At 31.6% G+C, this 72,089-nt stretch overlaps 1 non-coding gene across 1 annotated transcript; it reads right to left on the bottom strand.

Moving 5' to 3' along the window:
- Positions 1–50,146: 50,146 nt before the first annotated feature.
- On the bottom strand, positions 50,147–50,217 carry Trnag-gcc (transfer RNA glycine (anticodon GCC)). The gene has a single exon. It is a non-coding gene; the product is annotated as a tRNA-Gly (tRNA).
- Between the last annotated feature and the right edge of the window lie 21,872 nt (positions 50,218–72,089).

Genomic DNA, 72,089 nt, shown 5'->3' with positions numbered 1-72,089 from the left:
TTTCGATCTTTTTCCTTTGACAGATTAGATCCAAAATTCGATACAAATCTATGATTTGGTGACAAGGTCTTCATTCATTTTTTTTTATTTTTTCACACAAAGAAGAAGTATTGTAATCGTCGAAAAATTTGCATAAGTGATTTTGATTACTTTCCAAGTTTTAAAACTCCTTGAAAGTGCACTGAGTGAACCTTGAAGTGCCTTGAATGAACACTGATTAGGAATTATGTTTGCTTGTCTAAATGTGAACAGAATAACTCAAAATAAAATGTTTTGAGCTAGATTGATGAAATTTGGTTCATGGACTTTACACCAAATCTGTAGATTTTTATCCAATTTTAAAAGAAAAATCTTCACGTGAAATCTGTCTGTCCAGTTGTCTAAATATAAGTTATCATGAAAACAACAAATCGAAAACGGTTAGATGGATAAATTTTAATTCGTAGATCTAACATTAAAAGCGTAGACATGTGTCTAATCCATAAAGGGGTTGATCGTCTGTCTGTCTGTACTTTCACGAGTATGTAATATAGCGATAATTCAAAAACGACTTTGAGCCATAACTCAAAAACGACTTTGAGGGATAACTCAAAAACGACTTTGAGCGATAACTCAAAAACGACTTTAAGGGATAACTCAAAAATGACTTTTGACGATAATTCAAAAACGACTTTGAGCGATAACTCAAAAACGACTTTAAGGGATAACTCAAAAATGACTTTAAGGGATAACTCAAAAATGACTTTGGGCGATAACTCAAAAACAATTCTGAGAGATAACTCAAAAACGGCTCTGAGAGATAACTCAAAAGCAATTCTGAGGGATAACTCAAAAACGACTCTGAGGGATAACTCAAAAACGACTCTGAGGAATAACTCTAAAACGACTTTGAGGGATAACTCAAAAATGACTTTGAGGATAACTCAAAAACGACTTTGGGCGATAACTCAAAAATGTCTTTGGACGATAATTCAAAAACGACTTTGAGGGATAACTCAACAACGACTCTGAGGGATAACTCAAAAACGACTTTGAGCGATAACTCAAAAACGACTCTGAGGGATAACTCAAAAACGACTTTGAGGGATAACTCATGAACATAATGACTTTAATTTATGAAATTTAGTATGTGATTTTGTTAATATGATTGCATTTGTGCCAAATTTTGGTTTCAGTCAATCAGAAAAAAGAGACGCAAAGTTTTGGGTTTTTTTTTTTGGTAATTGTACATTAACCGCATTCCAGCAACTTATCGCCAAAATAGTTGCCAAAAATCGTGCGCGTGCTAATCTTTATAGTAATGTTCTTTCGTATAACAGGCTATTTCGTAATTATTGTTCGAAAATACGTTTAATTCTCCATTAATATGTTAATAAGTTATAACACCAACTCTATTTTTTCATATTTGAGTTCCTGTGTTTATAATAGTACAGATAGACAAACAAACCTTCTAACCATTGACGAATTAGATTCAAAATTAGGCATTTATCAACAATTTTTGTATTAGAATCGCATAATGAAATTTGCTTTTTTAGCTTGTTACTGTTTTGGGTTATTATTTTCACCTCCATAAGAATAAAACCAACTAGGGTGGTCTTCTCAAAACGTTCTCTCAATTCCTCTAATAAAGGTGCTATCCCCCACCTTCTGTACAAAAATTGAGGATCTTGGGTAAGGCTGAAAAAGCTTTGCATAACATTGGCGCACAATAGTAACGAAATAGTAGCCTCCTTAAAATTTTTACTGAATTTATCGTGTGATCATGGCAAGGTTTGTTTCGGCGATTTACCCTTAACATGCGATGAATAGTATCCGAAAACTGAACTTGTGTTTCAGATGCGTTTTTCCTCAAAGATTGAAATTAAAATTTCACACTGAACTAAAATTTTAGTCATAAAATAACTTACCAAATTTGATATATTGAAGTCACTGCGTTTTCGAGTTATTGCGTGTACATGTTTTTGAAAGTAAAGACAGACAGACTGTCAACCACTAGCTAGATTTAACTCACACTTTGAGAGGTGTCTATACTTGATAATTCTCTTCGTTCTGCAGTTATTAGGCTAATCTTCATTTGAAAACCCGGACAGATAGACTTCCTCAGACCTGAGTTTCTTCAAAGTAATATAAATATCTAAGAATATGGTGTAAAGATCATAAGCCAAATTCTATCTGTCAAGCCAAGCCATTTTTTTAGCTATCTTTGTCACAGATAGATAGTCATAATGCCAGAAATGTGTTTTCCGAACTCGGTGAGAATGTAGTGATTCATCGTGAATGAACACACACGCACTAAATTTATGTCGATTGCTATCACATTATTAAAAAATCACCACACAAGAATAATTTTGGACTCTTTTTCCTTTTATTCTGGCCATCATTGCTTAGCAGCACGCTGATTTGCTACCGCACACACACTCGCTCACGATACACTGAAGTGTTTTTCCCTTTGCCGCAAGAGGGCAGCACAAGTGACAGGTCGGAACAGTTAACAGAAAAAACGTGGAGATTCACCAAAATCTCGAGTTCATTTTTTTTATAATTGCAATATTTTCTTATACTTTGTAAACGAGAAAGTAAAATCCAGCAGCCAACCGTAATGACTTATTCGGTATTCCACAGATCTATAATGCCCGCGATAAAATCATATGCCTTTTCACGTACTTAATTCGATGCATTTTTAATCTTTCACAGGCACATTAGCAGACACATGCTGTCGACAATTTTCATTTATAATTTATTTCAAATGTAAACTCTGTGCATTTATTACATGTCAAATTTCATTCGCCAAGCTCATTCCGCTGTTATTATGTTCACAGGCAGACAGACATGATTCCAAGGAAAAAATATCTGGGGCTCAAGGAGATCTGAAACACTGAGATGTATTACCAACTTTCAGATGAGTTTTTTGACGATTACAATATTTTCTATTCTTTAAAAGTTGAGAAAGCAAAAGATGGAACACATTATTACTGCTTTAACGGAGAACTGATATTTATGTATTGATTCATTAATCATATTAATTGTTCTTAGCCTTGACTATTTGCATTGTCTGTAGCTAATTTTATTTCCCAAAAAAATAATTCACAAAACGGCGTTTTCATCTAGTTGTCTCTTGGTTAAACGAAACTCCAATTATTTGAAAGCAAGTAGCAAATTTTTGCAATTTCCATAATGCAGAACAATTACGCTTTCTAGCAAGGCGTGAATTGCAAATAAGTAGGCGGTATTGACTATAAATTGTCCTTCAAAATACAAGATCTGATCTTATTAAACACAAGGTAACTGAAATGGTTTTATATCAGCTTAATAGGCTCTAGAAATAACTTGTTTGACACACTGGAGATCTCTTTTGATTGGTATTTGTCCTTCAGGACACACTCATTTGGATTCAGAACGGTAGTCTCAGTGACAACCATTAAAACGGATCAAATGGAGAATATTTTGAAGGGGAAAAAAAGATAATCGTGTTTTTTGATACATATTCATATTTATCATGTAGGATTATAAGTGATTGCGTATTCAGAAGAAGAAAAACTTCATCAATAACATACAGAAAAAATTTGATATAATTTATTTTGATACCGCGGTGGATGTTAATTTCCATCAAAGATTTCAAGCATGCAGAATTGAAAAATGCGCATTTTCAGAGAGGTAGTCAATATATATATATATTTTTTTAGTATGTGATAGCGAATGCATAACAAAATTAGAGAAATGGTATTTTTCAATATTTTTTTAGTCATGTCACAAAGATGGCGTTATTCTATCTTTAAAGTAAAGATATATTCTATGAAATCACACATTTTTCAACTAAATCTTTCATTGCATTCTAATTGTTAACACCCTGCCGTCCGCAAGTCTAAACGGCATTCTTTTGTGTGAAGCCGATAGAACTGGTTCAGATTATTTTATTTATCATTAAATCAGAGAGTTTTCGCGGGAATCGACGTAATATCATCGGCCAGCATAGTGTTAACATTGGCTTTTATTTCGAAATTTTGCTTCTAAAATTAAATTCTTCAACATCGGAAAGTTTTAAGTCTCCACTTCAAGACATTCTTATGTATTTACACATAAAAACTATATTCCAGGTATTTGACAGAAAATTATTTCGCTAAAATGTTATAAAGCTACACATTTTTGACTGCATCAATAGAAATACTCTTTGAAAAATTCGAAATTATATTTTTCATTTATCGTTTATCACGGCAGTGTTGCTTTATACTATTTCTACAGAAAAAGAGAAAATATTGATATCATTTAAAAATTAAACCATCTATATTTGGTTGAATTTTCACATTTTGTGGTCTCTCTGAGTTGGAAAAAAATTATTTTAGGCCATATTCCTGTTCCTGAATGCGTAACTCACAACCATAAATTGTATATCTGTATCAAATATGTATGTATATGTAATGATATTTTTAAATTTAATTTAAACTTAATTAATTTCTTAATTTTTAGCTCAATTTAGCCCATATTAACTTCATTCTGGAATATTCTCTTATTTCCTGATCCCATTCCACTTTCTCTATCTAATTAATTCAAGAGAAGCCTTGTAAAATTGCTGAATCGGCTAAAATCCTCACATTCCCACATTACGAGTGAAGGGACAAAATGCAGCTGATTTGACAAATTCTTTTTTAAAATATCCCCGCGTTTCCCCTACCTGATTCGCACGCGTGTAGTGAAAATCCCTATCTAAATATCACTGTATTAGCGTAATGAAAAAATATTTTCCCTATTAGTATCTCATGTTATATAAGACCAAGGATGAAATGTTCATGAGTTTTTCCTCATTCCGCTCTGTGTCGTTCTGTATTGTGCGTGTGCTCGTCGCTCTTGCTTGTACATAATGCCTGCCTCCCTCGGATGAAATAAAACGACGTCACAAAATCGAAACTCTCTTCAATGTCTTCGAAACTGTCTTCTGATTAAAAAATTATATGCTAACATATATATTCATTGAAATCAAAACTGTATACCTGTGTGAAATTTAGGACGTAATTCATCAAAGAAATTTATTTTCCGTCCCTATTCATACAGATACGATAACTCTATTACATTTTCAGTTGGACGAATGAAATTTGATAAGTAACCTTTGCACCAAAATATTTTCTATCAAACTATGAACGAAAACAATTCACAAGAAATTTGTCTGTCTATGGGAGTGCAAGTGAGTAGGATAATTACAAAACGCAAAGATCTGGATGAGTAAAATTTGGTATACATTTTTAACATCTGCAGATCAGTGTCAAATTTTGAACAAAATCCAATGAGCGGTTAACCATTTAATCGGCATGTGCATTCACATATATATACGTACCTCAACTATACAATGACTTAAATGAAATTCGACAAGTAGTACTATATCAGATTTCTTTATACATCGGCTGAAATAAAGACTTCCAAAAAAGTGCATTTGCTTTTACCACAAGGCACAAAATGCTCATGTGCTGATATACGAAAGTAAAAATCTAAGCCATAATTAGTGGCTTTGACGATGATCCAAAGTTTTTATGCGACAGGAGGATAGGCAAATCCTTGTTAAGACGTATGCGAGAAAATTTCAAGGAGACCAATCTCCCTGGTGTAAAACTGTATTTCAAATCTATTCAATATATACATATACGCATATATATGTCAACATATTTAACAGATGCGTGGCCGAAAAGAAGAAACTTTTAACTTCGCTTTATTCTATCATGGAAAATGCGTCATTCTATCTCGCGACACAAGAGCAATAGAAGCAGAAATTTTCCCTTCAGTGATTTTATTGTAACATTTTAATACGAATTTCTTTGCCATGTGTCGATTTATAACAGGGAATCTTAGATATCTTTAAAAGCATATTCTAAGCATTAGGGATTTTTATCTCTTTGTTCAAAGCGTGAAAATATATTGAAGTCAGCAATTTTATAGAGCGCGTGTTGATTTAATTAAAGAAAAAAGTGAGAACTGAATCAGGAAATAAGAGAACATTTTAGAATGATATTAATATAAACTAAATTAAGATCAAAATTTGGAAATTAATTAAAGTTTAAATTAGATTTTAAAATATCATTACCTATATAGAATTAAACGCATAGACACACATATCTATTTGTTGCAATGCTCTTTTATGATTTTACGTATAACCCCGGAATAAAGATGTTTCCAAATGAATTGACTCCGAGAAGTATTTACTGTCCTTGTAAGACGTATTTAATAAACTGCCCGAATTAAGCTCGCCGTAAAATTCAATAACCAGAAGAAATCGACAATTTAAATAACAGCCATTAAACCTTAATAAATTTTGATTAATTTTACTTCAGTTTTTTTTTTTTTTTGTTTCATGATGTTACTTAAATTCCGATAACTTCATTCGCATTTTATCCATTATCTATTCGATCATTCTTTTATTAAATTATGAGAACAAGATAATGACGTACTCTGCAGTGAAATCGAAATGTAAAAAAAAGAGTAAAAATGAGACTCGTAATTGGTATAAATCTCGGTAATTAAGTTCTTCAAATGGAACAACCTACAATTGAAACCATTTCCTTCAATTTCAGAGCAGATAATTCGCGAAATCTCTTTTTTTTCCCCGTTGTGCCTATTTTTACACTACCCACGCAGAAAATGGGAAACTAAGCGAAAAATAGAATCTTCTCCTGTAGTTGCGTCTAATTTGAGTGAAAATCTTTCTTCCAAATTTTTAAAAAGGTTTTTTCTTCTATTTAAGGATTTATTTTCATTAAGTATCAATAATGTGACATAGTTCAATATAATAGAAACTTATAATTAAAAAATATTGATTATAATTGCAATTTCTGCAATGACTATTAATCTTAAATGAAACCTAAGCCGCGGTTCTTTTAGTCCCACTAAAGTGCCAGGGAAGCTCCCGCTCACAGGAGATTTTAAATATCTCAAGATCAAAAATCTACCTGGGTCAAATCTCGTAATTCAATGAGCCATTAAATTTATGAACTCGAATTATATATCAGTGAAATTATCCAACAAGAGTGTCTTGATTCCACGTGAAAAGTAAGGCGTTCTGTATTAAGTCGACAACAAATAACGCATATCTGTGTAAACAACGCAGTTACCCAAATGCTGTTCTGCAGAGACTTCTAGCACAGAACAACGCTTTTCAAAAAAGAAATGACCCAGAATGAAAGATGTGGTGAAACTACACCAAACAGTCACATGAGAAGAATGAGATAATCAAGTACTCATGAGGGTTCCAGTACTTGACCCTCAAATTTCCTTAGACCAAATTCGAATATTTTACGTGCCGACATCATCTTCAAAGAAAAACGGGTTTCATGATATTTAGTAAACATTGAGGGTTCATATTTGTGTAAACAACGCAGTTACCCAAATGATGTTCTGCAGAGACTTCTAGTACAGAACAACGCTTTTCAAAAAAGAAATGACCCAGAATGAAAGATGTGGTGAAACTACACCAAACAGTCACATGAGAAGAATGAGATAATCAAGTACTCATGAGGGTTCGAGTACTTGACCCTCAAATTTCCTTAGACCAAATTCGAATATTTTACATGCTGACATCATCTTCAGAGAAAAACGGGTTTCATGATATTTAGCAAACATTGAGGGTTCAGGATCTCTTTGTGCCAGCATTCATGTAGTAGAGTTTAGACTTTCAATTGTTTCTGTCAGTAAAAACTGGTGAAGTGTCTGTATAATGTACGGAGAGAGATCCAAGATTATATGAAGAATACGTCGAATCTATAAAATAAGAATCTCTATTATTCATTCAGCTCCAAGAGCATTTCTACTTTCCTTTAATGTCTCGGCTCCATGACACTTGTTACAGCATTGGCGTTTTCCGTTGTGGTGAATTGCATATAAGCCAGTAACAGCGCTGCTACCCGAACTGCTGTTTTGGTAAAATCGGATCGTTACTGGACTGCTAACCTAAAGGTCCCAGGTTCTATCCAAGCGCGTCCCTTAACCTCTTCATTGGTGACCTCGGATTCTGAACCTTCAACCTTCATACAGCTGTTGTGGCGCCATCTACCCGCAACTATAGTCGTCAGACACACTTGGCGCATTAGCACCCACAAAACGCTCGCCATAACGCTTGGCGCTATTCAAAATAGGGTGCAGGCCCATTAAGACAATAGCTACTACTAATAACTTAATATATATCACCACTCAACGCCATATCGTTCGTCTTCCCTTCGACTCACTGGAGGGAGAGTACTGTGGTGAATTGCATATAAGCCAGTAACAGCGCTTCTACCCGAGCAGCTGTTTTGGCAAAATCGGTTAGTTACTGGACTGCTGACCCAAAGGTCCCAGGTTCTATCCTCGAGCATCCCTTGCCTCTTCACCGGGCTCAAGGATGGTCTACCACTTCGTGAACGATCCTTCAAACTCCCCATTTCCTAAAAATATAATGATAAATCTTATAAACCATTCAATGAAATAAGGCATGGTGGGTCCTTTCTACGTGCTCACTGCAATAGTTACGAATTTATCATTCTTTAAAGAAATATTTAATCACCAATGTTCAATCTAGTGACGATAGCGTCCTGCTGGGATCGAATGGCGAATCCATTTCTAACCAGGAGTTTTGTTATTTGTCTGATTTTTATGAAACGCTACAGCATGAGTGTGAGCGCCTTCTATCGGTTGTTTGTGGAATCATTTATATTCATGGAAAAACTCCCTCCGATCACATTATGACGCACCCTGTTTATAACTCTGTGCATTTGAATGGATAGATTTTCCTTCGACGAAGTTTGTCCAGAATTGGACAGAATTCTGCAATTTTGATGTAAAGACTACATACCATATTTTATTCGTCTAGCTCGTTCCATTTTTGAGTAATCACGTTTACAGACCAGCAAATATATTTTCCCAAACTATTTTTTCAAGGTCTGAAATATGAGACTGATTAAGATCTCAAAGATGGAATTTTTTCGTCTATTACATACCTCTTTTCTTTCACTTCCGTACACTTTTCATATATTAACCAATAAAAATGGTCTTCCCGAAAATTTCTCGCATCTGTCTAATAAAGATGTTATTCCGGAGAACGTTGTGCATGACATTATCATACAATAGTTACGAAATATTAACCTTTGATGTGAATTTAGAATTTTTACTGTATCTATCGTGTCCTTCTTGAGTGTTTTAGTGACTAATCCCTGGTATGCTATTAATATTATTAGAGAATCGATTTTGAGCTTTAGACGCCTTCTTCTCAATCGATTAAAGCAAATATTTGACACAAAACTACACTTTAGCCACAAAATTCCATGTATTTGATTTGTTGCGTTTTTGAACATCGCGTTTACATGTTTCTGTTCTGAAAATACAGACTGACAGAAAGTCAAACTCTTGACGGATTTGATTCACAATTTGGTGTCTACATTATAGATATTAAACTGTGTACTGAACTTTATCTATCTATCTTTTTTCATTTTGTAATTATCATGATAACTAATATTAAGACAGCCGGACAGATGGATTTTTCACTGAGCAGATTTTACTCAAAATCAGACAATTTGGTGTAAAGACCGTATACAAAATTCCAGCTGTTTAACTCGAAGAGTTTTTGAGTTAATCTTTGTCACAGGCAGATTTAGTTTAGTTATATTAACGTTCTGCTGTAAAGCAACACTAGGGCTATTTTGGGACGGACCTCGTCATTTTGAACCGCGGTCAGATGACGAGGATGACACCTGAGCTGGCACCCCCCTCTCCACGCCACACGACACCAGCGGGAGAACGTTTGGCATGACGGATTTAACGTGCAACAGACCCCCTTACACGACGGCTCTTCGGTAGAATTGGGTCTTGAACCTGAAACCCTACGGTTCACAAGCCGAGACCTTACCACCAGGCCACCGCGGCCTCTTGTCATGGGCAGGAAGATAGACATACATTTTTTTAAATGTGCTTTTCTAACTCGGAGAGGTCTATAACTTGCGGGTCTGTCGAAATCTCGAGTTCAAATTTTTTGACGATTACTGTATCTTCTCTATACTTCGTATATGAGAAAATAAAAAAAAAAAAAAAGCAAAAATGTAGGCACCGTCTTTAATTTGAAATAAATCGTTTTTTTTTTGTAAAACTTTTGATTCCGAGTTTTTGATTGAATATTTAAATCAATATTAAATTCATAAGCTTTACTTTCTACCGGTCTTTCATAAATTGGCTAAATGAGCTCAGATTCTTAATAAAAGGAAATAAAACGAAGCGTATCACTAATTAAGTTCATAATTAAAACTAAGAAGTTCATTATTAATAACGGAAAAAAGGCACTTCTTCCATATCTAAATCTCTGGTGTCGAAACAGATTACATTTAGAACAGTTTTAAATTAAAATTATACTTAAATTAATTAAAGGAGTATTGATAAAATTATATTTTCAATTCAATAAAATAAAGTTTTTCCCAACCACTATTCACAAGTTTTTATTATTTAATAAAAGACCTATGCAAATGAAGTAAAATTTGTGAGAATTTTATTCAGATTTCAACTTGATATGCATCTGCATATATTTAGATATACAGGAACTATTTTTTAGAAAATTGCATATTTTATTACAGACTAGCTCCTATGATGACCATTTGGTTCACCCGTATTAATGATCTTAAAAATTTCAATTAGATATTTTATATAACTTGATGGTTTATTAGCTACTTAACAGCAAATTATTTTTAAGCTTCAAATTTTGAAAGTCATAGAACTTATACTATTATAAAAGCTTTATATCGTTCTGTGCATTGTATTTTGTACCTCTCTAATTCTCGATCAGCTACCGTAAAACTTTAATTTGAAGTGGAAGTGATACAAATTTAAATTGAAACAAAACTTTCTTTGCTAAAACCAAATAGGTTTCTTTGGTTCTGTCAAGTTCGATTTTTTTTTTACGATTACTATACTTTCTCTGTACTAAGTATACGAAAAAGTAAAAAGATTGTTTTGAAAGGCAAAAAATCTCGTTATCTAAGAATTAATCAAAACAATCATATAAAATAGCCATTGCGTTACTTCGAAACGGTGCGTTAAATTGAATAAAACTAACCTCTTTAACTAAATGTTTTAATTATATAAAGATTTTTGCAAAATTATTATTCTCTACATTAGTTTGCTAATAATAAATTCCAATTAATGGATCTCTAAGATAAATTCCAATTCGATGATGTCATTTAATGCCTTAGCGACCGGGGGGGGGGATAAGAGTGATTCATATCCCGGGTGCTAGACCTAGGGAGCACCATAATTGCAAAACTTTAGTATGCTCTTGCTGTTTTTCAGCGGCAAAATAATGCCAAAAATAATAAAAATAACAATAAATCATAAATACCCAATAGTAAAAATAATACCATGTAAACATACTAATTATGATTAGGGACAAATATTATTATATACCTCAGTAAGCCGCATCTTTTTCATTTAAATATAAATTAAAAAATATTTGAAATTAAAAAATAAATTAAATATAAATTAATAAAATAATTATTAAATATATATATATATATATATATATATATATATATATATATATATATATATATATATAATTCATTTCCAGTTTACATGTTCACTAAAATCCATGTCACAGACAGACTGATGGACATTTTCCAAAAATGTATTTTCGATCTCAGGGAGATCTAAAACGTGGAGATTCGTCAAAATCTGGAGTTCTAATTTGTTTTTTCTCTCTATACAACATCTACAAGAAAGTAAAAAATGTTTTATTGAGTCTGATTGAAAAGAAAACTGATTAAAAATTTCTATTTGTTGACCCAAGCCAAAACAATATTTATTCCCTTGGTCCAATTTCATTTCAGATATGGGAAATGCGCGAATGAAGATAACTGTTTAAAGGAGACTAAACAAAAGAGCGATGAAACTATTTTTTTGTTTTTATTTTCTCAAATGCGATGAAGTAAAAAAAATTGCAATCACTAAAAGTTTTAATCTTAAGATTTCGTGTCAAAAAAATCTATAATAATATTTTTGCGTTTATCTTCCTGCCTGCTCTTGTGTTAATTTAATTTAATTATATTAACGTCCCTATTTTTAAAGAAAAAATTAAAACCATATTAGGGCAGATCTCGTAATTTTGAACCTCTGTCAGATAATGAGGCGACACCCGAACTAACACACCCTCTAATAGTTTCCACACCACACCAGCTGGAGGTCGACGTTTGTTCCCGACGATTTAGCACCAGAACGGCCCGCATGATGGTTCTTCGATGGAATAGGGTCTTGAACCTGAATGGTTAACAATATGGTTAACAATATTAATTTTTCCTTGCATAGAACGAATTTTTAAAATCATCAATTAGACATCAATATTTAAAATATTTCAAATGCAGACAAAAAAAAAAACTAGGTAATTCTACTAAGCATATAATACAAATACTATAAAAAAATAATTTTTTAAAAAAAGTTGCATTTTTTTTAAAGTTATTTTGATTTTTTTTTTTTTTTTTTTTGTATTTTTATTTGATCGTAATAGAGATTTGTCTTTAAAGTTTCCACCCAAAACTAAGTTTTCCTGCGAGACAAAACCATTTCCTATTAGTTTTAGTTTCCTATCCTTTAAACAAGAAATCGATTATTTCCTTTCAACTTCCCCTCAATACGTCCTCTGTTCTTTTGTCACTTAGGGGTTGAGGTTCCCAATGTTGTTTCTCCTAGACAACCCATTTTCTTAAATTGTTTCGTAAATACTTTTGTGTTTGTTGAATTAACGTTGCGCTGGGAATACACAGAGGGCGCTGCCAACGACAGTTTGGGAACAGTCTCGAGGGAAGCGCCTTGAAGACTTCGCTACACAAACATCCAATTCTTATGCCCGAAATTCACTTAATGTAATTTAAATACTTGTATAGTTTATTTTATCAATTAAAAAGCACTTCTGATTATTTGGAATGTCTTGTGCTGTCCTGTATATGGGTAATAAATATCTGCTCGTCCAGATTAGTTAATTTTAAGTCCTTTTTGAAGATATTCGTAGGCGTTGGAAGGCCTCCATTCCATTCGTGGTTCAAAATTATTAAATTTATCCCCAAAAATTCTTATTTGCTTTAGACAGGGTATAAATCTAATTAAAGTTTAAAAGGAATAAACTGACCTTCAACAAATAGCTTGCTTAACAATATAATATACAAATTAGCTTAACTTAATTGAATAACTTAAGGCTAACTTAAGGCATGTGACTATCTAAGTTCGGGAGGAAGTGTTTTTGAAAAATATTCTAAAATAGTTATATATATGTTTAATGTTTGAATAAAAAAAAGATTTAAAAAATATCAATGAAACCAAAAAATTCCAGTCAACTGGCAATTTTTTTTTTTTTTTTTTTTTTGAAAAATGTAAGAAATAGTTAAACGAAGTATAAAGCAAAAATCGTCTAGTTTAGAGTTTTATCAAATGATTTACTTAAAATATTGCAGATAACATTAGAAATATGTTATCTAGTTCTTAAGCTAGAAAATAAGCTTTATTTATATATATTATATATCTTTAACCAGTTAACTATTTTTGACGAGTATATTCGTCATGGAAAAGCACAGCATTTTGCGTTATGACGAGTTTGTTCGTTTTGAGTAATATGTAGTAACAATTTGCAGTTTCATTTACAATTTTAGTAAAAACTCAAATATATTCGTAAATTTCAAGTAGTTTAAAATATTTTGAGGCCTAGGTGAAATTAAAGGAACAGATAAAAGATTATTAATAATTATTATTTAAAAAAAACTACACGAAGGTGTGCACATTGTGCTAAAAATAATATACGGAAAGTATCACGATACTGGTGTTCAAATTGCGAAGTCCCATTATGCGTTGTACCATGCTTTGCTCAATAACATTCTCTAATAGGAGATTAAAATAATAAATTAATTTCTTATGTTTCTTTTCGTTCATATGCAAAAAAATGTATGTTTGTTTAAATAAATAAATAAATGTGATTATTGAAATTAAAAAATAAAAGTCATTTCATTATAACATAATTTTATATTACAAGTACTCTGTGTTTAATGAGTATATTCGTCATCGCTAAATTTTTTCCGGCACAATTTAGTACGCATTTTCCGAAGAGGTCGAAACAGTTAACTGATTAAATATTGAGGCTCTATCGATAAATTACACAAAATTTTCAATTTTTTTTTCACATTGTGAAGCATTAAAACAATTATAAAACACTTCTAAATGACTAGATTGCTTCTTTTTAAGTTCAGGAACTGAAGAGCTTATTGAGAAATTATTATACCAAATTTGAATAAAAAAATATGCATTATATTTCAATTTTCTATTTTTTTTTTCGCATGAAAATTCTACCAAAAATTAGAATTTAAGAAAAAGGTGACTAAAGATGTAAAATAGCATTTAAACGCATGTGAATGTAATTATAAAAATCAATGTAATTTCCCAGAAAATAGAAACAAAATTATAACGTGTTTTATAAAAATATCTGTTCAAGTATTAAGAATATTAAATTAAAAAATTTCATAATTTCGCAAAAAACAAACAAACAAACAACTTTTTAACGTAGTTAACAAAATAAAATAAATTGCCAAACAGAAAAGAAGCCCCTGATGCATTTTATTTGTGCTAAATGTTTTCTTTTAATAAATAATTTCTCTTGGATATAATTTTAAGGAAATATATCTTGTATGATATCATTTGTGTTAGAAATTTTGTCAATTAAATTATTAAATTATATTTTCATTTTTTTTTCAATTCCTACTATTAGTTCACATTCTCCCTATATATATTTATATATCTTGTTCAAATTTTCAATCGTTAATAAAGTACTTTTTATTCATGCACTCAAGTTCAAGTACATTTTTTAAAATTTATAATGGATGATACTTGATGCTAATACAGTTTTTCCAAATATTAATTCATTAATTATTAAATTGAATTAATTTTAAATACTTTAAATAGAGTTTTGGCAGTTTGTAATGAGAATTGAAATCAACAGGCAGTAGCTCAATCGGTAAAATGCGAGGATTTCAGTATTTTTCACGTGAAGAATGCGAGTTCAATTCGTGCGGCGAAAGTAGGAATTGACTTTAATTTTTTTTTATATTACTTGTTCATTATTATTATATTATTTCATTTCACTTTCATCATCATTGCATTTTCATTTTTCAGTATTTATTATATACCTATTTTACGATACTAGGGCATTGCAGCATTACAATGAGTTAATCACTTCATATAATATCTGAACGTACAGGTATTTAATAGGAATTTGATTCGATTATTTATTCCATAACTAAATCTGATGTATATAATAAAGTGAATGAAAATCTGCTCGTATGCTGATAAAAAATATTGAATAATTCCTTCTCTTCCAATCCAATATTTGGTCAGTTCTACCTACTTTAGTAACCTATTGCAAGTTTAGGTAGCCGACTACGTTCGAAACAATATTTTTGGAAAATTGGATTTTTTAAAAACTATTTATGGTTTTTAGATGTATTGTGAATTATAAACACTATATATACAAAAAAATTATTTGGAAATATAATATATTTTGAGAAATAGGAAAATTTGTAGTAAATTTTAATGAAATTTAACCTAAACGGTTAACACTCTAGACAAAATTGTAATGCAGCAATCCTATTTTTCTTTGTACACAAGTTATAGAATATAATGATGAATGAAATGAACCAAACTCTAAGAAACATTTTGAGATGCAAAGAAATTATGGGTAAAAATGTACGTATATATACATTTTTTCCATAAATTAGAACTTAATTTTTCTAAAAACACCCATGAATGAAAAAGTATTTCACCAACAATAAAACTTTTGGTTCATTTCATTGCCCACAGTATTTAAAACACACGCTGAAATTTTTATGTAAATACCTCTATTAGTTTTTGAGATATCATGTTAACGGTGGATAATTTTTATAAAAATAAAATTTTGAGAAAATTGAAGTTAAAGAAACATTTTAGCTAAAAAATTGTTTAAAATTATCCTGGATGATAGATCAGACCTTCCTTTTCCTAGAAAATACTATTTTGGAAAGAGGAAAGCCTGAACTACAAGAAATAATAATAAAGGAAGATTTCGCCAATGTGATCGAAAACCAGTGTTTTTAACGTAGTCGGATACCTTAATAGGCCCGCTGTCTACCGAGACTAATAAAAAACAATGGTTATCAGTACAACACTCAATAATTGGCCTAAAAGCGGCACAGCTGTGCCCAAATTTCTTATAAATATTATCTTTAGCACTAAACAATTGTATCACAGAATTAAAACCAGATTTTTACTAAATTCAATCCTATTATGATACTCGTTAAACCCATCAAGATAAAATATTTCTCATTTTTGCTATGTTCTGGAAAATTCGAAAAGGAAGTGTAAGCCAAGTCATCCTTGTCATTACAAGGTTCAAATTTAAGAGATTTGTCCCGTCATAACACACGTGTAGCTTCATAAGGGTCCGTCAATTAATAAAACGGGATCGATGAATTTTAATTAAACTCGTCAAACATTCTTAGTTACAAAGTAGGAACTCTGAAAATGGAGTTTGGGGATTAGTATTGTTTCCGTTATCTAACAAAAGTTTGAAATTACCTCTTAAGATTCACCTCTAAATAGTCTGCTTGTAGCTTTGACCTGGGACACTAATCCTATAACTGCAGAATTTTCCAAAATCATTTTGAAAATAGAATCAGATAGAATCAATTCCATACGGTGCGAATTTTTATTTATATGAAGCTTTATTATAGTGTAATGCACTACATTGCAGTCAGCTCGAGAAAATCGGGGGATCCAGCAGAAAATAAATTAATTACTAATCCAGGTATAATCGAGGGATTCGCAGCTGAATGGCTAATAATTTGCAAAACTATGTGATTAGAGTAATCTATTTTTTTGCTGTGTAATGAATTCTCCAATATATTGCCCTTTTCCTCATTTTATTTGGAAATGTGGTTTTATTTCAAGAGTCATCAAAGTTACAAAATAAACACAACTGAGCTTTTCTTCTAATACTAGAAAATACGCCCCTCTAGACGGGTTGCTATCCTTTTGACAGTATCTTACATAAGATTGCCCCAGATTATTTAATAAAAGTTGTAACAGAAAACCTCATGTACATTGACAGAGGACTTAGCAATTAAAAAGGATTATAATTTGTATATGATAGCGTTAATACTAAATAAAAAGTTAGAATTATATGAATAAAAAAAACTTCACAGTCAATTCTAATCAAAAAGAGTCGCTAAAAAACGGATCGAAATATATAGAAAAAATTGCAATGCCAAATATAAAATAAAAAGAAAAGCCAAAAGGGAATATTGGGCAGAAATATAAAATAATAAAAATTTCAAACAGCAGCTCATTTACCTTTGCTACAATATACCATAAAAATATAAATGAACTGTGAAGTTTACAATTCCATAACTGATTTTTATTCATGCTTACCTTTATTCTTACACCTATAAATCAGTCAATTTAAACATTTAGGAGAACCTATCTCAGTTGCTAGACGCCAAAAAGAAATTGAGATTTTGTATTTGACAATGATGTAGACTGACAGGTCAAGGATATTTTTAACACCACCAAACGTTATATATATATATATATATATATATATATATATATAACGAATATATATATATATATATTCTATCTATCTATCTATATATATATATATATATATATATATATATATATATATAACGAATATATATATATATATATTCTATCTATCTATATATATATATTCTATACAAGATGTCTGGGAAATTCCAAAATGAAATTTTCATTTGCCGATTTGATATGTATAATATTAGCATTCAATTATGACTATATTTGCAGTTGCAAAGTCAAGTATAACAGCATTTGTAATGTCATATTTTTAACTATGCAAATTCAATGGAGTTAATTCTAGCAAGGGTATTCTTAATGTGTTCTTATATTTGGCAGCAAGACCGTATGAGCATCATGTTCTTTTACTTTTTATAAAACGCACAATAAATTCCAAAACGAAATTTTTGTTGTGTATTTGATGCCTATTATTTGAACGTGAAGAGATTCCATTAAATTTACAGTTATAACAACAATTCAAGCGTCATATTTTGAAATATACAACTTCGATGGATTTATTTGACAAAACTTTACAGTTATATTGTAAAATTTAATACATATACATTTTTGTATTTAGTTACATGCTATCATACAATAAACTATTAAAATCCAGAACTAAATTTTTGTCATACATTTGATGAGTATTATATTATTATGAAGAGTTTACATTAACATATTGGTTGCTATGTGACTCTCCTGTGACTCACACCTGCTATTTAATTAATTCATACCTATATCTAGCTAAATGACCCCTTCTCCATCAGGGTTGAAGAATAACAAAGAAGGGGTCATCTAATTAGACCAATAGTCTGAATCACAAGCATAAATCAAGGCAGTGAAACTTTTTCCAATCTTATTTAATTTAATATGTACCATACATAAACGCAAAGATTTCTCTTTTGGTCTCATGAAGTACGATAGGCATTAAATGCCCTATCTATACAACGTAACATTTCACTTAGCCTTTCATCCAAGAAAAAGAAACACCCCAGCTCTATTTTAGGGGGAAATATCTTGTACGACGTTTCGAGAAAATTCACGAAGCTCTTATTACAGGAAAGAAAATTTTCCGCCAGCCCGAGAAGTTGTTAAGAAAATATACTGTCGGTCATATAACTCAAGAACTGGCGGTCAGTAAAGAAACAAATAAAAATAAAGATAAAAAAAAGAAGAAGAAGATTTCTCTGATTTTTCAGGAACCTAAAAATCTTGCCGAAGATGCATTTTATGCCCCGGCGCCATGAATATGCCCTATTTGGAAGCGGCTAAAAGATATTCTCTTTGAGACAAGACGTCGCCAGAAAGTTCGATCCGTCTCTTCCCTTGCAAACGATTCCCCGCACCACTGCCAACAAAGAGAATGGAAATAGTAGTTCAAAGATCTCGACGATGGCCTTGCCCCTAACGTCGGAGAACAGATTGATATCATACAGGAATCTAAATACTTGGACGACTATATCGTGCGAACCAAGAGAACAATTGAATTTTAAATTTTGGAATAAACAGCTTGAGATTTACGTCGTATTTTGCAAATATCTGAGGCCTGTTTAGAATATTTTAGAATTTATATGCAGAGGAAGAATGATTTGTGAAGAAAGTGATTTTAATTCAGAATAAATTTGTTCGGATGGGAAAAGAATAAATAAATAAGATTGAAGTTTCAATGATCCTTCAACTTATATAATTGATTGATAGTATGCGTTAGTTTTTATTTAAAAAATGTGGAATATTCGTTCACATTTTCTCTTCAATCATGAGATGAACTAACTGCAAGATAATTTCACTTGATACTTATATATACAAAATAATAGTAACAAAAATAATAAAAGGAAAATCTAAAATAAATTGGACTAAAGAAGATAATAATGTTTAAAAAACACATGAAAAAAAGCAAATGATTTCATATTTCATTATAATAGAAATGTAATTATACGAATTTTCCATGTTTCTGTTAAAAAATATCTATGAATTCTTAAAAATGTTTACCATTCAAGCTCCATTTAATAATCTGCTGCTGTCATTATATTTAAACCACATAGAAAATTTGACGAATTAATTTACAAATGAATATAAGTGATTAAATTAACCCACTTATAGATTAAAAAATTAGGTTTACAACAGAAAAAAACTGTTAGCACATGAATTTGTAAGCACTTTTATATAACTTTGTTTCGTGTGTTGTAAAGATTGACTTTTGTAAATGCCTTTCATTCAATTAGATAAGATTTAAAAGTCTGAAATTTTGTACATTTTTGTATTTTTCAAGACTTTTGTATTTTTCAAGATTTTCTTTAGTCCACTATTTTAATATTTTCAATTAATTATAAATTGATCGATTAATTAATTAAATTTGTATTCGATATTTTTGTTATTGCCATTTGGTAGAAAACACTGCAAAAATTTATTTCAAGTGTCGACAATATTATTTATAAATAAAGACTAAAGCGAAAGAGGCAATTAAAATGTAATTGAATTCTTCTTTCTAGAACTATTCTATGTTTTTAAAAGTTATTCTGTTATATTTTTTACATCATTGGAGTGTTTAACATTTACTTAGTATAAAGGATAAATCTTTACTTTAAAGGATAATAAGGATAAAGGATACTTTAAAGGATAAATCATTTTTATTTGTAGGTATTGTATCTACAAAATATTTGCAAATACTCTCAAATTCGATAGCCCCCTGATACTACGTTAGGAATTCCCATGTTAGGAATACCTAAACGTGTGTATGTTTATATGTTTTGTTCCTTATGTTCTTTTTATATTTGAGATTATAAATTAATTTTATTTTTTCACTAAAGCATTCGATATTTTTATTATATCAACCATTGAAGTATGAAATTGCTACTCTCAGCAATTTACGAGGGTTGCCTTTAAAGTTTACAAAAAGATGGAAGAAAAATAATTTTTTGGAGAACAAACTGTTTTATTGCTTTTCAAAATATTCGCCTTTAATATCCATACCCTTTTCCCATCCGTTAAAACCAATTCTTGAAACAGTTTTTCCACTCTGAAGTTGATATCTCAGAAACATGGTTTTGGAAGGCATCAACAGCTTCTTGAGTGATGAAAATCGCTGCCCACGCATTTTTTGTTTCACTAAAGGGTGTGGTGGTAGCTTCATAAGCCAGTTAATAGCCTCCGGATCAGGGTGATCACGGTTATGTTACGCGGCTACGGTCCTTGGCAATGCAATCTGCACAAGGGAACAAGAAAAAGTCGTTAGGCGACAAATCAGGAAGATATGAGAAATTTATTCGATATTTTTATCCTTCAAATAATCAATTGTTTCCCGTGCTGTGTGGGAGCTGACGTTGTCGGGATGAAGAACGATGCGGCGATTTTTGTTGTTTTTCCTGATATCGTTGATGACTTTTGGCAAACAAATTTCTGTATACAATTTAGCGTTAACAGTTTTTCGATCCTCTAAAGGAATGGTTGCGATATGTCCTGTAAGGCCGAAGAAACAAGTAATCATTTTCTTGGAAATGCTTCGTGAACGAGCAACTTTCGCAGGATTCCGTTCATTTTGAAAACCCAAACAGTGGATTGTTGCTTAGTTTCCGGCTCATACGAATATATCCAAGTTTCGTCACCTCTAACGATGTTGTATACGGATTTTGCTGTTTCAAATCTCTCTCTCTCTCTCTCTATATATATATATATATGTAAGCAAATTCGAATCCTGTCGGCTTTTTAATATGTAACATTATTTGTTGTGAAGCATGATGCAGTTTGAAGACAGTGAAGATACTTTTAACATTTTTAAATTCTTTTTAATATCCATTGGGAAAGCATAATTATTTACAAGCAGAGACGCGGACAAGACGTCCGCCACAGCGCAGTACAAAAGCCGAAGTGGGGAAGAAGGGCCGAAATAAATTATCCCTCGCCTTACATAACCTTAGATTTTGATAGGGAAAATATTTCTCCACAGTGCCAATATATTAATAAGATTCTCGTAGGGATTTCTGTTGCATGTCGATCACATGTAAGGGAAACACAGGGATCTTTTAAGAAAGAATGTGCTTACTGGACATTTTTACCCCTTCACGCCGAGCGTGTGAAAATATCGGCGTTTAGCTGACTAAGCAATTTTATGAAGCTTCTCTTGAATTAATTAAGTAGAGAAAGTGGAATTGGATCACGAAATAAGAGAATATTTTTTAAATGAAGTTACTATGAGCTAAATTAAGATAAAATCATGGAAATTAATTAAATTGAAATTGAGAGTTTAAAATATCATTACACACACACACACACACACATATATATATATATATATATTTAGCATTTCCTTACACCAACTTGTACGAGCCTCCTTTTGAGCTTCTGTCAAATTGTGCGGAATCCATCTGGAACAAATCTTTTAAATAGCCAAATTTTAGTGCAAAATCGAATGTTTTGTAGTCTGTGATATGCCAATATGTCTGTGATACGTTTCTATCTCACAATATGTGACATATCGATCTTCTTAAATCATCTTGCGCACAGTATCGATGTTTTTTGGAATCAGTACTGATTTTGGTCGTCCTTCACGAGATTCATTACTGACGGACGCACGACCACGACGAAATTCTGCAAACCAATTGTAAACAGTCTTTTCTTCTGCTACTTCATAATCAAAAGTTTCACGAAGCGATTTTGTGCATTCTTGTTGAGTGAGGCCTTTCTTAAAATCATAAAAAAAAACATCCAACGGAAACCTTTACGAGTTATTTCCATTTTTTTTTCACTCACTTGCTTCTTTTAAACACTCACTGTAAACAAAATACGCAGACGATTTCTCAGATGCCACCAATTCCAAGATTTAAAAAAAAAAAAATGTGAATCTTACAAATATCCTGAAGACAAATTTCAGCAGCGCCTTCTATCCGTCGTTTGTAAAAACTTAAAAGGCACTTATTGATAAAAATCAAATTTCCAATGATAAATATCCGAACTTAAAAATAGGTCTGATAAAGTAACATAAGTAAATATTCCTTATACATATCGACAAAGTCTCAATTTAGTCAATAAAGCCATTGCTCATGGAGTTCTTAATGGGGAAAAATAATTAAATTAACTGAAAACAATAATTAAAAAAAACCTAAGTTTTAAAATATGTATCAAGTAATATTGCATCTCTACTGTTTGAACCGTCACTTATTATGAGTAAGATTCAAGAATATGGGACATTTAGTTTAAATCCGGCGCAATTTCTCAATCTAGAAGAAACAATTGAAACTATGCCGATTAATCCAGGATGTCGCTCATTTCGGTTTAAATAAGTGATAATAATTTTGTTTACAAAACAAATCAAATATCTTTACAAACTTTTCATATTTTAAAAAAATAACAAAAAATAGGCGGGTGGGAGGGGTAAAAAACCGGAGAAAAGGAGCATTCAGTAAGTTGCAGAACTAACTTCTGTGAAAGGAAGAAAACTAACTCAGAACAATTTCAAAAGCTTCCTGCTGAGAAGATGTATCTCAAAAGAGCCCCCAACTGTGAATTTCAAAAGCTACGTCGTCAAGTTTTTGTCAGTTTCATGAATTTCGAGCATGAATTTCGCAAGAATCTTGACAATGAACTGTGGGAAGAAATATTATGTTTTCGCTTATTTGATTTACAGTAAAATTCCTTTGAAGCACGACAAAGCCATAAATACGAAAAAAAAAGGGCTTTATTCTAAAAAAACAAAAAAAAAAAATGAAACGTGGGATGTATTTCTACACGTAAATAAACAAAATTTTCGAAAGGCACCATAAAATTTATACAGCTTGAAGGTAAAAAAAATATAAATTTTGCCTTTTTAAAGTTAAGTAGCTGGTCATTTCGTAAAGTAGTTAATTCATGAAATAATGTATAGAACTAGTTAAGGGAATACTAAATAAGTCAACCATCTAACTCTCAGACCCGCCACGAAGGCACACGGATTTAAACCATAAAAACTAAATGACCGGACCGCCGCAACAGAAACATTGACAGGAACTGTGGTTGAGTCCTAAGGGCCGTCACCGGCAACGGTACAACCCTCCCCGAAGGAAGTACGTCCCGTCATCGATGGGAGGAGTCAGATCCTCCACCTATTAGTGTACCCTCCAGGGTGGCGAGATCCAACCATCATGCCGGAAGCATCTCATCCTCATTTCGAGGTGCCCCCCGGGGATTGAGAATACTAAATAAGTCATACCACATATTAGCATGGGTTAAGTCAATAGATTGAAGATTGATTTTCCCTCCTCGCATAAAAATCATTGACTTAGAGACCGCAATAAATACTCAGAATTTTATTTTAAGATTCCCACATATCAGTGCTTTGCATTTCATAAAATTGAGAGAAAAAAAAAGCAAGTAGATATTTTGGACGCTCATTTTAGATCAATTGAACCCAAAATTCGGCACAGAATTACAATTTTAGTAATCACATGCCAAATTTCATGTATCTATATCTTTGCATGTTTTGAATTTTCCTTTACATGCATGCATACACATACCTTTGACGGATTTGGTTCAAATTTGATACAAATCTAGATATTAAAACAGTGCATGAAATTTTTTTGTTTCCAGTTGCTAAGTTGTTTTATTTTATGTCTGGATTTTAACATCTTGAAGATATCGAGTTCACTTGTATTGAGATATACAGACAAACAAACTTACCCTATTGGGAATTTATCAAAATTCAAAATGAATCTTCAAATTCATTGTAAAAACTACATGTCAAATTTCACCCATCAAGATCCAAGCATTTTTTACCTATCGACACTGACAGAAAGAACTTTAAAAAAAAGGTGTTTTCGGTTTCAAAAAATTCTGAAGCTTGGAGATTCGCCAAAATCTCCGCAAACTAAACTTTTGACAATTCGGTTTCAAAAAATTCTGAAGCTTGGAGATTCACCAAAATTGCCGCAAACTAAATTTTTACAATTCGGTTTCAAAAAATTCTGAAGCTTGGAGATTCACCAAAATTGCCGCAAACTAAACTTTTGACAATTCGGTTTCAAAAAGTTCTGAAGCTTAGAGATTCACCAAAATTGCCGCAAACTAAAGTTTTGACAATTCGGTTTCAAAAAATTCTGAAGCTTGGAGATTCGCCAAAATCTCCGCAAATTAAACTTTTGACAATTGCAACACTCTCATTGTATACTTTATCTACCAGAAAGTAAAATATTACACTGGATTAAAAAAAATATGAACTAATAGTTGTTAAAAAATGCAAATCTGATTATAGAGGAATGCTACCTCATAACATTTCGATGTAATCGCCAGGCAGATTGAATCCGTTTTTCAGATACCTGGACCAATTCCTTCAATTCGGTCTTTTAGCAATTATGTTCTTTTTAATTTGCCACTTAGGACCGTTAGTTATCTTCGTTTAGTCGTCTGAAAATAACTTTGTCTCCATCAAGTAGTATGGGAATTATGGGAAGTCAACCATCTAACTCTCCGACCCACCCGAAGGCACACGGATATAAACCATAAAACTGAATGACCGGACCGCCGCAACAGTAACATTGGCCGGAACTGTGGTTGAGTCCTAAGGGCCGTCACCGGCCACGGTACAACCCTCCCCGAAGGAAGTACGTCCCGTCATCGATGGGAGGAGTCAGATCCCCCACCTATTAGTGTACCCTTCAGGGTGGCGAGATCCAACCAACGTGCCGGAAGCATCTTATCCTCATTTCGAGGTGGCCCGCCCCGGGGGTCTGGGAATTATGGGAAAATGAAGTTAACACTAAATAGGAAATGGCACCACATCTATTTTTTTAAGCTTTGTTTTAAATATTGAGATTTGAAGTGAAGTGTTCAATGTAAGGGTAGTTTAAGGACAGGTATATGTTCATTCTCCAGCTGATTCAAATGATCGATAACATTTAGTGGCATTTTGTCAGCTTATTATTTCCTCAGCATAAACTGTAATAGTCTGACATAACATCTTCTGATGCCCAGGGCTGGATTTTTTTGGGAGCCCCCTCAGCTTTACTGCTTCAGTAATGAAGAACATGCATAGAACCTGTTTATGGGATTTTTCGTTAATTAATTCAAACTGCTATTTAAACTTAAAACTAAAAACACTCTTAGTCTTAACTCGAAGTTTCACATTTAACCATTGAATTTAAAATGCAGTCTGACAAAATGCTAAGGCAAAATTTATATTAGAATGCTTTCTACAACTATCTTAAGCATCTGTCTATAAGTGAAACTCTTAAATATCATAAACTAAATATTAGTGCATTTTTAAATGAAAAATATGCAAATTTCTCGACAGTTATTTTCATATGTAAGAGTATTTAATTATTTCTTGCATACAAACAAAACAAACTTCATTATTTAAGAAAGGTAATTATTTTATCAGTCTCATTTTATTACGATAAATATTGCGACATTAAAGGTCGAATATTTATTCTAAAAGAAAGAAAAATATCCAAACCAATTCATTATTCAAATTCTAGTAATAAGATAATTTTTATGTACATGCATTTTAATGTACACTGTACTGATATTTTGTTTTAAAAAGCTCATTATAGAAGGAAACGTAAAATAAACTTTCTATTCGATTTGGGGACCCCTCTCTGATGTGGGAGCCCGGGGCAACTGTCCCGTATGCCCCTACCTTAGTCCGGCTCTGCTGATGCCTATAACACTGCTTTTATAGTTTGTCTACCGCTTCATTCTCGTCATAACCTGCATGTACCTTGATCCATGAGATTTGAATGTGGGGATTTCCAAGAATTTCAAATCTAGATTTTTTTTTTTTAACTCAAAAGAAATGCTTTACGATTCTCATTTGTTGTAAGTTGCTTTAACTACTATAAATTTCGACTGAAATATTCCAACTGCTACTAGCCAGAGATATTACCGTCATTTATTGTCTTCTTGAATGGAAAGAAATTTATTTCAGAATAAGTTACGTTGTTATTGCTGTAACTTATGGTACTTTATATGCAAGCCCGCTGACAGTTAGTTGTCTGTCAGCGATTTAAGCCGAGACAGCATCTTCCGCTTTTTCAGTGCATCACTTTCGCTTGCAAACCCATTTTTCCATGGGGGGTACATTCACACACCTCATACATAGAACACAGATGGAGAAGAACAACCATGACCTCACGGGACTCGAACCTGGGACGCACAGCTCACGGGGAACACACGCTACCCCTATGCCAGGACGCCTGCTGAGTGAATAATAGTTTTGGAATAATATTTTTTTAAGTACGTTTTATTGATTGATTATGAGCAACAAATTATTCTAAAATCCGACTCATTACACCTGGGTAAATTATGGTATACAAACATAATTTTTTTAAAAAGAAAATACAGTAAACAATTAACGGTTCTTTGAGAAAGGACCTTAATTCTTAAGAATCTTTCTCCAAACAAATTCTTAAGGAATTCATCGTTCAAGATAACTTAGTTTTTTATTATAATTCCTTTTCTAATCTAAATTAATCTAATTATGAGACTTAATTTGTTTTTCATTTAAGACCATAACGTCACCCGGCTGCCTGGCATTGGGGTATCCTGATCAGGATGTTCCGGGTTCGAGTCCTGATTCGGGCATGTTCTTTTGTGTTCTATCTGTGAGGTGGGTGAATGCCCCCAACTCTCTGTAAAAAGGGGTGAATGTGACGCATGAAATAGTCAAGTCGTACTCCTGGTCCTAGTTGGAGCTAGTGAAGAAAACAAGAGACGCTCACTCGGCTTAAATTGCTGACAGATAACTGTCAACGGACTTGTAACGTGCCATAAGCCGCCACAACATTACTTTGAAACTTTTGATATTTGTTCTAAAATTTCTGATTTTTGTTCTAACCGAAAGCAAACATTTTTATAAAATAATTAGTTGAGTCATTATAATCTTTAACTGATTTCATCTCTTATTTCACGATATAGACAAAAAAATTTATAAAAAAACGATTTTATGTTTTAAAAATCACCCATGTGTAAACGATCCCAAAACCATTTACAGTTTAATTAATGAATAAATGATAAAAGTAACGTTTCAGAACGTTTACATTTCTGAAATAACTGAGCTTCGAACATCTTTATTTTTTAGTAATACATACAAATTAAATTTTAGCTAATATCATTACGAAAAATTCTTGAGTACAATGTTCTGCATACAGCAGTCTTTATAATTTAAAATTTCCGCTTTTTATCTCACATTCCATCATAAAGCAAATATTAGAATTTAAATGATCACTAATTAAGTCGGATCGAAAGTCAAACAAAACGACCGTAAGCAGAAGAATTTTTCTATAATTAAAAATATTGTTTCTTTAGTGTTATTATTGTAATAAACTAAATATAAGAACTTTCTCTTCTACCTACTTAATTTACCAAATTTTTCTTAAGAACCTAAATTTAGGATAATCATCCTTGGTCTCTTTTATATAAAAATTAGCAGGGGCGAGGGAGGCCCCTGAAACTTTTCTGTATATTCTCGAATTAAAATGCTAATATTAGTACTTAGTGATTGAAATTGGAAGATTGGTTCTTTGTACGGTTGACCTTTAGCTGGTTAGACTAATTATTTTCACTCTGGTCCTTGGCCAGAGCATCATATAGAACGAAGTTGGAATTGCTCAAATTAAAATGAAGTACCGTTTCTCATCTTCAGAATATTTTCATATTTTTTCCATAATTCTTGCATACCAGCGTGCTTATTTTATTTTGTCTGTACTTCTGCATGCATGCTAGCAAAATAATACGAAAATACAAAAACTTAAATAAACGAAATTTGACTGAAATTGTAGTTTTATGTCAAATTTTGTCTTTAACCGATCAGAAAAAAAAGTGTTGAAAATATGTATTCAGTTTCCGGACACTTGTATATTAACGGCATACTAAGGATTAATCATCAAAGCTCACACGGCAAATTCAGTAAAAATGTTGGATCTACGCCAGTCATTCGCGTTTCTTAATTTTCATTCGCTAAGCACGTCGCCAATTTTGTTCGCCAAGGCATTCACTGCCTTATCCAAGATTCAGAATTGTATGCGGTTCATGCAATCTTTATTACTGGGTGACTCCTCAGCTGTTTATTTTTTTTTATTATTTCCCATATAGTGAGTTGCTTTTAGAAGTGTGCAGCCTTCAGATACTTTCTCTGCTTTAATAAAACATAGAAAGAATTGCAGTAACACAGTTGAATTACTACAGCTGCCGCCAAGGCATTCACAGCGTTATCCAAGATTCGGAATTGTATGCAGTTAATGCAAACTTTATTACTGGGTGACTCTTCAGCTGTTTATTTTTATTATTATTATTATTTCCCATATAGTGAGTTGCCTTTAGAAGTGTGCAGCCTTCAGATACTTTCTCTGCTTTAATAAAACATAGAAAGAATTGCAGTAACACAGTTGAATTACTACAGCTGCCGCCAAGGCATTCACAGCGTTATCCAAGATTCAGAATTGTATGCAGTTAATGCAAACTTTATTACTGGGTGACTCTTCAGCTGTTTATTTTTATTATTATTATTATTTCCCGTATAGTGAGTTGCCTTTAGAAGTATGCAGCCTTCAGATACTTTCTCTGCTTTAATAAAACATAGAAAGAATTGCAGTAACACAGTTGAATTACTACAGCTGCCGCCAAGGCATTCACAGCGTTATCCAAGATTCAGAATTGTATGCAGTTAATGCAAACTTTATTACTGGGTGACTCTTCAGCTGTTTATTTTTATTATTATTATTATTTCCCATATAGTGAGTTGCCTTTAGAAGTATGCAGCCTTCAGATACTTTCTCTGCTTTAATAAAACATAGAAAGAATTGCAGTAACACAATTGAATTACTACAGCTGCCGCCAAGGAATTCACAGCGTTATCCAAGATTCAGAATTGTATGCAGTTAATGCAAACTTTATTACTGGGTGACTCTTCAGCTGTTTATTTTTATTATTATTTTTATTTCCCATATAGTGAGTTGCCTTTAGAAGTATGCAGCCTTCAGATACTTTCTCTGCTTTAATAAAACATAGAAAGAATTGCAGTAACACAGTTGAATTACTACAGCTGCCGCCAAGGCATTCACAGCGTTATCCAAGATTCGGAATTGTATGCAGTTAATGCAAACTTTATTACTGGGTGACTCTTCAGCTGTTTATTTTTATTATTATTATTATTTCCCATATAGTGAGTTGCCTTTAGAAGTATGCAGCCTTCAGATACTTTCTCTGCTTTAATAAAACATAGAAAGAATTGCAGTAACACAGTTGAATTACTACAGCTGCCGCCAAGGCATTCACAGCGTTATCCAAGATTCAGAATTGTATGCAGTTAATGCAAACTTTATTACTGGGTGACTCTTCAGCTGTTTATTTTTATTATTATTATTATTTCCCATATAGTGAGTTGCCTTTAGAAGTATGCAGCCTTCAGATACTTTCTCTGCTTTAATAAAACATAGAAAGAATTGCAGTAACACAATTGAATTACTACAGCTGCCGCCAAGGAATTCACAGCGTTATCCAAGATTCAGAATTGTATGCAGTTAATGCAAACTTTATTATTGGGTGACTCTTCAGCTGTTTATTTTTATTATTATTTTTATTTCCCATATAGTGAGTTGCCTTTAGAAGTATGCAGCCTTCAGATACTTTCTCTGCTTTAATAAAACATAGAAAGAATTGCAGTAACACAGTTGAATTACTACAGCTGCCGCCAAGGCATTCACAGCGTTATCCAAGATTCGGAATTGTATGCAGTTAATGCAAACTTTATTACTGGGTGACTCTTCAGCTGTTTATTTTTATTATTATTATTATTTCCCATATAGTGAGTTGCCTTTAGAAGTATGAAGCCTTCAGATACTTTCTCTGCTTTAATAAAACATAGAAAGAATTGCAGTAACACAGTTGAATTACTACAGCTGACGCCAAGGCATTCACAGCGTTATCCAAGATTCAGAATTGTATGCAGTTAATGCAAACTTTATTACTGGGTGACTCTTCAGCAGTTTATTTTTATTATTATTATTATTTCCCATATAGTGAGTTGCCTTTAGAAGTGTGCAGCCTTCAGATACTTTCTCTGCTTTAATAAAACATAGAAAGAATTGCAGTAACACAGTTGAATTACTACAGCTGCCGCCAAGGCATTCACAGCGTTATCCAAGATTCAGAATTGTATGCAGTTAATGCAAACTTTATTACTGGGTGACTCTTCAGCTGTTTATTTTTATTATTATTATTATTTCCCATATAGTGAGTTGCCTTTAGAAGTGTGCAGCCTTCAGATACTTTCTCTGCTTTAATAAAACATAGAAAGAATTGCAGTAACACAGTTGAATTACTACAGCTGCCGCCTAGGCATTCACAGCGTTATCCAAGATTCAGAATTGTATGCAGTTAATGCAAACTTTATTACTGGGTGACTCTTCAGCTGTTTATTTTTATTATTATTATTATTTCCCATATAGTGAGTTGCCTTTAGAAGTATGCAGCCTTCAGATACTTTCTCTGCTTTAATAAAACATAGAAAGAATTGCAGTAACACAGTTGAATTACTACAGCTGCCGCCAAGGCATTCACAGCGTTATCCAAGATTCAGAATTGTATGCAGTTAATGCAAACTTTATTACTGGGTGACTCTTCAGCTGTTTATTTTTATTATTATTATTATTTCCCATATAGTGAGTTGCCTTTAGAAGTATGTAGCCTTCAGATACTTTCTCTGCTTTAATAAAACACAGAAAGAATTGCAGTAACACAGTTGAATTACTACAGCTGCCGCCAAGGCATTCTCAGCGTTATTCAAGATTCAGAATTGTATGCAGTTAATGCAAACTTTATTACTGGGTGACTCTTCAGCTGTTTATTTTTATTATTATTATTATTTCCCATATAGTGAGTTGCCTTTAGAAGTATGCAGCCTTCAGATACTTTCTCTGCTTTAATAAAACATAGAAAGAATTGCAGTAACACAGTTGAATTACTACAGCTGCCGCCAAGGCATTCACAGCGTTATCCAAGATTCGGAATTGTATGCAGTTAATGCAAACTTTATTACTGGGTGACTCTTCAGCTGTTTATTTTTATTATTATTATTATTTCCCATATAGTGAGTTGCCTTTAGAAGTATGCAGCCTTCAGATACTTTCTCTGCTTTAATAAAACATAGAAAGAATTGCAGTAACACAGTTGAATTACTACAGCTGCCGCCAAGGCATTCACAGCGTTATCCAAGATTCAGAATTGTATGCAGTTAATGCAAACTTTATTACTGGGTGACTCTTCAGCTGTTTATTTTTATTATTATTATTATTTCCCATATAGTGAGTTGCCTTTAGAAGTATGCAGCCTTCAGATACTTTCTCTGCTTTAATAAAACATAGAAAGAATTGCAGTAACACAGTTGAATTACTACAGCTGCCGCCAAGGCATTCACAGCGTTATCCAAGATTCAGAATTGTATGCAGTTAATGCAAACTTTATTACTGGGTGACTCTTCAGCTGTTTATTTTTATTATTATTATTATTTCCCATATAGTGAGTTGCCTTTAGAAGTATGTAGCCTTCAGATACTTTCTCTGCTTTAATAAAACACAGAAAGAATTGCAGTAACACAGTTGAATTACTACAGCTGCCGCCAAGGCATTCTCAGCGTTATTCAAGATTCAGAATTGTATGCAGTTAATGCAAACTTTATTACTGGGTGACTCTTCAGCTGTTTATTTTTATTATTATTATTATTTCCCATATAGTGAGTTGCCTTTAGAAGTATGCAGCCTTCAGATACTTTCTCTGCTTTAATAAAACATAGAAAGAATTGCAGTAACACAGTTGAATTACTACAGCTGCCGCCAAGGCATTCACAGCGTTATCCAAGATTCGGAATTGTATGCAGTTAATGCAAACTTTATTACTGGGTGACTCTTCAGCTGTTTATTTTTATTATTATTATTATTTCCCATATAGTGAGTTGCCTTTAGAAGTATGCAGCCTTCAGATACTTTCTCTGCTTTAATAAAACATAGAAAGAATTGCAGTAACACAATTGAATTACTACAGCTGCCGCCAAGGAATTCACAGCGTTATCCAAGATTCAGAATTGTATGCAGTTAATGCAAACTTTATTACTGGGTGACTCTTCAGCTGTTTATTTTTATTATTATTTTTATTTCCCATATAGTGAGTTGCCTTTAGAAGTATGCAGCCTTCAGATACTTTCTCTGCTTTAATAAAACATAGAAAGAATTGCAGTAACACAGTTGAATTACTACAGCTGCCGCCAAGGCATTCACAGCGTTATCCAAGATTCGGAATTGTATGCAGTTAATGCAAACTTTATTACTGGGTGACTCTTCAGCTGTTTATTTTTATTATTATTATTATTTCCCATATAGTGAGTTGCCTTTAGAAGTATGCAGCCTTCAGATACTTTCTCTGCTTTAATAAAACATAGAAAGAATTGCAGTAACACAGTTGAATTACTACAGCTGCCGCCAAGGCATTCACAGCGTTATCCAAGATTCAGAATTGTATGCAGTTAATGCAAACTTTATTACTGGGTGACTCTTCAGCTGTTTATTTTTATTATTATTATTATTTCCCATATAGTGAGTTGCCTTTAGAAGTATGCAGCCTTCAGATACTTTCTCTGCTTTAATAAAACATAGAAAGAATTGCAGTAACACAATTGAATTACTACAGCTGCCGCCAAGGAATTCACAGCGTTATCCAAGATTCAGAATTGTATGCAGTTAATGCAAACTTTATTATTGGGTGACTCTTCAGCTGTTTATTTTTATTATTATTTTTATTTCCCATATAGTGAGTTGCCTTTAGAAGTATGCAGCCTTCAGATACTTTCTCTGCTTTAATAAAACATAGAAAGAATTGCAGTAACACAGTTGAATTACTACAGCTGCCGCCAAGGCATTCACAGCGTTATCCAAGATTCGGAATTGTATGCAGTTAATGCAAACTTTATTACTGGGTGACTCTTCAGCTGTTTATTTTTATTATTATTATTATTTCCCATATAGTGAGTTGCCTTTAGAAGTATGAAGCCTTCAGAAACTTTCTCTGCTTTAATAAAACATAGAAAGAATTGCAGTAACACAGTTGAATTACTACAGCTGACGCCAAGGCATTCACAGCGTTATCCAAGATTCAGAATTGTATGCAGTTAATGCAAACTTTATTACTGGGTGACTCTTCAGCAGTTTATTTTTATTATTATTATTATTTCCCATATAGTGAGTTGCCTTTAGAAGTGTGCAGCCTTCAGATACTTTCTCTGCTTTAATAAAACATAGAAAGAATTGCAGTAACACAGTTGAATTACTACAGCTGCCGCCAAGGCATTCACAGCGTTATCCAAGATTCAGAATTGTATGCAGTTAATGCAAACTTTATTACTGGGTGACTCTTCAGCTGTTTATTTTTATTATTATTATTATTTCCCATATAGTGAGTTGCCTTTAGAAGTGTGCAGCCTTCAGATACTTTCTCTGCTTTAATAAAACATAGAAAGAATTGCAGTAACACAGTTGAATTACTACAGCTGCCGCCTAGGCATTCACAGCGTTATCCAAGATTCAGAATTGTATGCAGTTAATGCAAACTTTATTACTGGGTGACTCTTCAGCTGTTTATTTTTATTATTATTATTATTTCCCATATAGTGAGTTGCCTTTAGAAGTATGCAGCCTTCAGATACTTTCTCTGCTTTAATAAAACATAGAAAGAATTGCAGTAACACAGTTGAATTACTACAGCTGCCGCCAAGGCATTCACAGCGTTATCCAAGATTCAGAATTGTATGCAGTTAATGCAAACTTTATTACTGGGTGACTCTTCAGCTGTTTATTTTTATTATTATTATTATTTCCCATATAGTGAGTTGCCTTTAGAAGTATGTAGCCTTCAGATTCTTTCTCTGCTTTAATAAAACACAGAAAGAATTGCAGTAACACAGTTGAATTACTACAGCTGCCGCCAAGGCATTCTCAGCGTTATTCAAGATTCAGAATTGTATGCAGTTAATGCAAACTTTATTACTGGGTGACTCTTCAGCTGTTTATTTTTATTATTATTATTATTTCCCATATAGTGAGTTGCCTTTAGAAGTATGCAGCCTTCAGATACTTTCTCTGCTTTAATAAAACATAGAAAGAATTGCAGTAACACAGTTGAATTACTACAGCTGCCGCCAAGGCATTCACAGCGTTATCCAAGATTCGGAATTGTATGCAGTTAATGCAAACTTTATTACTGGGTGACTCTTCAGCTGTTTATTTTTATTATTATTATTATTTCCCATATAGTGAGTTGCCTTTAGAAGTATGCAGCCTTCAGATACTTTCTCTGCTTTAATAAAACATAGAAAGAATTGCAGTAACACAGTTGAATTACTACAGCTGCCGCCAAGGCATTCACAGCGTTATCCAAGATTCAGAATTGTATGCAGTTAATGCAAACTTTATTACTGGGTGACTCTTCAGCTGTTTATTTTTATTATTATTATTATTTCCCATATAGTGAGTTGCCTTTAGAAGTATGCAGCCTTCAGATACTTTCTCTGCTTTAATAAAACATAGAAAGAATTGCAGTAACACAGTTGAATTACTACAGCTGCCGCCAAGGCATTCACAGCGTTATCCAAGATTCAGAATTGTATGCAGTTAATGCAAACTTTATTACTGGGTGACTCTTCAGCTGTTTATTTTTATTATTATTATTATTTCCCTTATAGTGAGTTGCCTTTAGAAGTATGTAGCCTTCAGATACTTTCTCTGCTTTAATAAAACACAGAAAGAATTGCAGTAACACAGTTGAATTACTACAGCTGCCGCCAAGGCATTCTCAGCGTTATTCAAGATTCAGAATTGTATGCAGTTAATGCAAACTTTATTACTGGGTGACTCTTCAGCTGTTTATTTTTATTATTATTATTATTTCCCATATAGTGAGTTGCCTTTAGAAGTATGCAGCCTTCAGATACTTTCTCTGCTTTAATAAAACATAGAAAGAATTGCAGTAACACAGTTGAATTACTACAGCTGCCGCCAAGGCATTCACAGCGTTATCCAAGATTCGGAATTGTATGCAGTTAATGCAAACTTTATTACTGGGTGACTCTTCAGCTGTTTATTTTTATTATTATTATTATTTCCCATATAGTGAGTTGCCTTTAGAAGTATGCAGCCTTCAGATACTTTCTCTGCTTTAATAAAACATAGAAAGAATTGCAGTAACACAGTTGAATTACTACAGCTGCCGCCAAGGCATTCACAGCGTTATCCAAGATTCAGAATTGTATGCAGTTAATGCAAACTTTATTACTGGGTGACTCTTCAGCTGTTTATTTTTATTATTATTATTATTTCCCATATAGTGAGTTGCCTTTAGAAGTGTGCAGCCTTCAGATACTTTCTCTGCTTTAATAAAATATAGAAAGAATTGCAGTAACACAGTTGAATTACTACAGCTGCCGCCAAGGCATTCACAGCGTTATCCAAGATTCAGAATTGTATGCAGTTAATGCAAACTTTATTACTGGGTGACTCTTCAGCTGTTTATTTTTATTATTATTATTATTTCCCATATAGTGAGTTGCCTTTAGAAGTGTGCAGCCTTCAGATACTTTCTCTGCTTTAATAAAACATAGAAAGAATTGCAGTAACACAGTTGAATTACTACAGCTGCCGCCAAAACATTCACAGCGTTATCCAAGATTCAGAATTGTATGCAGTTAATGCAAACTTTATTACTGGGTGACTCTTCAGCTGTTTATTTTTATTATTATTATTATTTCCCATATAGTGAGTTGCCTTTAGAAGTATGCAGCCTTCAGATACTTTCTCTGCTTTAATAAAACATAGAAAGAATTGCAGTAACACAGTTGAATTACTACAGCTGCCGCCAAGGCATTCACAGCGTTATCCAAGATTCAGAATTGTATGCAGTTAATGCAAACTTTATTACTGGGTGACTCTTCAGCTGTTTCTTTTTATTATTATTATTATTTCCCATATAGTGAGTTGCCTTTAGAAGTATGCAGCCTTCAGATACTTTCTCTGCTTTAATAAAACATAGAAAGAATTGCAGTAACACAGTTGAATTACTACAGCTGCCGCCAAGGCATTCACAGCGTTATCCAAGATTCAGAATTGTATGCAGTTAATGCAAACTTTATTACTGGGTGACTCTTCAGCTGTTTATTTTTATTATTATTATTATTTCCCATATAGTGAGTTGCCTTTAGAAGTATGCAGCCTTCAGATACTTTCTCTGCTTTAATAAAACATAGAAAGAATTGCAGTAACACAGTTGAATTACTACAGCTGCCGCCAAGGCATTCACAGCGTTATCCAAGATTCAGAATTGTATGCAGTTAATGCAAACTTTATTACTGGGTGACTCTTCAGCTGTTTATTTTTATTATTATTATTATTTCCCATATAGTGAGTTGCCTTTAGAAGTATGCAGCCTTCAGATACTTTCTCTGCTTTAATAAAACATAGAAAGAATTGCAGTAACACAGTTGAATTACTACAGCTGCCGCCAAGGCATTCACAGCGTTATCCAAGATTCAGAATTGTATGCAGTTAATGCAAACTTTATTACTGGGTGACTCTTCAGCTGTTTATTTTTATTATTATTATTATTTCCCATATAGTGAGTTGCCTTTAGAAGTATGCAGCCTTCAGATACTTTCTCTGCTTTAATAAAACATAGAAAGAATTGCAGTAACACAGTTGAATTACTACAGCTGCCGCCAAGGCATTCACAGCGTTATCCAAGATTCAGAATTGTATGCAGTTAATGCAAACTTTATTACTGGGTGACTCTTCAGCTGTTTATTTTTATTATTATTATTATTTCCCATATAGTGAGTTGCCTTTAGAAGTATGCAGCCTTCAGATACTTTCTCTGCTTTAATAAAACATAGAAAGAATTGCAGTAACACAGTTGAATTACTACAGCTGCCGCCAAGGCATTCACAGCGTTATCCAAGATTCAGAATTGTATGCAGTTAATGCAAACTTTATTACTGGGTGACTCTTCAGCTGTTTATTTTTATTATTATTATTATTTCCCATATAGTGAGTTGCCTTTAGAAGTATGCAGCCTTCAGATACTTTCTCTGCTTTAATAAAACATAGAAAGAATTGCAGTAACACAGTTGAATTACTACAGCTGCCGCCAAGGCATTCACAGCGTTATCCAAGATTCAGAATTGTATGCAGTTAATGCAAACTTTATTACTGGGTGACTCTTCAGCTGTTTATTTTTATTATTATTATTATTTCCCATATAGTGAGTTGCCTTTAGAAGTATGCAGCCTTCAGATACTTTCTCTGCTTTAATAAAACATAGAAAGAATTGCAGTAACACAGTTGAATTACTACAGCTGCCGCCAAGGCATTCACAGCGTTATCCAAGATTCGGAATTGTATGCAGTTAATGCAAACTTTATTACTGGGTGACTCTTCAGCTGTTTATTTTTATTATTATTATTATTTCCCATATAGTGAGTTGCCTTTAGAAGTATGCAGCCTTCAGATACTTTCTCTGCTTTAATAAAACATAGAAAGAATTGCAGTAACACAGTTGAATTACTACAGCTGCCGCCAAGGCATTCTCAGCGTTATTCAAGATTCAGAATTGTATGCAGTTAATGCAAACTTTATTACTGGGTGACACTTCAGCTGTTTATTTTTTTTTTTACTATTTCCCATATAGTGAGTTGCCTTTAGAAGTATGCAGCCTTCAGATACTTTCTCTGCTTTAATAAAACATAGAAAGAATTGCAGTAACACAGTTGAATTACTACAGCTGCCGCCAAGGCATTCACAGCGTTATCCAAGATTCAGAATTGTATGCAGTTAATGCAAACTTTATTACTGGGTGACTCTTCAGCTGTTTATTTTTATTATTATTATTATTTCCCATATAGTGAGTTGCCTTTAGAAGTATGCAGCCTTCAGATACTTTCTCTGCTTTAATAAAACATAGAAAGAATTGCAGTAACACAGTTGAATTACTACAGCTGCCGCCAAGGCATTCACAGCGTTATCCAAGATTCAGAATTGTATGCAGTTAATGCAAACTTTATTACTGGGTGACTCTTCAGCTGTTTATTTTTATTATTATTATTATTTCCCATATAGTGAGTTGCCTTTAGAAGTATGCAGCCTTCAGATACTTTCTCTGCTTTAATAAAACATAGGAAGAATTGCAGTAACACAGTTGAATTACTACAGCTGCCGCCAAGGCATTCACAGCGTTATCCAAGATTCGGAATTGTATGCAGTTAATGCAAACTTTATTACTGGGTGACTCTTCAGCTGTTTATTTTTATTATTATTATTATTTCCCATATAGTGAGTTGCCTTTAGAAGTATGCAGCCTTCAGATACTTTCTCTGCTTTAATAAAACATAGAAAGAATTGCAGTAACACAGTTGAATTACTACAGCTGCCGCCAAGGCATTCTCAGCGTTATTCAAGATTCAGAATTGTATGCAGTTAAGGCAAACATTATTACTGGGTGACACTTCAGCTGTTTATTTTTTTTTACTATTTCCCATATAGTGAGTTGCCTTTAGAAGTGTGCAGCCTTCAGATACTTTCTCTGCTTTAATAAAACATAGAAAGAATTGCAGTAACACAGTTGAATTACTACAGCTGCCGCCAAGGCATTCTCAGCGTTATTCAAGATTCAGAATTGTATGCAGTTAATGCAAACTTTATTACTGGGTGACACTTCAGCTGTTTATTTTTTTTTTACTATTTCCCATATAGTGAGTTGCCTTTAGAAGTATGCAGCCTTCAGATACTTTCTCTGCTTTAATAAAACATAGAAAGAATTGCAGTAACACAGTTGAATTACTACAGCTGCCGCCAAGGCATTCTCAGCGTTATCTAAGATTCAGAATTGTATGCAGTTAATGCAAACTTTATTACTGGGTGACTCTTCAGCTTGTGGCGATCCTGCTTCCATCAAAATGACTGTATTCGAAAAACTATTTTCCTAACTGCGCACCGGAAGTACGAAGCAGTTATCTACGATCAAGCGCGCAAGCTGTGCGAATTAAAAATATAAATTTCCGGTCTTTCACAAAAAATCTGTTGTCTGTCGATGTGTTAGCGTTAAAAATTAAAAGATGTTTATTTTTATATATAAAAAGTCGTCGCTCATTCTTTATGTGTGGATGTAACTTAACTATCCCAATTTGCAACCTTCTCCACTAAAACATCCCACATTTGCAGATACTTCAGATACTTTCTCTGTTGTAATAAAATATAGAAAGAATTACGGTAACGCAGTTGAATTATTACAGATGCTGCTTTTTTTTCAATTTGTTTTGGCGGGGTTGGGCATTGCTATTTACTTCTTAACCTCACGTCGAGGGAATAACATTGTTGTAGAGAGAACAAATTATTCTCGTTTCCGGTTTGAATGAGCCGCGGCAGCTTTTGATGCTACAATTTTTGAAAACAGAAAATTCCTGAGTTTGGCATAAATTGCAGAGGCTCTCATTTTATTTATAACTAAAAATATTTTCAACTGACATAGGACTTTATATTTTAATCTTTCAGATGATTTACAAAGAAATCATTTATATATATTTTTTTTACTTCAAAATTAAAATATATACTATAATTTATATTAAGTGATTATAATGCAAAAATATATATATATAATATCAATTTTAATGTAGGTGTTTATAAAAAGTTTATTTTGTTTTTTATTTACGCAAAATCTTTTATAATTATTTTAAAATAATTTTCTGTAGCAAAAATTAGTATAAATAGCAATTTTCCGTAGCATCAAAATTTAAATATAAAAAAATTCGGGGAAATCGGAAAAATACTTTATAAAATTCATTTCATATATTTAATTTATTAAAAATGTATATTTAGAAAACACTTTGTTTTTTCATGCGTCTTTTTAATTTGACATATAAAACCCCGTTAGGATACAATTTATTATTTTTTGAACTTTTATTGGCCTCTTATGCAAAAGCTGGACAGTTAATGAGCATAACAGTCAGTCACAATAACTTCTGTTCATACGACTTAGTTTTATGGGATGATTGGCTGTAATTTTTAAAAAAGGATGCAGTTTGTTATAAAAAGAAGAGAAAATTCATTCAAAAGTGAAGAATTTTTTAAAAAGTTAGTAGAAGCGTGAAATTTATTTAATTACGCGGTTACTAAAATTTATGTAACCCAAATTAATAACTTTTAAAAGTTTCACGTTCTAAATTTTTATTATACTTTCTTGTATGTGAAGGAGAAAATAATATGATCATAAAAAAATAATTCTCGAGGTCGTTACTTTTCTCCGCATTTCAATATTCTTTTAATTTTTGAATTACTTATATATGACTGTTTGTCGCTTCGTCTATGAACATCATAACTCAAAACTGATTTGATCTAGAAAGATGAAATTTGGTATATGATCTTCTCGCCACATTTTTAGATTTCTATTAAATTTTAAACGAAATCCAATCTCAGGAAATGGGTGGTTTGAGTGCAAATGAGCAAGAACTTTTAAACTTTTACAAAATATAAAGAGCTAGATGGACTCAGATCTAGCATCTAAAGTGTTATATCAATATTAAATTTTAAACTAAACCCATCAACAGGTTGATTGTCTGTCTGTTTACAGTTTCGTATGCAGTATGCAAGTGTGATAACTCACAAAAGAAATTTTGATGAAAAGTGTACTTGAATAAATGAAATTTGATATATCATTTTGTTTCTAAAATTGTATCCCTGCATTAATTTTTTTAAGCGCTACCTAAAATTGTTACCAGGTTTTCTTTACTATACTATGAAACATAAAACGCTCATGAGTGGATAACCGGAAATAAAGATTTAAGAACTCACAGGGCTCAGTATAGTAAGGAAAGGGATGACACCTGTATAAGCTGGGGCCAAGATGGCGTGATGGCAAGATGACTTAGGCCAGGAAGATTTTAGGTTCGAGACTAGATTCCATCGACGAACCGTCATGTAAACAGGCCTGGTGCACGTCAAACCATCGGGACGAGGGGTTCTCCCGTTGGCATGGTGCGGTAAGCTTGGTGAGGGGATGCCAGCTCAGGTGTCGTCCTCGCCATCTGACAGTGGTTCAAAAGTGAGAGATTCGTCCCAAATCAGCCCTATTGTTGCTTTAAAACGGGACGTTAATATAACTGAATTGAACCAGAAATTATGCAATGGCGTTTTGGGAATCCATTTCGTCAAGTTTATTATTTGTTGTATTTATCTTATTGAATTAATTTTTGCCCTCTCAGTTTTTATTATAAAAATATTTTAATCACAATTTTTAAAGAAAAAAATTATGTACAGCAAAGTTTAATAAAGAAATTGAAACATCTTCATTCTCTAGATTCTGATGTGTTAATCTCTGAAGGTATATTAAATCGTTATATATAAATACGAATTAAAAATTCAAATAATAAATTATTTCACAAATTTTAAGAATTTTCACAGTCTTGTTGCCCTTAATCCGAAAAACAATCTTTTTTTGAAAAAAAAATCGTTTGGAAACTTATTATACTTTTTTTAATCTGTTGAAAATGTTTATGTGTGATAGATATTTAAAAAAAAATAACGATTAAAATTTATTGAAATATCATCATTAAACAAGAAAGATTAAACATTTTTAACAATGATATTTTATTAATCTTTCTATAATACTTTTTTGTTCTACTTTTTATGTGCTTAATGATAGCAAAATATAAGTAGTTATGATTTTTTGGAACGTTGTTTCTCTGAAATAAATCGCCAGAGATCCAATAAAAAAAAATTGGGGTAACAATACGCAGGAACATTGAAAATAAACCACTGAAGCAATTACATAGATCCATTTCTTTTTAGGCTCTGAAAATATACAGCAATTGAAAATCATGTAATTTGACGATGTCTTTGGGTTGTAACTTATTATATGAAAAAAGGGTTGTAAGTTACTTGACCCTAATAAACTTATTGCAGAAATAATGCAATTGTCTTTCACATTCCAGACGTCACTAAATTCTGACATTACATCTCGATCTATTATCTAGGCTAGACAACGGATTAGAAAATAGGCAGTATTCAATATTACTTGTTTCAAACCAGGAAGTATCATGACTTTGAACATTTTAGATTGTGTAGTGAGTTTTATGCTAAACCTGCATTGAAAAATGCGAGCTAAATTATCATTATTAGAGAGGAATTTAGCTAACTGGAACTTTAGCTGTCTCGAATACATAGTATAGAGAAAGTATAATAATCTAATAATTGCCAAAAAATGTGAACTCGAAATCTTGACGAATCTTCGCATTTTAGACCTCTCTGTGTCCGAAAAACACATTTTTGGAAATGTCCGTCCATCCTTCTGCCTGCCTGTCTGTGACAAAAATAACCAAAAACTGCTTTGATCTAGATGGATAAAATTTGGTATACAGCCTTTATGCCAAATTTGTAGATTTCTATTAAATTTATAGCAAAATCTGCTCAGAGGAAGTCTGTCTGTACGGCTGTTCGAATATAATTCAGCTCGATGACTACAAAATGAAAAGAGCTAGACATAAAACATTCGATACACAGAATTAACATCCAAAGTCTCGATAAATTTTGAGGCAATCCAACGAGGGATTGATCATCTGTCGGTCTGTAATTTAAGACACTTGTAAAAACGATAAATCAAGGACGCAATGGCTTAAATATATCAAATTTGGTATACTGTTTTGTGTCAATTTTTTCAATGTGATTTATTTCCTTGGTCTCCTTGATTTCATTTTGGTGCAAGTTTAGAACATTGCATAAATAGTTCAAATTTTGTTTTCGAAATTAAGAAGAAAAATTTAAACTTTTTTTATATATATAAAATTCAGAATTGTTTTCATTAGTTAAATATTTCTGTAATTTGTGATCATAAATAAGTAACCTCGGTCATCATAAATAAGTAACTTTTTAAGGCCCTTAATTCACTTACGAATGTATCCAATGAAAAAGACCAATTACAATATTTTCTCAGTTTCTAAGATTCTTTTAAATATAAATTTTAAGTGTTGAATTCTTAAGTATTGTTGTTTAAAATTATTAAAAATTTTAATAATAAATATTATTAATTAATGTAGAAAATTTTTATTACTTTTAATATTTATTTATTCCCTACATGTTATTTTCATTCATTCTTAAAATTTAAAAATGTGACTTTTTTGTCATTTTTAGTTTAAAAAGTAATTCTATTTTTCTATATTTATTTTTAAATTTGTTTTTTTATTCTTTCAAATTTTTAGATAAATTTAATTTTATTATAGCCCCGTTAACTTCGAACAAACCCTTTTTTTAATTTTATATTACTCTTATTAAATTAATTATTAAAGGATCATTTGCTTTAGCAAATCCAAGAACGTTTCGTAATAAATGCAGATGTAATTTAGTTACGAAAATTCTTGAAACCAAAAAAAAAAAAAAAAATCAAATGTTTAGAAAGGAATAAGAATATTTTTTCCCAGTTGAATATCGTAGATATAATAATGAATGGAAATTCAGTTTGAGAATTACGAATTCAAATTTTTTGAGCATCGATTATTATTTTTTGTCCTTTTTTTACTTTAATGATCTTGATCTTTAACCTTTTCCATTGCTTGAAAGAGTAAGATTTAATTTGTTTTTATAGAATCATAAAAGCAACAGAAAAATAATTAGAATAAAAATAACCATATTTTTTAGAAAATATTAAAATATCAAAACAGCTCTTTTGTTAATTTTTTAAATATATTTTTATGAACAAAAGTCCTTCCAGACCTGTGCAACTAAGCTGTGAACCGGGCTGCCCAAACTTCTTTTCCAGTAGTTTCACATATTCTGCCTATCCTAGTTTTGGTTTGCCTAATTATTTTAAATGTATTGAGTATTTAAAGATTTTGTAAATATCCAAACTTTGATAGCAAGTTCATTTTCCAGATTTCATTAATGTTAGAAAAATAAGAATGATTTTAAAGAATCCTTTTCTCACAAAAAATTTCCTATGAGTTGATCAAATAAATCTTTTGAATTAATTTGCTATTATTTATTTATTATTTTCTTATTTTTATTTTTAACAGCTGATAAATCCTGGGTAATTCAAGGTTAAATTATTTTTATATTTTAACTAGAGGAAAATTAACTGTAAGAGGGGAGGGTGTCATTAAGGTGTATAAAACAGTAAACAAAATAGTAGACTAAAGTAATAATTATTAATTACTGCAACTTAGCACATGGGTAAGTCTACATTAATTTCAAAAGTGTACAAAGCGAAGAATGGGAAAATGTTCAAAGACAATACTTTGGTCATTCGATTTACCAGTGCTGTTTCAATTACTGGGACAGTCAATTATAATTCATACGACAAAAACGATTATTATTTCTTCCTTTATTCCAAATAAGAGGTTTTTTAAAAAGCTAATTATGGGTTGAGTTAATTTATTTTCAAGATTACAATTATTCAATTAACTCTCACAAAACCTTTATTAAAACTTTATTAAACCAATAAACTGTGAAAAGTTATATATAAAAGTAGCTGGTAAGAAAATAAAAATACATTTAATAAAATATATTTAATCAACATATAAACGTTTTATCACCTGCAACTTTATTTTTAATTTGGAAAAATCTATTACACCGAGAAATTTTAAAATTTCCTTTCTTTCCAAAAATTTATTTAATTTAAACTTTCTGAATGGAAAATGAAATATGTCTTTATAGAAAAAAATGAAGAGGAAGCTATTTTGAATGATAAGTTTTAATTTCCGCTAACCGTTTATTGCACGTATTCGTTTTTAATTAATTTTTAAGTAACAGGAATCCTTAAGACGAATGTCAAATTACAGAGACAGTTTTTAATATTAATGAAACAAAGGAAATCTAATATATCTTATTTTCATGAAACTCCCATCTGCTTTTTAAAAATTCATTTTTTTAACAATTCCCAAGTGTCTCCATGCTATTTGCTTTCGTAATGAAAACTTAATTTTTAATTAATAAAAAATTAGCTGTTTAATCGGTTGTCAAGTATCAGTTCCTCTGATAGTTTTCATTCGATGCATAGTGTTCATATGAAAAATTTGATCTATCCAACAGTTTGGATTTGCAGTGGATACCAAAAAAAAAAAAAAATGGAGTTTCAATTTTATTTGCACTGATAGTTATTTCATTTATTTTCGTTTCTGTGTTTTGTTACTGTAATATTTAAATATTCAAAATTGTAAAAAAACTTCTTTTGATTTTGTTTTTATAGTGGCTAGAGTTGATAAAATAATTTCTAAGGAATTTCAAGTAAAATAATTTCTAAACTGAGTTTCAAGTCTTTTATATGTAAATAGGAAAAAAAAATTTCTACATTACGTAATGTGCGAAATATTTAATTATTACTAATCGCAAAATTGAAAAAAAAAATGATTTAAATATTACTATAAAGCACGAGCGTTATTTAAAATTAAATATGTGATAATATTTAAAACTAATTTTTGTAAACTCGTAAATCACCTAATAAATCTGCGTATGTTTATTCAATTAATATTTATTTGTTCTAAAAAATAAAAATTAAAGCATTTTATTGGATTATTAAGAGAAAAAAATGCATTTTATTTGAGAATATACTGAACATTTTTTTAAAGTTTTCTTAATATTTAATAAGCTTTATTAAATAATAAATGGAATGTAAGCATTGTAATTTCTTTAAGTAGTTGATTTGAGACAAACGGACAAAAAATAATTATATTCGTTTTAATATTCGAAATGAAAGCATTTTCTTAATTAGCTTTAACAATTTATTTATTTTATATAGAATAAAAAAAAGTATAATGACGAGCAAATAAACTTTTACAACAGTTCTTGAATTAACCTAACATTACATTTCCTTTTCATTTGTTTTCATATTTAAGCGATGATAAAAAGGTATTTTCTCTCTTGAAATAGCATCTGTTAGAACATAATTCTTCGTTACTGTAAACAAAGAAAAATATTCTAATAATTAAAAATTCGATCTTGAAATTTTGAAAAATCTCCTTGAATTAGATTTTCTTGAACTTTCTGATTAAACAATCCTTAATATTATGTCTGTTTATTGCTCATGGTACTGTGGCGAATTGAGATGAGCGAGGATATAACCTGGGACCTTGTGGGTCACAGTCCAGTAACATGCCCACGATACAAAAGCAATTGCTCGGGTAGCGTAGCTGTTAACTGGCATATAAGCTTTCACCACAGACTCTTCCTCCAGTGAATTGGAGATGAGACGAACGATATGGCCGTTGAATGGTGATGTATTATTAGCTGTTGATTCTAATGCGCCTATACCCATTTGAGTAGCGTCAAACGTGTGTGGGTGAGTGGTTGCTGCGTCAAGTGAGTCTGAAGGCTTTGGATTGCTGCGTCAAGTGAATCTGACAACTTTGGTTGCGGGTAGATGGCGCCACAACAGCTGTACGAAGGTTGAAGGTTCATCGTCCGAGGTCACCAATGGGGAGGATTGGTATGAGCGGTGATAGAATCTGGGACCTTGTGGTTCGCAGTCCAGTAACATGACCACGATACAAAAGCAATTGCTAGCGTAACTGTTAACTGGCATATAAGCTTTCACCACAGTACTTCAAAAACGCAGCGAGTTATATGCATGAAATTTGGTATGAAGACATTACGTTAAAATCTTATTCCTCCATATTGAAGTGAATTCCATATCTGAAACCATCGGGAGTGGTGTCTCCAAAACTTTCTCGCATACTCTTTAATCAGTGACGTATGAGGAAGATAGGGGCTGCACTTTTGAGGGGATGGCAAAATTTCACAATAAATAATATCTTGTAATCCATCCCGTTCGCTCTAGTAACATTGTTTGAATGTTTTATATTATAAGATTTCTTGTCAATACCACCACCGTTGTCGTATTCTTAAAAGAAGTAAGAATCGACATACTTAGTTTATCTTTGTTTAGAAGCATTTTGTTACCTCATCGGAAATGTGGGAAATATAAATATAAAACAAATTATTCAATATGTGTTTAATTTAGACTCTGAGAACCACGTAACAAATGAAATTTATCCTACTAAACTTTAATCCTGCAAATGAATTTTCGGTTATAAAAAAAATAGAATAAATACCACCTCTAGACTTCGGCAGGAATATTTTCCCAGGAAATCTGATCATCATCTGAAGTATTTAAGGTCATTTCTAAAACGCACAGCTGTCAACCTACAAATCCAGATTTCTTAAACTCTTTTCTTTCCGAAATCCCTTTTCAGCTGCAAAAACTTTTCACACTTTATAATAAGAAAATAAAACATACGAAAGAAAATGGAGTACTTAAATGCAACATTAATCAAGAACAAATAAAAACAAATTTAACTGCAAATAATGATTTGACAATTTTGTGAGATAAGTTTTAAAATTTTTCTTCTTAGCATTATAGATGAATTAATCAGAAGCATTTGATACTGGATTTTGAGACCTACAAATTTTGATACAATCCTCATGCCGACTTTAAATCTTCTAGAAAAATGTATACGAACGATACACGAATTAATTTTCATTAACTTTATTGTAATTTTTAGAAGATACAATTTTAGTAATTATAATCTAGAATTCTTCAGCTAATTGTTGGTAGCTCTAATCCGATTTCATCTATCATACATAGCTGAGTTCTTCAATCATGGTCTAAAATTTGAATAAATAAAGGTAAATATGATATATTCAACTTTTCCTAGACGTCATATATATTTGATAATGCATGTTTGTATTTCGTTAGGAAGAGAAACCGCCAAAACCGCCAATTCCAGTACTTGCAGCTACAAGTTTAACTTAGTTTTAGTTTAGTAATATTAACGTACCGTTTTAAAGCAATACTAACGCTATTTCGGGACTGACTTCGTAATTTTGAGCCGCGATCATATGACGAGAACGGGACCTGATCTCTTACCTCCTCTCCAAGTTTCTATACCACACCAGTGGGAGGATGTTTGGCCCTGCACCAGATCCCCTTACACGACGGTTCTTATTTGGAATCGAGTTTTGAGCTTGAAGTTCCCCGGTTCCGAAGTCAAGTCCTTACCCCCAGGCCACCATGGCCCTCCCTGCAAGTTTAGTTTAAAGTATTAAGAAAACACAAATATACGGAATTGGAATTTATTTTTTAAACTTTAACTGTACTTTTAAAAGCAATAAGGCAGTTCCGATTGCATTAAATAACTATACCTGCAATGCTATTTTATTTTCATGAATAGTAATTTCTGACGATAAAGAACTTTTGAAATCTAAATAACACCGTAAATCCACCACGCAATGGCACCATTTACTATTCAAACTAGATTTGCCCATCTAGACGGACTGTTGTAATGTTAAGAATATTTTAGAATTGATTGTCATAGATTAACTAGCTGTCATAGATAGCTGTGGTAGAAAATTTCGTACATAGCAGCAGGAAGCTAAAGAAATAAAAAAAGAAAATTTTAATTTGTAACACACTTGAGATGTAAATATATAGTAACATTAAAAGCAAATAACAAAGCCCAGATTTCCACAAACAAAAAAAATTTCACGAGCAATCAAAATCCATTGCTTATTCAAAATGAATTGGGACAAATAGTGATATGCTGACGGGAAAAAATTGGATCACCGAATACAAAATTTAAAAAATTGCTGAAATTTTTTTATTAATAAAAGAAATAACTTCCATCTGTCTCGTGCAGTGAGAATACAGTGGATCAGCATATTCAAAATTTCAAATCTCTGCGCATTGATCTTTGTTATAATCCAGTATAAAATTATAAATAAAATTTGCAGTTTACGATATCTTATTGTTAATTCCTATTCATTTTTAAAACACCTAATAAAAACCTGTCTGAGTTTCTTAGATACCGAAACGAAAACTGGAAGTTCACATCTGAGAGGATAATTTTTTACTCCGTCCAACATTACAGACGGCATTGGACAATTACATATTCTGATAGTAAAAAGTTACATAATAATAAAAACCAACACAACCTGGAGAATGTAAGAAAATTTTACATAAAAAGTTCAATGGATAGAGAAATTATATTTAGAGGATACAAATAACAAAAAATGGTCAAACAAACAAACAGCAAACACTAAAAAAAAGAAAGAAAAGGAAACAACGTATAGACAACCACCACTAAACGAGAACTTTGAAAAACTCCATCAAGCAACTCTATTACAGCGAATCATTCCTAGCTAAAGGTCTCCTAGGTCTACCAGTTTTTATATAACACTATAAAGAGCATAGCCAGAAGGTAGAACTTGTAAATGTTTTATTCCAATGCATGCCCTTCGATTATAATACTTCAAGTGAGTAGGCCATTGGTTTCCTTTCTATATAGCATAAAAAATACATGCAAATTTTTTTTGTTGAAATGCAATAAATAAATAAAATTTTCATTTCGTTTGTCAACTGTCCCTGAAACTATAAAGTACGGAACTGCCACACTCTAGCACATTGTATTATTTTTACTTTGTAGCAGATCGGCAAGCCCTAACTGCCTTATCGTTTCCGTACTCCAGGATACTGTCCTGCATCCAAACATTGATTTTAAAATCAACTATTTCGAAGAAAAAAATTGCACTGCATCGGCCGGGAATCGAACCCGGGCCGCCCGCGTGGCAGGCGAGCATTCTACCACTGAACCACCGATGCTACACACAGCTGCCTATTTTAAAGAAATAAGTACAAATTTACGGGGTCAATTCGTGATGGCTGCAAGATGTAATTTCTTTAGGTCCTTTCCTCAAGACATAAGTCACGAAGTGCATCTTTAACAGTTGTTGCAAATAAAACGAGTTTTTGCAGCTGCAGCTTCCTCTGCGATTCAACGGCTGAACATTTTGAGCACTGATTATTTTATTAGATTCTTCATTCTGATGGATATATTAATCCACTTATGTCAAAATACAATTACAGGAAAGGCTACATCACCTGTCCCATGTGTAAGACTTTACTTTACAAAATTCCATAGTATAAATAACAAATTTAATAAAAACAGTTTTATAAATACCCTCTTATTAATATACTAAAAAAACACAATTTCTTTTATTCGATTTATTAATTTTTTTTGACAATTCCCATGATGAGAAAGGTAACGATTTGTTGATTTTTCCACAAAAACTGCATTTTTGAGTTTGGAAATATTCCTAATATTGTAGTTTTATCTAACCATGAAAGACAGCAATTTTGACTTTTAATGGTGGTTTTATTTAACCTTAGAGTGCATGACTTTTTATATTTATTTTCCAAACATAATATCTGTGCTTTGAATAAATGCATATAATTTAAGAGAATTATATAAAAAGAATTTAAAAATTATTTTTTTCTCGACATTTTGAATTGAACCCCAGTGTTACAAATCACATTTTAACAATATTGCTAGGCAGCGGTGGCCTGATGGTAAGGTCTTTGCTTCAGAGCCAGAGGGGTTTTGTTCGAGACCCGATTCCACCAAAGAAGTGTAAGCATCTCTGATGCACGCTAAATCCGTCGGGGCCAAACGGCCTGCCGTAGCTGTGGTGTGGAAGCTTGGAGTGGGGGTGCCATCTCTGGTGTCGTCGTATAAAGGCTGTTCAAATTTCCGAGTGTCGTCCTAAAAAGCTTTTAACATAACTAAACTAAATAATTCTAGCTTGAAAATAAGTCTCTTTTTATCAATATACTTTTTACAATGCAAGAAAAAAAACGTTTTGATATCATTTTTAATAGTAGAGCTATTCATACAACAGCCATCTTGGTATTTTTCCCAGTTTCTAATTTAAATCTAATTTTGTATCATTATTGTCATATATCGATCTTTCATACAACCGCTTATCAAAAAGCATCTGAAAAAGGATTTGCCAACACTCATTGTTGCCCTTTGGAACAGTTTGGAACAGAAGCTTATAAATGGAGTAGGGGGGAGAGAAAAGAAACGTGTAGCAAAATGGCTACACAATGCACTTTTTTTTAATTACCTCCAGTCACCCCTTTACCACAGAACTTAGCCATATAAACAGGGATTATTGAGACTGCCTGTTATGCTCATTAACTATCCAAATTTTTGCATAAGAAAACAACGGCCAACAAAAAAGTTCAAAGAATCTTCAAACTGCTGGTAGAAAGCTAGAAATCTTTTCCGTCATTTCTTTGAATATTTTTAAATTCCCACGGTATTGTAATATATACACGATGCACTGTAGGGCTAATTTTGCTTAGATATATTAACCTTTGACGCTCTTTTGTTACCCAAAAACTAATTGGATGTTTAGCATTCAACTGTTAAATTGCTTAAAAGACAATACAATTACAGGCCTCAAAGTTGTTTTCAACCGGACGCCAATAGGATTAAACTAAACTAAGTAATTACTCTGATTAGCAACCAAAATTAGTAATTGGGATCTCAGGAAAGATCTTTCTATATTGTTTGAATAAAAAAATTTATTATATGTGTTTTAAGCTTAAAGAATGCACATAACCCAATGATGCCGTAGCAGCCCGAGTGGAGTACTAAGAGTTCAGTTCAGCTTTGCATTAACACAGAGAGAAGGGAGCAAGACATATCTCATTCAGAAAACGATGATTACTCCAAAATTTGCCTCCCTTTCAACTTTAGCTATGAAGAGTAAACAAGATGCTTTGAAGTGTCATTTGGTTTACACGTCCCCGTCCTCTGTCTGTCTTCGACTTATTGATTAATTTTCTGCCTTCTTCCTTCATTTTTTATATTTTTTCGTTTTCTTTAATCATCAAACTAGAAAAAGTAAGCAATAAGACTAAAGTAAACGAACAGAGTGTTCTATAAATAAGAATGCTCTAAAGGACGAGTAGTACTTTCGTGCTAAATATTAGTAGGCGTTTTTCTAAAATTATAATGAATATATATATATATTTTACTTTGAAATATGATATCCCACTCTTTTCTTTATTCAAGATGAAAATGAATTTTTAATCTTCAATCACATGAATATAAATGGTGAAATTAAAAAAGAAAAGGGGGGAAAGGAAAAGCCTGCAAAAACTTGTGTACTGACTGTGTTTCTTAAAATTCACACATTTTCTTTACTGCTACTTAAATCAAACATTTCATAGATCTATTCCTCCTCTATTAGAATTTTGTAACAGTATTTGTATAATATACATTTATGTTTACAAGTTTCGCCTAGTTACAGGTTTCATTTATCATAACTCAAAGTATTTGTGAAGTTTTTTTTTATTATTTAAAAATTCAAAGAGATTTTCAATACCCTTTTTTTTTTTTGACAAAACACCGATGTGTGTAGCTAACCAAGTTGATAGCATGAGCGTAGACGCATACTATGTCATAAATCTAAGCTAAATAATCCTTTGTATGATCTTAGTGAATATTTTAATGTAATTGATGGATATTATATGCAGTTTAGCCATAGTAAATTTACATGCAGTTTAATAAAATTTCTAACTGATTCCAGATCAAAATTAATATATCTTGCATTAAAGAGTTCCTTTTTTTTGTTGTATACAAAGATAAAGCATTAAATGTCAAAAAGCATATTAATTGCCAAATAATCCGAACTCGAAATTTCGATAAATCACGTTTCAGATATTCTGGAGTCCGAAAGTCATATTTTTGGGATTATATTGTCTGTATGTAAACGTAATTACCTAAAAACACTTTTTGCTAGATAGGTAAAATTTGGTATGAGTTCTTTACATTAAATTTGTAGATTCATATCAAACTTTAAGCGAAATCCATTCAGAGTATGTCAACTCGGCTGTTCGAGTACAAGTAAATGAAATAACTATGAAACGTAAAGAACAAAATGAATAAAATGTGGTATATAAAGTTAATATCTATAAAGTAGGTAGGTATCAAATTTTGAACAAAATTAATATCTGTAATGTAGGTAAGTATCAAATTTTGAGCAAAATTAATATCTATAAAGTAGGTAGGTATCAAAATATGAACAAAATTAATATCTATAAAGTAGGTAGGTATCAAATTTTGAACAAAATTAATATCTATAAAGTAGGTAGGTATCAAATTTTGAACAAAATTAATATCTATAAAGTAGGTAGGTATCAAATTTTAAACAAAATTAATATCTATAAATTAGGTAGGTATCAAATTTTGAACAAAATTAATACCTATAAAGTAGGTAGGTATCAAATTTTGAACAAAATTAATATCTATAAAGTAGGTAGGTATCAAATTTTGAACAAAATTTGTAAAAGGGTTGATCGTCTATCTGTCTGTACTTTCACATACATGTCGAGATCTGAAAAACGAAAGGGCTTAAATAAATAAAAATTGACATATAATTTTTTGATTACAAATGTAGTTCTGAATCAAATTTTGGTTTCAATCAGTCGGAAAAAAAATATATATATATAATCGTATATATATTTTATATATCGAATATATAAAATATATATTCCATTTTCTGATCCTTGTGTATCAAATCAGCAATTAATTGCCAATAAAGTTCGTCAATTCAATAAAAATGTTACATTCCTGCCAAAGACCTATCTTTGGTAACTATTGTTCAGTGATATGACGCTTAGAAATACCCATGACGTCAATTGCTTGCGATGATGGCACGAGTTGATCTTTACGTACTGTCGATTTTCACAGTCTATAACTTCTTTTTTTAATTACTTCTGTTTCTCTTTTATAAGCTATATTTTTTACAAGACTAAATAGTCGATAAACAGAAAATTATCGGGAGTTTTTGGAAAAGATGTAGGGTAATCTGTATATGCTATATAGATATGATCTTATCGAGAGTATATTAGCTGGAATTTTTTGGAAAAGATGTAGGGCAATCTGTATATGCTATATAGATATGATCTTATAGAGAGTATATTAGCTGGATTTTTTTGGAAAAGATGTAGGGTAATCTGTATATGCTATATAGATATGATCTTATAGAGAGTATATTAGCTGGATTTTTTTGGAAAAGATGTAAGGTAATCTGTATATGCTATATAGATATGATCTTATAGAGAGTATATTAGCTGGATTTTTTTGGAAAAGATGTAGGGTAATCTGTATATGCTATATAGATATGATTTTATAGAGAGTAAATTTGCTGGATTTTTTTTGGAAACGATGTAGGGTAATCTGTATATGCTATATAGATATGATTTTATAGAGAGTATATTAGCTGGATTTTTTTGGAAAAGATGTAGGGTAATCTGTATATGCTATATAGATATGATCTTATAGAGAGTATATTAGCTGGATTTTTTTGGAAAAGATGTAGGGTAATCTGTATATGCTATATAGATATGATCTTATAGAGAGTATATTAGCTGGATTTTTTTGGAAAAGATGTAAGGTAATCTGTATATGCTATATAGATATGATCTTATAGAGAGTATATTAGCTGGATTTTTTTGGAAAAGATGTAGGGTAATCTGTATATGCTATATAGATATGATTTTATAGAGAGTATATTAGCTGGATTTTTTTGGAAAAGATGTAGGGTAATCTGTATATGCTATATAGATATGATCTTATAGAGAGTATATTAGCTGGATTTTTTTGGAAAAGATGTAGGATAATCTGTATATGCTATATAGATATGATCTTATAGAGAGTATATTAACTGGATTTTTTTGGAAAAGATGTAAGGTAATCTGTATATGCTATATAGATATGATCTTATAGAGAGTGTCCCAAAATGAAGGTGTAATTCCTCATAGACATATACTTCCAGATATAATTAAATAAGGTAGAAAATTATATGAATACCCTTTAAATTCTGGAAAAATGAATAATAAAATATTTTTTAAAAAATTATTTTTATACGATTCCAAAATATGTAAAAGTGTCAGCCAGTTAATTATTTCACTTACATTCATCTATACACATAGTAAGTGCCACTGCAGTGTATAAAAATTTGCAGATATATTAAAAGACAAATTGTTTGACTTAGGCCACTTTTGCATCTCTCAAATTAAAGTATGAACGAACCTTTCTTTGACCATTTCAAAAATTATATCCATATTACCCATATCTCAATAGATTATTAAAAGAGCAGAATCAGAAAATAATGCATTTATTACCTCTTATTAAATTTTAAAAATGTATTAATTGAAATATTTACAAAATTTATTCAAAATGAACTTTTTGATATCTCCACAGGGCCGTGGTGGCCTGGTGTTAAGATCTTGGTTTGAGAACTGTAGGGTCTCAGGTTCGAAACGCGATTCCACTGAAGAACTGTCGTGTGAGGGGGTCTGTTGCACATTAAATCCGTCAAGCCAAACGTCCTCCCGCTGGTATGGCTTGGAGAGAGGGGTGCCAGCTCAGGTGTCGTCCTCGTCATCTGACCGCGTTTCAAAATGACGAGGTCCGACCCAAAATAGCCCTAGTGTTGCTTTACAACGGGACGTTAATATAACCAAACTAAACTAATTGATATCTACACAAAGTTGCATTCGTTTCTTTTTGTTTACATACATAAGTGTAGCATTAGGATTTCAACAATTGCATTATAGCATAAATCATCGGGAATATTCGGATGATTTATGATAATGCATAACATTTTGTATGATAATATATCATACAAAATATTTATCGTTACTGAATTATGCCATTCTTTAGTAAAATTACGAATAATTTTTTTAAAAAATTTTCTTGCATGGGAATTGCACTTTTTTTGAGATTCCAATAGTTTATTAAAAATGCTAAATCGGAAAATAATGTATTTACAACTCTCGTTAAATTTCAAAACTGCATTAGTTGGAGTGTTTACAAAATTTGTTCAAAATGGACTTTTTAATATTTACACAAAATTGTATTCCTTTATCTATGCTTACATACACGAGCAACTGCATTACAGAATAAATCATTGGAGATATTCGAATGATTTATGATAATACATTACATTTGATGATAATACATCATACAAAATGTTTATCGTTACTAAAATATGCCATTCTTTAGTAAAATTACGAATAATTTTTTTAAAATTTTCTTGCTTGGGAATTGCGCTTCTTTTGAGATCCCAATAGTTTATTAAAAATGCTAAATCGGAAAATAATGTATTTATAACCTCTCGTTAAAATTCAAAAATGCATTAGTTGGAGTGTTTACAAAATTTGTTAAAAATGAACTTTTTGATATTTACACAAAATTGCATTCCTTTATCTATACTTACATACACAAGCAGTTGCATTACAGAATAAATCATAGGAAATATTCGAATGATTTATGATAATACATTACATTAATACATCATTCAAAATGTTCCTCACTGCTGAAATACGCCATTCTTTAAGAAAACTGCTAATAAAGAATTTTAATTTTGGAATTTCTCTTCTTTTGAGATATCTTAAATGATAAATTTATTAAGTTTTTCATTACTAAGTCGGACATATCGGCATATCAAAATCGATATCCGTGGGCAACACATATCTTTCAAATCATGATGATTGAATGACGTACTGAAAAGCAAATATTTGCGCATAGCAATTTTCCTTCACTGAACAAATATACATTTCTAAAATAAATGTTTGCATCTAAGTTTGTATCAAGCCTCTCTAAATTTACATATGAACATATCTAAACAAATTTTGTCGATAAGAGCTTGAAACTTTGCATCTGCGTAGATGAATGTAAGATAAACATTCTATTTTCTAACATTTTTACACCGTAAAGTCCGCATAGAAGTGTAATTTTTTTAAACTTTTTATTATTAACCTTCGTAGATGCCAAAGGTTTATTATACAATTATTTAATGAAACTTGATTAACTGGAAGTGTAAATCTAGATACAATATTTTGGAAAATAAACGCTTGTTCCACTTTCACTGGATCTTTGTTTGTGAATAGAATCTGACTTGAAATTGAGAATCACATTCTTAAGTTGGTATAATTTTTATATTTTGGTATATTTTCCTGTTGACTCAAAAGTCGTCTGCGATGTTTGATTTTGACATTCGATTTTCAGTGTCCTGGTCTAGGAGTAGCGCGTCTTCCCTGTGATCTGGGCATCCCGGGTTCGAGTCCTGGTTTTGGCATGGTTGTTCTTTACCCTGTGTTCTATCTGTGAGGTGTATGAAAGAGAGCCTCCTTTGAAAAGGGGATTGTGCAAGCAATTGTGTGAGTGTAATCTTCATTTGAGTTAGAAGTTAGACTTCTGTCCTCCGATGTTCAGGGGTCTTTATTCTCAGAAGCTAATGCATCCCTCTGTTACGAAATTTCCGGGGTTCGTTTGGATAGTGGGGGTTATATGGTGTGAAGAACGCTCAATCACCTGGCGGCAGTAGAAAATAAAACAACGACGTTTATTTACACGAAGACACACAGGACAGCCCAAAGACGACAACTATATACAGCACAGAAGACGATTATCTTCAGCCGAGACGTGCAGCATACAACAGCATACACAGCAGTTCTACTCCGTCGCTGCTCCGCTAGTCCCTGGAAGACGAGTTCTTCACCGTCGCTTCCGACTACTCTTTGACTCCACTGGTCCACGGCTCCAATTCACCACTCGGTTCACAACTACGACGACTCCACTGGTCCACGACCACTCTTCTCTGTCGCTTCCGACTACTCAATTCACCACTATTTCACCACTCGACTCACCACTGCCCGGCAGCTGCGGGTGCTTCCTTTTATAGGTCTCAGGAGGCGGGGCTAGAAGCCTCTCAACCAATCAGGAACGTTCGAGGCGTATCTCCGTTCCTACTGGACGGATCAGGAAAATTCTCGATGTTTCGGGTATAATTTATTTTGGCGCCAATGTCGCCAAATTCGTCTCCAAATCTCCAAATGGTCGCCAAGCTCTGGGACCTCCCATGGAACCAACTATGCTGGAAAGCCGCATCGCAGATTCGTAACATCTCTTTCCCCGATATGTAATTGGTTTGAGATGGTGTTCAATCCAAGGGGGATAAGCAACAACAACATACTTACTACGCATAATCCAGAATAATTTCAAAACAAGACATTAATCTAATAATTTTAAATATTGTGAAATTTGTACATCTACGGGACAGTTGGTGAATGCATTTTACTTATCTCCTTTAAAGTGTTAAACAGTTTCTTATACAAAAAAATATTTTCAAAAGAAGGCAATACTTCAACTGAAAATCATGCGCTTCAGTGGCAACCGACAAAAAATTTAAAGAACATTCACGTGAAAAATATCTTTACAAATTCATAAAAATATTTCCCCAAGAATTTTAACATGGGCTATTTCAGTTTAATTTCCATTTCGAATTTTACGTCAGACCCACATGTACGTACCCATAGAGCCGCAATTTACGAATTCATCATGCATGCAGCATTGTCATCATGTCTGCAGCATTGATGATGCACCTTTGAGCGAACAAAGTGATTCTGGTCTCATCTCCCCTTGACGAATGGCCATCTGCATTGCCTGACCTTAATCGATTAGACTGTTCCTAATGACCTGAGTAAAAGCCCGGGTTCTACTCTAAAGCACATTCAAGGACGACTGATCTCAAGTGTACCGTTTAGAAGTGGATGCGATTTTAGAGAGGGAAGGTGTATACAGCAATTCTCGATCACTTCAATCTAATGATCGGATTCTGGGAACAGGACATTATAAAATGTAAATGACTAGACATTTCGAGATGTGATGTACATGTATTCTTCGTCAAATATATGGCCAGTAAATATGTTTGTGTCATGTGAATAAAAATAGCAAAAAGTCTAAAATTGCTTTTTCTGTTCTGTTTAATTCTTTAAAGTGCTTTTCATCAAGCTTTATTTTCTTTCACTTACTCAATTTGGATGTAATTTTCAAATCACTATAACCCTAAGATTGGGTTTTCGAAAATTTCTTTACGTATGGAACAACGGTAAATAACTGACTAGCTTATACAATAACATGAATTTGTTATAGCATGTTTTATTATTCATGAAATTCGATTGTCTAGTAATCCCAGAAAATCTGAAAAAGGAGACAAATGGACACGAAAATTTCTTTTGAATAATTTTAATTACAACAAGAAGCTTACAAATCCAATAATAGGTTAATAAACAATAGCTTTCAGTGCTAGCAAATTTGAGGTTTATTTTTTTTTACAATTGAAAATAACACTTTATTTTTAAGCCTGTGGGAATTAACTGTCAATTTTCATATTATGCTAAAATTGCCATATTCCATTATATTATATATATAAAAAATTTTCTTAAGCTCTATCGTATATAAGATGTCAAAATTTCGAGAAGATGATTGCATTTCCGAGTTTACCTCATAGTTTGTCGGCGTCCTGGCATAGGGGTAGTGTATCTGCCCCGTGATCTGCGCGTCCCAGGTTCGAGTCTCGGTTTCGGCATGGTTGTTCTTACTGTTCAATCTGTGAGGTGTGTGAATGTTCCCTCCTGTAAAAAGGGGTTGTGCAAGCGAATGAGTGATGCGTGAGTAGTCAAGTCGTACTCTTGGCCCTAGTTGGCGCTGCGATAAAAGATAAAAATAAGAGGCGCTACTCTTTAGGCTTAAATCGGCTGTCTTCGAACAGAGGGCTTGTTCGTGGCATGTGCCATAAGAAACAACAACAACTTCGTGGTTTACAGATTATTCCAAGACCGTCAGGCTCTATTATTCATAAGGTGACAAGATTGTTGGTGATGGTTTGCATTTTTTAGCGATTTATCATAAAAAAACTATCATTTGTTTTTTTAAAGTCAAAACGTACTTTTGAACTTGCGATTGACGATTTTTTTTTTTTTTTACATTTTGGGATTAACAGAGGAAATCCTAAAAGTGAATAATGGAGAATTCATTGCAGTTTCATATTTCTGAGCGATTTCCGAGTTATTTTCATGTATAGGGTATTTGCATGTATCTTTATAGAGTTATATTATTTTTGCACAAAGAAAGCATAGAGTGAATATCTACTCATCATAATACCGGTTATTCACAATTAGTTTACACAGCGTCGATGGAGTGGGAACACTCCAGCTACTCCATTTTTTTTCCACCTCCACTTAAATGGGCCATCGATGGTTACTCTAAACTCTTGGCAAACGTGAAAACTCTTGGCTGAGTGCATCGCAACCACTCATCTGCATATTTCAAATCTCCAGTGACTGAAGGTAAATTAGCGATGGTTGAATATCCATGTGTGGTGAAAACTTATAAGCCAGTTAACAGCTGCGCTGAACGGACAATTGCGTTTGTATTGTAGTCTTGTTACTCGGCTGCGAACCACGAGGTCCCAGGTTCTATCCTCGGCCGTCACAACGTATGCATTTGGTCAGTTAGACAGACTTCCAATGAATGTTTTCTTTTCATTTTTTTTTTCAAATTGGTGCTAGCAATTTGGTGCAAAGTCCATTTACTAAATTTTATCTCAAAACGTTTTTGAGCTACTGTGTTCACAGACAAACGAACAAACATAGTTTCAAAAATGTGTTTTTTGGAATCTCTCTTCATTTTGTAGTAATCGTGTTGACTTACTTTATCCATCTAACTTTAAACAGACTTTCTGCAAATGTATTTCGTTCAAAAATTGCATAGAAATTAACAAATGTAAACAGTGACTATACATCTAATTTCATCCGTCTCGTTCTAAGGGTATTTCAGACAGACAGACAGACATAATTCCAAAAATACATTTTTAGGATCGTGTGGGTGTGGGGAGGAGGTGTCTAAAACGTGAAAATTCGTCAAAATTCTAAGGTTTTTTTTTTTTTTTTTTTTGTCGATGATAAAATTTTATCTTTTCGAATAAGAAAAAAATAGGTAAAAACAAAATAAAAGCATACAGGGTGCAACACAGAATGCAAAAACTAAACTTTTATAGAATTTTAAAATAAATATTAGAATTCTCATTTAAAACAAATATAAGTTAAAATTCGTATAAGTAAAAGAAAGTTTTCGATCTTTCCAGAATTTTCTCGCATATTCTCTAATAAAGATGTTATATCAAAGAACACCTTGCATAGCAGTGACGTACAACAGTTACGAAACATTAATCTTTGAAGCGAATTTAGCATTTTTACTGAATCTATCATATTATCTCTGAGAAGTTATTTTGGCGATTTATCTTTGGCAGACAATTAAAAGTATCTTAAAATCTAATTCGTATTTTAGATGTGTTTTTCTCAATTGATATTGAAACAAAAATTCGGCAAAAAATTGCTCTTTTATTCGCAAAATCATAAACCAAATTTGATATATTTAAATCATTACAGTTTTGAGTTCATTGCATTTACATGTTTCTGAAAGAACAAGCTGACAGATGGTCAACCCCTTGTTCGATTTGGATCAAAATTGAGTAGGTATATATACTATAGATGTTAAATCTGTGTATTAAAATTTATCCAGTTGTCTCTCTTCGTTCTGTAGTTATTGGGTTAACTTATATTCGGAAAGCTGGATAGACAGACTTTCTAGAAATGGATTTTTTTCTTTCAAAATTTGATAGAAGTTTACAAATTTGTTGCAACGATCATACACCAAATTTCACCCGTTTCACACAAAAAGTTTTTGAACTATCTTAGTCACAGATTGACCGACAAGCATTTTCGAAAAATGTATTTTTCGAATTCAGGAAGTTCTTAAATATAGATTCGAATTCGAGTTTTCAAAATTCAAAATTTCGAATTCGAATTTTTTTTTCATGATTACAGTATTTTTTTTATAGTTCCTATACGAAAAAGTAAAAAGTTTTCTTGAAATAAACAATTTATATTTCCTTCTAGATGGAATTCGTGATACAACGATAAAATTCTCAATAGGAATATGGTCATTTCAAGTAATTCAACTGACTGAGGATAAAATTTAAAGTCAAATATTATTAGCGAAAACAATTCAGAAATAATAATTATTTCTGATTTTTAATCAATCAAAGCAATTTTGATTTTTTAAAAAGCATTTTAAAGCTATTTTAATAAAAAACTCGAAAAATCAGAAAAAAATTTAAAATTCGCTAATCCGAATTAAAAATATTCGAATCAGTTAGCTTCTCTGTATTTCCCTTTTCTTTTTTTTTTTCGTGCAACGATATGCAACTTTAATATATTTCTACCTTATTTTCATATTTAAATCGGTTAAGCACCTTTATTTATTTCTATATCTTAAAAATTGTAACAATTATAAAAGGCATATGTTCACTAAATATTGTCTCACGCATTCAAATATTACATCACATGGTACCAGTTCCTGATTAAAATTAAGATATATGAAATGGAAATTAATTGTAGATATCATGAAAATATATTATACACCCGAATAATTTAATTTATTTTGCAGAATTTACAGATATAATCTATCTTAGCAGTAAAAAAAAACTTGTAAAATTTTTTATCATTTTTGCATCGATTTGTTTGCTCTTAATTCAAAAAAAGATAAATTCGACTATATTTGCATATTCCTCCTCTATTTCTAAACAAAAAGTTCGATTTCCTACAAACGTTGCACATTTATTATCTAAGACCAAAGAAAAGAATGCTATCAATATTTCAAAGTGTATAATTAAATACTCAATTCACAAGAAATGAACTGAAATTTTGCCGTTTTCTTGCATTAACTAGAAGCGAGATATCCCATAAAAAATATTTTCTTGTCTTCTCAAAATTTTTCATTTACGCGTAATTTTCTCTTCGATTTCTATTATTTTTCAAAATTAATTTAAAAATTAATTCAATTTAAAATTAATAATTAAGCAAAACCTGGAGATTTTAAAATAAAAGAATATGTCGATATTCCATTGCTATGGTATTCTGGGATTTTAAACTATTATATTTTTATTTTTTGATATTTTTTCGTGTTTAAAACATTTTGGCAACATTTGTAATTTCTTTTATATTAAAAATATTAAAAGAAAATGTAAAAGCAAACGATTGTCTGTTTATATCGGAACAACTACTGATTTGTTTTATTTATTGTTTCATATTTATAAAAAATAAGCTTTTTATTTAATTGTTTCAATATATTGTACAAATCTTTCATTAGACTTCAGTATTTCTGCACAAAATAGAAAATATATAACAATATTAATAACTTATGGAAAGAATTAACTATTGTCGATTTAAAAATCGTCTGGTCTAATCTTATTTTTATTTAAAAAACATTTCAGACGATGATGGGATTTGCGAATTGCAATATTTTATACAAAATAGTTTTTATATTCAAAATATTAAACATGGAAATATTTTAATCCCGAGTTTTTTTTCTCAAAATAAATAAACTTTTCTGTTCATGTGAATGTATACAGTGTCTTGATTCATGAGAGAGAATGTTGAGACTGTACTTATTATTTCTAAGAACAGGCACTTGCATGTTAGATGCCAATTTATTTCCCCAATTAGTTGAGGCTTCAATCATCCTACGCAGTTCTACAGTGAATTAGACCATGCCATCTGTAAATCATTATGGTGCATTTACGAAGACGTGTAAATTACCCATTTATTTCGGATGCCACTGAACTCATTATTTCACATGAACTAAAGTCATTAATTAAAGAACCCGAAGATAAATTATCATTTATTGCGAAATTGATTTTTTTCCTTGATCTGCAAAGTTTCAAGAACAATCCAAATATTATGTATTTTTAAAGTATTGATAATAAAATCCTTTTAAAAAAAATCGAAAGTTTCTATTTTTTTTCCCCTTGAAAAATTTTGCATTAGAATGTCTCTTATAACATGGTTTAAGTGATCATATCCAGTTGCTTGATGTTGAAACTTTATTGACTGGAACTTTAAAGTTCGTCAATAAAGTTCAAATAATTAATATAAAAATAATTATTTGAACCAGAATTACTTTGCTTAGTAGAAAATAATTCAGAATTACTTTGCTTTTCATAGTTGCTTTCTGATTCCGTAAATTTGATGTTTTCTTTTAAAAAAACCTTCGAATAATAATGGTTTAATGAATCGAATGAAAAAAATTTTATACTTTGTTAAAATTCTTAAAAATAACTTTTTTAACTTTTAAAATTTAAAAAAATTAATATTTTAGACTTTTTCTTATTTTCACAAAGAAAAATATTTTTAATTTTATCAAATATTAAAACTCAAGCAAATGTATTTAATCTCTTCATTTCGGTTGGACTTTACTCAATAATAAAAAAAATGTATATAAAGTTTCACCTTAGAAATGAGTGGCAACGTGCTGCTAAATAATTGTAACAGTTAAAAATACATATAATATTTTCATTCAATGTAAATACAGCAATTTTTTTTTATTCATTTCTCTTAAGAACAGAAAAGGAAATCGAGGTTTTACTAAGGAAGGATACCTCTTTCTTCAATGCATTTTATTGAAATTCGGTAACTCTACGTTTTGTTGTAAAGCTCATATGTTAAATTTCAACCAAGTGCATCTGCATTTTGCAATCATTGTTTTTACATACACATAGGCAAACAGCCTTAATTCCAAGAAATGTTTTTTTTTCCGTTAGGATTAATAAAGATTGAAAAAGAAAAAAATTAATTTCTGAATGGAATTTTCAAAAGGTTACTATACTTACTGTATACATATACTTCTAAATCCAGAAAGTACAAATATTTTCTGAATTCCATTCCTTATCAGCGCGCATTAAAAATATTTCTAAAACATTCATCAAAAAATAAAATTACGGAATATTCTTTTTTTATTTTTATTTTTTTGGTTACAAAAGAAGAGAAGAAAACTAAACTGTAATAAAAAATCTACTATAAATTTAAGAATTAAAGTCACGAGAAAAAAATTCAAATGTTTTAAATTTTATATTGAAAACAAGGATGACAAGGTTTCGGTTCGTAATTTAGGGTCGATGGTACAAGATTATATTCCAGTTTGTCTGGCATGCGAACTTGTTGGACACGTCACTCTGTCTCTGAAGAACATAAAATTTAGCTCAGGTGTCATCCTACTCATCTGACCATTGTTGTTACGTAGTCCGTCCCCAAGCAGCCCTTATGTAGTTTCAAAGCTGGATCGTCAATTAACGGTATTGATTATAAAAACGTTTTTATAAAGAACATTTAATATCATAGTAAAGAGATAATTTTGTATGCAAATTTTTTATCAATTTCATCCATTTTATTTATTTATTGAAGAAATTTCTTTCAGACGTTAATGAGAATGAAACAATGCTATTTTTGTCGATTTTCTATAATTTTTTTAATAATACACTGTTTATGAATCCGTACCATTATCTTACTTCACTTTTTCCCATCAAGTTTTGTTTTAACATCTAATTTTATTCAAGCTTTAGAAAATCAATAGAAAGTTTTATTTCACAAGAATATTTTTTATTAAGCATTCTAATTATTGTTTAACTTTTTTACATATAAGTAATTCAGACAAAAACGTAAAAATGAATCTGAAACTGATTAGTGAAGAAAATTCTTGGCCTAAAAATAAATCTTAAAAAAAAAAAAGATTTTGGGAGTTATATAGTTTCATTATTTTTAAATGATTATTATTAAATTATTTTATTACTTTTTGATTATATGTATAATTATGATTATTTTTAATGTAATTTAAGTTTATTGTAAGTATTTGTTTAAAATATAATATGCAGTCAATAAGGAAAAATTATTATAATTCTCATTCTTTATAGCCTCGCATAAAAAATTTTCAACCACAAAAGATTGCATAAGATGCTAAATTTATTTATGGTGTAAAAAAGAAAGATGTACAGGCTAATATTATTTTTTTAAAAATATTAATAGATCATTATAAGTAAATATGGAAATTTAAAGGATTGACAAATTCGAATTTAACAAATTAAAAAAAAAAAAAGAAAACTAAACCAAATTTGGCAATTAGTATTTTGAAATTACGTAAATCAAAACACGATGCCATCTTTTTTCTCCTTGTGGATTGATACATACAGGTTCTCTTAGGCTGAGAGTCTAAGGTTACAGTCAAAGCGATTTTCAAAAATCCCGACTTCCTGTAGCACATCATTTAGTGCTTTCTGTTATCTTATCAAGCGTAAATGTTGATGTATTTTTATTAAAACGATATATAATTTTTGAATGGACATTTCCGGCTTTTGGAGATTTCAGGACATCCGGCCATAAAACGATTCTAAAAATCTTAAAGAGATGTCTGTCTGGGTTGGATGGCATTGGCATTGGCTTATCAAATTGAGAAAAGCCATAAAATTGGATGTTTATTGTAGGATGTTTTGTTGCCGTTGTTTGTGCTACATCATTATTTTATGTGTGTTTGCCATTTAATATTTAAGAAAATGTAAATAGAATGAAAAAAGGAATAATACCTAGTAGAGCTTTCTACTAGCATTGCATGCTTTTATTTAACTTGAATTGTTTACTGTTTTAAATTTTTAAATAATTTTCTCATCGTTTTTTCACTGATTTTCTAATGTGCTGAAATTTTGATATTTAATGCACATGTGACTCCCACTAGAGAATGTAATATTTTAATTATATTCGGCATTTAATTATGAATCAATCAATTAGTTTTAATTATATTTTTCTTTTATATCGGTGGCGCCATCTGGTAGTGAATTTAAGCAAAAATGAGTTTAAATGTTCTATTATATTCATAATAACGAAGAAATGAAACGAGTAAAATACCATTTATATCTCTATCAAGAGATTGACATAAATCGTCGAATAAATGAGCATATATGTATTCGAAAAATCAATAAATGCCATTGATTATTACAAGATTGCCACTAACCATGCAAATTTATTTAAAAGTAATAATATCAAAGATTTTGGTAATATTATAAGTGCGTTTCTGTATAGTAATGGAAATGATAATTATATTATAAAATAAAGCATTTATAAAATGAGCCAGAGTAGTTTCCACAAAATTATCTCGCATAATCCCCAATAAAGCTGTTGCCATCCCATTCTTTCCCCAGAATAAAAAATGTAGAATTTCATCAATGATACGAATGCCAGGAAAGTTCGTATTTTTAGCTTTAGATTTCACTCATGAGCGTTTTGAGCTTCGTAAATAACGGAAAGAAAAAAAAAAAAAAAAAAAAAAAAAAAAAAAAAAACGAGAATGAAATTTGGGAGCCGTTGGTGAATTGGCTTCAAATGAATTAGACACAAAAGAACAATTTTAGAAATAAATTTATACATTGAATTTCATTGATTTAAGTCACTATATTTTTCATTTATCACAGTTATTTGCACGGGAATGTACAGGCTGACATACGTTCGATCCTTTGATCGATTTGCTTCAAAATTTGATACAGATATAAACTTTAAATATTGAAATTGTTTACCAGGTTTTATCTATTTAATTCTTCACTTTGTGTGGTTATTGTGTTCATAGATCTATTCACTGGTATAGTCCACCTCAGTATTGTTGGCGCTCGACGGTTGAGTCGAAAACATCGAATTAGCAGGAAATGGGGAGGGCCATAAAAGCAAGCCGCAAATCAAGGTTTCCATAGTTGGCGCATTAGCGGGGAGATTTGTCTCAAGCATTCAGTTAATTTTTTTTTCGGCTTCTATGATACGATATTTGTGAAAATAAAAAGTCGTGGTGAATGAAATAATACTAAAGTTATATGGCTGAATCAATCATTTATCTTATGATTTAATTAATTAATTATCATATGATTAAGTTAATTCAGCATTACTATAATCAATCAAGATAGCTGGTATTTGCATATGCAGTTTCAGACTTTAAAATGATTCCCAGGAACTTAGTGAGCGGAGGGGTGACACCACTCCCCCTAGATTTGGCTTCAAATCGGTAATATTTGAAAGGAACTCGAACGTGATATTTTATTCTGCAATATCGATGACATCTAGATAAATACGATTACATTGTTAAGAGAAAACAGTAAAATACTCGAGTATTCCGTGAAATACTCAACTACTTCCTCCCGAAAAGTAATTCAAGGTTTAAAAAAAAATGTGTTGCAAATAATTTAATCGAAAGAAAAAGCTGTTGCTTCTCTGATTTTTAGAAAAATCTTTATTGCCTTATATAATAAAATTCAATATTATTTAATCAAGTTTTATATTAGCCAGAGGAAATTTCATGTTATTACGCATTAGCTATCAAACCAAATCCTTTTTTCAGAGATATTTTTGTCTTAATTCTATCAAAAACAAAGAATTTCTAATTTGAATATTAACAATCTATAATATTTAAGCATCATAAGAACCGTCAATAGAGAAAGTTATATATACTGAAAAACCAGGATGCAAATCATGCAAAAAAAAAAGAAGCCACAAAGCTGATGAATGTTCAATTTTACGGTGTTCTAGTCGAAACACCGGTCGCTTCTGCAGCTCTTTTGATCCGTTGAGAAAGTGGGATACTTAATTCGTTTTACATTCATTTTCAAAATACCTCAAAACATTCATAATTATTTTTCTTTCTTTGGAAACAATGCGATTCCCAGACATTATGGTACTGATATTTAGATGGATTTAGATTAGAAATATAAGAAGTCGGAAAAGCACCAATAAACTCAAGGCACTCGCAAAGCCAATCGTAAACAAATAATGACGCTACACGAAGGAAACTTCTTTCGCCAACGCATGATTATAGCAACCTTGGCTCGTCTTGTTTCCAACCCGTTTTGAAGTGGACTCGTCTGAAGTCGAACGCCAACAATCGTGAGGTGGACTATATACTTTCTGTGAATTTCATTGGTAATAAGTTTGATAGAATAGAAGTTTATCATATCACGTCCGGGTCACCAATGTAGAGGATTGAATTGAGCGAGGATAGAACCTGGAACCTTGTGGTTCGCAGCCGAGTAACATGACCACAAGGCAAAAGCAATTGCCAGTGTGTCGCATCTGTTATCTGGCTTATAAGCTTTCACCACAATGTAATGCCTATCTATCTAATTCGAAGCATTTTTGAGTTGACATGTTTGCAGACAAGAATTTTCAAAATGTCCTTTTCGGACTTTGAAAGCATAGATTCATCAAAATCTCGAGTTCGTATTTATTATCGATTATAATACTTTCTCTTTGTATAACTTCGTGTGTAAAAAATCTTAAAAATACAAAAAATCGTATTACTTTTGCATATTTTAAATACTAATTATACATTTCTTATTTTCTACAAGCTATATTCATGAAGAGATGCGTTTAATTAAAAAAAAAACTTCTTTAATTGTCGTCTGACAGGCTGATTGCCATTGAATTAAGCTAAATGAATGAAACACTGGCGTCCATTGTTTCTTTGGGAAGGTGGAACATCTCCTTCACATTCTTCTTCATCATCGCATACATTAGGGTAAGAATGTTAACCACCTTTCTTTCTTGGAAAAGTAATTACTGTCGCAGAACATTTGTGCATCTTAGAAAGGAGAAAAACAAAATATATTTCGAGTTTTGTATCCTTTTATTGTGTAAAAGAAATACAAAGTAGTCACAAAGTCTTTATCTGGTTATAAAAAAAATTATTATAGAAAAACTATTATAATTTGGCATACGTTTGTGTTGATGTATGTACAGACTTTTATAAAGTTTTTAATGAAACTAATTACACGAATAAATTTCACTTAGTAACTATTCAACTCGAATGTCAAAGTGGTAATTCAATTCCTGCCAAGTATTGTCGATTCTCACATCAGAGGAAGCATCAATGGTATTAACTTTGAGCTCCTATTTGTACGGATTTTGCACAAAATTATAAGAGATAGGAATTATCTGAATTTTATATTGTTTTTGAATCATTCAGAACAAAGCAGAAACATCAGTTATTTTCAAGAAAAATGATATTGAGTATCATTAGAAAATGGGATAGCTACAATCCATTTATTATCGTCATTTCCTATATAGCATTCTTTACCTTCAAAAAATGTTTTTCTTTAATATGCTGCCGAAAATTTGGATAAATAGAGCTCACGGAGGGTTAAAAAATTTCTACAAATACAATACTTTAATATAACATTCAACATTTATTTAAATGATGAAGTATAACCAGTTTAGACTACAGCGATTATAGATTATATGAATAAATCTATTTGATTGATAAATAATTCACTGATAGAGATTTTCGTTATTGCGTGCGCATCTACGGCGGGAAAACTTTGTCCCACTTAGTCAAGGACAAAGTCTTCTCAAATATATATTGTTACGAATCTGCGATGCGGCTTCCCAGCATAGTGGGTTCCGTAGAAAGTCCCAGAGCTTGGCGACAGACTTGGCAACCATTTGGCGACTTGGAGACGAATATGGCGATTTGGGAGCCAAAATAGATTATATCCGAAACATCAAGAATTTTCCCGATCCGTCCAGTAGGAACCGAGTTACGCCTCGAACGTTCCTGATTGGTTGAAAGGCTTCCAGCCCCGCCTCCTAAGACCTATATAAGGAGCTGCAGCCGCCGGGGAGTAGTGGTGAATTGAGTAGTCGGAAGCGACAGAGAAGAGTGGTCGTGGACCAGTGGAGTCGGTCGTAGTCGTAACCGACGGCTAAGAACTGACCTTCCAGAACTAAGCGGAGCAGCGAAGGAGTGAAGCTGGTGCTGAACTAAGCTGTGTGCTACTGTCTGCAGTAGAGTCTGTTGTATGCTGCACGTCTTGGCTGAAGATAATCGTCTTCTGTGCTGTATATAGTTGTCGTCTTTGTGCTGTCCTGTGTGTCTTCGTGTAAATAAACGTCGTTGTTTTATTTTCTACTGCCGCCTGCTGATTGAGCGTTCTCCACACCCTATAACTTCCACTATCCAAACGAACCCCGGAAATTTCGTAACAATATATATATATATATATATATATATATATATATATATATATATATATATATATATATATATATATATATATATATATATATATATATATATATATATATATATATATATATATATATATATATATATATATATATATATATATATATATATATATATATATATATATATATATATGTATATATGTTTCAGATACTGAGATTAATGATAACTGATGTGGTACAAATTTTTGAAAAAATATTAAAATTTTACAAAGTAATCAATTGTAGTGTGAACATGTATCCTATATACATGTTACTGTTGAGCTATAACTTTACACTAACTATTATGCTTTGTATAAAGAATAATACTAATTATATATATAACAGTTATTTCATAGAATTCTTGGTTATTTCATGAAATAACTAATCACGATTTGTCAGTTATTTCATAGAATTTTCAGTTATCGCATGAAATTTTTGCTTTTTCGTAGAATAACTAACTTTGTTTCTTCATGAAATAACTTCATTAGTTATTCGATGAAATAATGGATTGCATATTTGAAAGGTAACATAAATACATAAAAAACCCGATTATTTTGATTATATCTTTAAAGCACATTATACTGTGGATTTTAATTTTAACTCAAGTATATATTTTCTATTACTATTTTAAGCATTTTCTCAGCTTTTTTAAGTAGCTATATTGGAATTTCAAAAATTCCCTGTGATTTAAGGTTATGTCTTAAAAATAACACCAAAGTCATATTATAATAATTAAGTTACGCAATAATAAAGTGACTGCTCCACTTCATAAAATTATTATGATAATTTTTTTTTTCCTACCTAAAAAAAATTTATTTATCCGTAACTTATTTAAATGAAATAATGAAAGCGGCTAATTTTTTTTGCAGGCTTTTTTTTAAATTTATTTTTTAATTTTTTTATTTTTA

This window comes from Argiope bruennichi, chromosome 10 (assembly GCF_947563725.1).
Source record: "Argiope bruennichi chromosome 10, qqArgBrue1.1, whole genome shotgun sequence".
NCBI classification, from domain to species: Eukaryota; Metazoa; Arthropoda; class Arachnida; order Araneae; family Araneidae; genus Argiope; species Argiope bruennichi.
This window is presented reverse-complemented; position numbering and strand designations above follow the sequence as displayed.